At 38.5% G+C, this 54,241-nt stretch overlaps 1 protein-coding gene across 1 annotated transcript; it reads left to right on the forward strand.

Moving 5' to 3' along the window:
- Window positions 1-362: 362 nt before the first annotated feature.
- On the forward strand, window positions 363-45,006 carry tent4b (terminal nucleotidyltransferase 4B). The gene is made up of 12 exons (XM_028809264.2): window positions 363-855; window positions 24,998-25,121; window positions 32,825-32,871; window positions 33,248-33,368; window positions 33,478-33,585; window positions 36,079-36,207; window positions 36,288-36,501; window positions 41,108-41,234; window positions 41,585-41,688; window positions 41,901-42,070; window positions 43,057-43,200; window positions 43,423-45,006. The coding sequence occupies exons 1-12, from the start codon at window positions 473-475 to the stop codon at window positions 43,576-43,578; spliced, it is 1,827 nt and encodes a 608-aa protein (XP_028665097.1). The 5' UTR covers window positions 363-472; the 3' UTR covers window positions 43,579-45,006.
- The last annotated feature ends 9,235 nt before the right edge of the window (window positions 45,007-54,241 follow it).

Here is a 54,241-nt window from a genome sequence, read left to right on the forward strand (position 1 = left end):
TAGTAGCTCTTTCGTTTCAGTATCAAACAATATCAAATAAAAAAAAATATAAAAACGAATTCGCCCATTTAGACTTAAGTTCACTTGTTTCAGTTTCAATTTCCAGCTCCTGTTTGGTTTCGTGAACGGGGTTTAATATTAACCTCCTCATTTGATGTGAATAAAGTAGATGAGACTCATTCGCTGAAAATGTCCTTAGAATCGCCGATCGCTTTTTCATCGTTCACGCGAGCAACATCCGACAGAACAGAAGCCTGTCGGGAGGGGTAAAGACACAAAGGTATTTAAAAAGTCATTTAAAAAAAAAAAAAAGCTCTCGAGTGTTGCGTAACCGGGCACCGCCCCCGCCTCTAGGGCGGCCTGCGCCTGCGCAGTACGGCGGCGGCGTGGTCGGCCATTGCGCGAGCGAGAGAACTCCAGCTCGCTAACCCAGCGTTCGGTATACCTGGCGAGGCAAGAGCCGCGCCGTTTAATGGATCCGAGGATCGCCTGGTTTCAGCCAGAGCAGCTCGGACCTGCCCACAATTTGTGGGTGCACATCTGGGAGACGACGCAAGGACTGCGGAGTCTGTGTTTGAACAACAACCACCCGGAGGGCATGTCGGCCAGGGCCCAGGCCGAGCTCGTCGAGCAGCGAGACTTTCTACCGCTCGAGACCAACAACAACCGCAACCAAAGGCTGTCGGTGAGAGACGGCATTGGCGCCCCGAACAAGAGGAAAAGAGAGAACAAGGCCAGCACCTTCGGATTCAACTCAAGCAGCCAGCTGTTGTACGGAACTGATACGGGTGGCGAGCAGCAAGACTTCACTGGGACTCCCTGGAAGAGCAGAAACTATTCGGAAGGAGTGCTAGGGTGAGTGCCCTATGGCTGCAGAAGTCATACTTTTTATAAAGAACCTCAAGCCTTTGATGAGGGTGCCCACGTTTTAGCAGGCACATGGGGTGACTTCTATCGTAGAGGTCCGGAAGCTGCAGTATTAACTCTTAGTCTGGAATCTGATATAAGGCTACACAGGTCATGTGCGTCGGCGGTTACTCTGCAGCACTGTGCCAAGATCAAATACCACTAACTCCTCATTTAGTAGTTTCTCTGATTTATAAGACATTTTACAGTTTAGTTTTCATAAACGTGGAAGTGTACCAGGTGGTCCCCTGTAGTAGTTTTTGTATTAATCGCAAAAGAGCGGTCAGTGCAAAGCTTCTTGAGGTCGATGTGTTAATGCATATTTAATATGTAACAAAAGTCTTCTAATCTACTCGTCTGTTCACATACAAATAACTCGTTAAACGTTCTTTCAGTGTATGGGTGAAAGCCAGTCAGCTGCACCGCCTCCCTCTAAGTACGGGTCACCTGGTTTTCCTTTGCTGGCTCAGCTGGTTACGGCTTTTCCTCTGCAAATTCCCTCTCGATTGCGATTCTCAACCGCGACACATGTGGCTACAAGCTTTAGCTTCCAACCAATCTCGGACTCATTCCAGACCTTAACGCGAACGATTTACTAAGTAGCCGCCTTCTTTTTGTTCTCATTCTGTTCTTTTTGTTCTCATTCTGTATGTTGTCAGGAATGCATAGCAGTGGTTTGGTTTAATGATTTTAACAAACATCAAGATAGCTGTGTTGGTAATAATAACTTGTTGTACACCTTCACATTCTGCCAAATGCTTAACTGGTTGCGTTTTGTCAGTTTGCTCAATTGCAGGGTTGGCTCTAAATGTTGCCCACATGACAATCCCTCTATTCATATTCCACACTTTTTTTAGCACGTTCATGGGGATGCTAGAGCCTGTACCAGCAAGGCATGAACAGGGTTCCAGTCAATCACAGGGTGATCATACACACTTAAACTAAGGCTACTTTAGCATCACTGATCCACCTAACTGGCAAACTCCATGCACAGAGGACCTGCAATATAATCCCCATCTTCTTTGTTGCAAGGCAACCGCACTACCATCCCACCCACCCCCAAATGTTAAAAGTTATTAACAATTATAAAAATACAGATCAATGGAAAGCAGGGGAAAATGTGCACTACCCCAATTTTCTCAAAATAATAGAGTAATTTTCTTGAGAAAGTGTAATATTAGTTTTTGTTTTCTTAAGATAACATAATTGTTTTCTCACTGCCTCAAGAAAACAAAACTTAACCTTTACTCCTACTGAGCTTGCATATCAACAATAGCAAGTAATACAAACTTATGTGATATGTACACAAAAATAAGCACTATTTGCTTGAAGCTGACGGTGTAATCATGGTGGATGACTTGTTGCGTGTCTGCATTGCATTGAACTGCAATGACTAATGTAGACATGATTACAGTACCAAGATCAGTTCTGATTATTTTTTTTCAAACCCAAACCTGCTCCCCAGTTGTGAGTTTATCCTAGTTGTCCTTATCATGTCATTTTCTAACCTGCTTAATCCAGACTGGGGTTGAGGGGGAGGCTGGAGCCTATCACAGCTAGCATAGGGTGCAAGGCAGCAACAAACCCTGGTAAATGGTTCACCTGTCCTCACATGACTTTGGAAAGTGGCAGGAAACCGGAGGAATCCTCACACAAACAATGGGAGAATGAGCAAACTCCATGCATGGAGGATATGGAAAGCCAACCCTGGTCTCCTTACTTCAAGACACCATTGCTACCACTGCACCACCATGATGCTTAGCTGTTCATTTTGTAAATGTAATTTGGTCTCTTCCTTAAGAGTCTTATGTGTCTTTGGAGAATGCACTCTTGGTCTAAACATGATTGTTGAGGCATATTATACACAAGATCATTAGTGCAATTAGTCATCATACGGTATCAAATAAGCTAAGCGTTAAGATATATGCTTAGGGAAACATTCCATTATCAAGAAATCGAACAAACAAACAAATAAAAAGTAAACGAAATCTGCACATCCTCTCATGGCTTCTCTACAGATCATTAAAATTCAAATCTATTAAATCTATTGCTTGGGAAAATTCACTCTTCACTTACAAGGTTACTGTGAATTATAAACCACACAAATGACTGCTGACTGTACAAATAAAGTTGACAGGGTTTTTATGTATTTTTTTTATTTTACAAATTTCACATTAATACCTATATAAAATACTATAAAGTCTGTATTAGAGTAGGCTGCCATAATTCGGGATGTTCATAACAATCTGAGGTAGAAATAATTAATTAATAAGAATAGTTGCATCATATAATTGAAATACTAAAATATGTACTTGAATTAAAATGTTTAAAGTCTAAATATTTTTGATTTTTTTTTTCACCCACTGATAGAGGTCCATAGAAAAAGTAACATCATATTCATTTTTATCGCCATTTAAAACAACACCCCACATGTTTATGTTTGAAATTTATAATTTTTAACCTTCTGGGATTGTCTTCTAGAGGGCTAGAACCACTGGTAAATAGTCAAAAATGAGACATCATTTGTAACCAGCAACCTTCAAATGGCATGAAATGACGCTCCAAGTCAGGTCAAGTTGGGAAGCATGCACTGGTATAGCATGTTGCTGAACCCACCACACGACGACACAGCTCGGGATCCTGGTTGGCAACCCCTCAGGCAGACACACGGCCCAGTCCCACCCTCCGGAAATGACCCTCTGTCTGCTGCAGCCAGGTGTTACGTGGGTGTCCCACAATGAGGATCCATTGAGCCGGATCACCCACAGGAAATTTTGCCACATGGCTGTAGTGCCATAAGTGACGCTCTCTCACAATGCAGGTAATGTGCCCCATTCGGGGCTCTGTGAGCAACCGCATGTTTGACGCAAATTTAATCCAGTGGTACCCAAGGATTCTGTGAAGAAACACAGTTCTAAAGGAGTCCAGTCTTCATCTCAGGTCACTGTATTACATTCATATTTCACAACCATATAGCAAGACAGGAAGCACCAGTACTCTACAGACTTGAACCTTCGTCCTCTTGCATAGATATCGGGAGCACCACACACCCTTTTCTAGAGACCTCATGACCCCCCATCCTCTCCCAATCCATCTACTGACACTCCAAATGCCGGTATTACAAAGTTCATATCCTATTAGTGGGAGAACCCTTGGGGTTGGTTGATGTGACACTATAAGTCCTTCTGACCATTTTTACTGAAGACATCTATTGGTTTTCTTTTAATCATAATGGCGTAATTCCCTGCACAAAATCTGGTCCAAAGGATTTTTTTTTAATATACAGTAGTGTTGGATTGCTGCTAAAATTTTGACTTGGATACTGATAGCAGCTTTGGGCCTCGGTACCAAAACAGTTCTGAAGCAGATAAAATGTAACTCTAGTAACTCCAAAATATCCGGTCTTATTTCAGCCTCCATGGTGCACCGCACGTTTGCTTGCCTGCCTCTGGATAATCATAAAGCGTCAATCCTGTCTAAACAATGATTGGCCCCTGGTAAAGTTCCAGTTATTTCAATGCATTTGCTTTTTTTTTTTTGTGTCTACAAAACTGACGTTTTGACACAACTGCAATAGCAAGTGTCAAGGGAGGTTGTGGACAGAGGATTGGGAGGTACTGATGCTACGGACCTAAATGACTGTACTGAGAGGGAGGTTTTGGTACAATACCAAGTGAACCCTGAAGCGGTTTTCATGAATTATGAATATGACTCTACATAGGATCGACCTAACTACGTGGAATACTATGCATTATGGGTGAAATTGTGCATGCTGTGGTACTTGTGATAAATGTCTGCTGTCGGTAATGGGGAATCTCATTCACAGCATAATGAGTCGAGGGTTAATATTGAGTATTAAAAACAATACAAATAACAATATTTATTTATACAGTAATCCCTCCTCCATCGCGGGGGTTGCGTTCCAGAGCCACCCGCAAAATAAGAAAATTCGCGAAGTAGAAACCATATGTTTATATGGTTATTTTTATATTGTCATGCTTGGGTCACAGATTTGCGCAGAAACATAGGAGGTTGTAGAGAGACATGAACTTTATTCAAACACTGCAAACAAACATTTGTCTCTTTTTCAAAAGTTTAAACTGTGCTCCATGACAAGACAGATGACAGTTCCGTCTCACAATTAAAAGAATGCAAACATATCTTCCTCTTCAAAGGAGTGCTTGTCAGGAGCAGTGACTGTCACAGAGATAGAGAGAAAAGCAAACAGATCAATAGAGCTGTTTTTCTTTTAAGTATGTGAAGCACCGCGGCACAAAGCTGTTGAAGGCGGCAGCTCACACCCCCTCCGTCAGGAGCAGACAAAGTGAGACAGTTTGTTTTTCAATCAAAAATCAATACGTGCCCTTCGAGCTTTTAAGTATGCGAAGCTCTGTGCAGTATGTCGTTTCAGAAAGCAGCTGCACAAAAGATAGCAACGTGAAGATAATCTTTCAGCATTTTTAGACGTCCGTATCGTCTAGGTGTGCGAACAGCCCCCCTGCTCAATCCCCCTACGTCAGGATCAGAGAAAGTCAGCGCAAGAGAAAGAGAAATGTAAGCTGGGTAGCTTCTCAGCCATCTGCCAATAGCGTCCCTTGTATGAAATCAACTGGGCAAACCAACTGAGGAAGCATGTACCAGAAATTAAAAGACCCATTGTCCGCAGAAACCCGCGAAGCAGCGAAAAATCCGCGATATATATTTAAATATGCTTACATATAAAATCCGCGATGGAGTGAAGCCGCGAAAGGCGAAGCGCGATATAGCGAGGGATTACTGTATAGCACATTTTCATACAAATAATGCAGCTCAAAGTGCTTTACATGATGAAGAAAGAGAAAAAGGACAAAATAAATAAGAATTAAAATAAGGGAACACTAATTAACATAACATAGAATAAAATTAAAGTCCGATGGCCAGGGAGGACAGAAAAAACAAAAGCCAGACGGCTGGAGAAAAAAAATAAAATCTGCAGGGGTTCCAGGCCACGAGACCGCCCAGCCCCCTCTAGGCATTCTGCCTAACATAAATGATGTGCAAATAAAATCGCACATATGTACAAATGTAACACATTTTGTATAAAACATCTCACACAATTAGCAGTTAATCAAGAGCAAGCCAAGCACATGATTAGGCTAAACATTTTTCTAGTGCACATGATGAGACAGCAATTGTGATTCCATTTGTAATGAAAAGACATACAGAGGTGGTGAGAAACCAACAGCAGCTCCCTGTGAGACCGAGCAATCACCCTAATCTTACACTATGAAAGTGATATGTACAGGTGAGGTGGGGTGTCTTTTAATATGCACACTAACTTTGACATATATAGCAAATATTAATAAAAAAATCCAAAATTAACATTATTAACATACATACAGGAATTAAGATGTTAGAAATGTAATTTGAGATAAACTAAATTGAGGTTACGTTCATATATAGGCAGTCCCCGGGTTACGTATGAGATAGGGACTGTAGGTTTGCACTTAAGTTGAATTTGTATGTAAGTCGGAACAGGTACATTACTTTAATAAATGTTATTGTTGACCAACTGTAACCAAGTGCTCTGCCAGTGAATGATGGAGTTTCACCTCTTTCTGACCTTTTTATTATTTCTACTTTATTTTCAATGGTGATGATTTTTCTGTTCTTTACTGTAGCACCAGCACTTGCATCAAATTTGTGTTTCAGAGACATTCTTGAAGGGTGAAGACAAAAGTTAAAGATGAGCTCTTCTGTACAGCACTGTACACGCTATCACAGCAGATTAGGCACCAGTCGTCAACACTTCTGATGTATAGGGTGGTCCAGATCTAATTATGCAATTTTCATTACGGTATAACTACTTCAGTTTATTACATAGAAAATCACCCGAAAAATCCCAGACCATCGAGAAGTATGCAAACTGACGACACAAAGAATCAACTTCGCACCGATCTGAAATCGTCCCCGCATAAATCAACGTCATCCAGACGATCTGAATCTGCAGAATTAGATCTGGACCACCCTGTACTGACAAGAGCCAACTTCCTGCTATGTGCGTAACAGTACAAGCAGGCTTGCTATTGAGAATGAATGGGGGCGGCGAGGGGCGGTTCATCACCAGTCCACATCACAGTCACCTCCACTACAGTATGCTGCCTGCAGTGTTCCGCAGCACCACCGCCCCCATTCAACACGCAGCCTTCCGAGGCACACTACAATGCTACCCCCCGCCTCCCCGTTCACCCTCAGTGGCCTCCGTTCAGCCACAACATGGTCGCCAAATGCAGTGGGGGGGCAGGCAGTGAAACCGTTTGCTGCTGGGAGCCGCCCAACAGACACTACACTGCGCGAGCAGCGAAACCGACCCCCTCCAGCCTCCGTCCAGCCACCGCTTGCAGCGTCCCCGGGCCGAAGATGACGGAGCGGCAGTTACTGAGGCGCATGCGTCGCAGCTGCGGCCTCGTTCGTATGTTGTAGGTCGGGTGTCCGTAACCTGGGGACTACCTGTAGTGGCTACAGGAAAGTAACTGAAACTTCATACATTAACAGTAAGTGAAACTTACCTGTTGTAAAACGGAAGCATATGCCTTAAGCAGAGCTGGCTTTCTTTTGTCACTTATCAATTTCAAACATGTCTTTTTCGTACCACATGTAGTAGGGCATAATTTTCTAGTAGTTCTCCACTTGACAGTAAGATGCATTTTGCTTGAACAGCTGTCTTTGGTAAATAGACAAAGTAATTAAGGAAAACGTAGCAGTGTGCAAACACAATTGTTATCCACCCCTCATGATATTTTTTTTTCCCTGCAAAAAATGTTTCTGCTCAATGAAATAAGTTCACTACATGGTCACGGGGTATTTATTGATACATTTTAGTTTGCTTGAATTTTTGCAGTTTGAAATGAAACCAAACTGAGTGGAAATTGAAACAAAGTAACAAATCATCCTCTGATTTGGAAAAAAAGCAAACAGACTGAGTGCAAATAGGCTTTGAGTTTTTGACAGCTTTCTTGAGAGCTGCACAAGATTTACAAAAAGTGATGTGCGCAATTTAGCACTTTGACTCCAAACATTCGCAGATATTTCTTCAATCAACACTTTATATTTACATCAGTAATGTGGCTAGTCACTTGACAGTGGTCAATGTTATCTACCATCGTCTCAGCCCTAGTGGTCAACTATCTAGTTTTCCTAAATGGTAGAGCCAGTGCTGCTCCCTTAGTAACTATAAAAGAACTAGTAAGAGTAAAATCATTAAAGCTAGAACAGAAAAACTGTTATTAAAGTCATTTGATAAGCTAGAGAAAACCTTATTAGTTATTTGAGGAGTAACATATAAAATGAATTTACTTAAGGCAGGAGGGCAGTTGAAATCCTGGTTTAGTTGTCTTTTATGGGGAAAGTGTATCAAACATCTGCAGGCATATTGGTTAGACTGTTTGATAATTCCAAATTGATCCTTGGGTTGTATGAGTTGGAGTCATCTGAAAAAGTCTGGGAACCCCTCTCAGCCTGCATAATAATTTACTCTACTTTCAACAAAAAAGATAACAGTGGTATGTCTTTCATTTCCTAGGAACATCTGAGTACTGGGGTATTTTCCAAACAAAGATTTTTAGTGATGCAGTATTTAGTTATATGAAATTAAATCAAATGTGAAAAACGGTGGGTACTCTTGTACTTTTGCTGATTTGAATGCATGTAACTGCTCACTACTGATTACTTGCAACACCAAATTGGTTGGATTAGCTCGTTACACCTTGAACTTCATAGACAGGTGTGTCCAATCATGAGAAAAGGTATTTAAGGTGGTCAATTGCAAGTTGTGCTTCCCTTTGACTCTCCTCTGAAGAGTGACAGTATGGGATCCTCAAAGCAACTCTCAAAAGATCAGAAAACAAAGATTGTTCAGTATCATGGTTTAGGGGAAGGCTACTAAAAGCTATTTTAGAGGTTTAAACTGTAAGTTTCAACTATAAGGAATGGAATCGGTAAATGGAAGGCACAGTTGCTGTTAAACCCAGCAGGTCTGGCAGGCCAAGAAAAATACAGGAGCGGCATATACGCAGGATTGTGAGAATGGTTACAGACAACCCACAGATCACCTCCAAAGACCTGCAAGAACATCTTGCTGCAGATGGTGTATCTGTACATCATTCTACAATTCAGCGCAATTTGCACAAAGAACATATGTATGGCAGAGTGATGAGAAAGAAGCCCTTTCTGCACTTATGCCACAAACAGTCGCTTGTTGTATGCAAATGCTCAATTAGACAAACCAGATTCATTTTGGAACAAAGTGCTTTGGACTAATGAGACAAAAATTGAGTTATTTGGTCATAACAAAAAGCGCTTTGCATGGCAGAAGAAGAACACCACATTCCAAGAAAAACACCTGCTACCTACTGTCACATTTGGTGGAGGTTCCATCATGCTGTGGGGCTGTGTGGCCAGTTCAGGGACTGGGGCCCTTGTTAAAGTCGAGGGTCGGATGAATTCAACCCAATATCAACAAATTCTTCAGGATAATGTTCAAGCATCAGTCACAAAGTTGAAGTTACACAGGGGTTGGATATTCCAGCAAGACAATGACCCAAAACACAGTTCGAAATCTACAAAGGCATTCAGGCAGAGTGAGAAGTACAATGTTCTGGAATGGCTGTCACAGTCCCCTGACTTGAATATCATCGAAAATCTATGGGATGATTTGAAGCAGGCTGTCCATGCTCGGCAGACATCAAATTGAACTGAACTGGACAGATTGTGTATGGAAGAATGGTCAAAAATACCTTCATCCAGAATCCAGACACTCATCAAAGGCTATAGGAGGCGTCTAGAGGCTGTTATATTTGCAAAAGGAGGCTCAGCTAAGTGTAGATGTCATATCTCTGTTGGGGTGCCCAAATTTATGCACTTGTCTCATTTTGTTATGATGCATATTGCATATTTTCTGTTAATCCAATAAACTTAATGTCACTGCTGAAATACTTCTGTTTCCATAAGGCATGTCATATACTAAAAGGAAGTTGCTACTTTGAAAGCTCAGCCAATGATAAACAAAAATCCAAAGAATTAAGAGGGGTTCCCAAACGTTTTCATGTGACTGTATTATATCTTATAATAGACATGGCATCCTCTTCAAAGTTGGTTTCAAACTAGTTCTGTTGGGATTGACTCTGGATGGACTGATTATCTCTTGCTTCTCACTGTTCGTTTTTTTTTTTTCCCCATCCCAGTGTCATCCAGTTTGTCCCAAATTCCAAAAACATGTAGGTTAAGGCTATGTCACATTATGTGCAATCCCAGTGATTTTCATTTACAGCTTTTGCTTACTTAATTTTAGCAAATCAAAAGCAGTTGGAAGTCTGCTTCCATGAAGTCAGTCGTGTAATGTGACATGATCAGCAACAAAATTCCTCTAACAAAATCAAACATTTTATTTTTTCATTAGTGGGACTGACTCTGTGTGCATGAAACCTCACAACCAATGAAGATTTATCTGGAAGTACAATGAATAGAATTCATTGATGAGGAGTAAGGAATGTGCATGTTTTGAATCTCACAAACAAGAAAAGCTTGTCTGCCTGATGTGTCGTATATTATGTACAACAACAGATTAGAAAAAATACAATACTATTTATTTTTGTATAGCCCAAAATCACACAAGAAGTGCCGCAATGGGCTTTAACAGGCCCTGCCTCTTGACAGCTCCCCAGCCTTGACTCTCTAAGAAGACAAGGAAAAACTCCCAAAAAAAAAAAAAAACCTTGTAGGGAAAAATGGAAGAAACCTTGGGGAAAAAAGAAATAAGGGTTGTGGTTCCCAACTTGACATAGCTGTTGACTCTTGACAGGCAGCAGGTTATTGGCTGTCATAAAAATGGGCAAGTGTGACTGGTGAAAGATTGGCACACAATTGGTAAATGTGATATAGCCAGTGATTTTTCGGTCATTTAAATTGACATGGTCTGGCAATGAGATGAGCAGCTAATGGTGGCAAGGCTGAGTTGCCCTACAACTAAAAGTCTGATATATTGGCTTTATGTTGACTAAAATGGTCTTCTGGCTGTGGGTCTTTGTGCGTTAGAGACTGTGGCATTCAGGTGTTAAGATCTTTCTTTGCATTTGCTTCTGGGATAGACTGTACCCCCCTGCAGCCCAGAATTAGCATATGTGGGTCAATGAAAATGTATTCAGCCATCTTTAATATGCACAGGTTTAAAATAAAACAAGAATTTTAGGTATGTGTTTTAAGGCTAGCACCCTATAGGTATCATTTTAAACTACAAGAACATGCATTGTAATTTTTTATTTTTAAAAATTTTTGACTTGAGAACACAATTTCCATGGAAAGTTAATGTGTTTCTATATTGTGAAAACATACGTTTTACTTGAGGAAGAAAAGCAATTTTGTTTTGTTAGGAACCTCTAAACCTGAATTGGCTCTGATTTAAATAGACAGTTAACACAATTGTCAGTGCACATAATTTGTGTGTACAGCCACTAACAATTGAGGCTTTTTAACATAAAACACCCCTTATGTGCCTGTTGTTCATTTTTCCTCTCACAGAAAGGAGGATGTGGTCCTTTTTCACCTACTGGTTGGTGAAGCTATTTCACCTTCATTGAGAGTATAAAAGTTGTGTGTGATTAGCTCCCTATACTTTGATCTGCTATCTAATCATGACTATTCTACACAAAATTTGGAGAGTGCTAGTCAGAACATTCAGAAATGAATCACTGAATACAGTAATCAATACTATAATTCCTAGATGTAGAGCATGATGCTCTCATAGTTTACGGTTTCTTGTTACGAGTTAATAAGCTCCCAGCTTCATCAGTTTAACTTATTAGCTATGGTACCTTGCTAGTGTATATGTGTATTTGTTTATGTTTGCCCTAAAATAGCTGGCACCCTATCCAGGTGTTGTTCATGTACTATGCGCAGTGATTGCTGGGATAGCAGATTGATCATGATCCCGACTTCAATAAGCAGGTTGAAGATGAAATCTAAGCTTCCTGTACCTCTTTTTATAACACAAGGAAGTTAACTTTACAACAAACACTTTGCTAATATGTGTTTTGGATAAATACTGTATATCTTTCTCTACTGACAATAAAGTGAAATATCTAAGTTGAATAAGACACGGATTATCAATTTGTTTCAAATTCCAAAGAAATCAAAGTTTTAGGGATTAAAAGCCATTTTAACACGCAGAAAATTTGTCTATACGGTATATCTGTTCAGTGATGGTACTTTTTAATATGCTGTAGATTCTGATAACATAATTTCTATTTAGACGATTGTATGATTAGATCCTATATCCGAAATGGTTCTTCATTCTCACATGCTGCTTTCTTAATGTATAATACCTTGCAGTGCCCAGAGTTAAACTACTGAGAATGCCACTTACATTTTATATATAAAACTGCACAGATTGAGAAGTTGCTAAGCTATGGACGCATATGCAGAAAAACAAAACATAAAAGTAAAGTTGTTTTCCAGTGTGATGTATATTCCACAACCCTTGGATAACACATTTCAAATAGATTAATACTAAATCACATTGTAACGGTATACTTCATATGTCAAGTGAAAATTCGCAGCATTATTTGGATGGCCAGCACAGACTCCACTGTAGAATGACTAGGAGCGGGTAGGCGGCCAGTTGGCTGAGGTCTCTAGGACTCAGACTTTGGTTTTAACCTTTCAGTTTCAAAATTAGAATCTCCTCCATTGTCTCCTTGCCATAGTTCATCAGTTAATAATGGACAGATACTGTTTGCTTCCATTTATGTTTAAACAATTTCTACCTTGTTCTCGGAGCGTGTTAACTAATCTGTATTTATGTGTACCAGTTCTGATTTTAGCAATTAGTATTATCTATACTTGTATTTTAATTGAGAATTATTCACAGTGCTCTGCACCTGCGCTCAATGAAGAATGCTATGAAAAAATATAAGGTGCTTTAGTACTTGGGTAAAGTTAATTTCCTTTAATTAGTTGGTCAAGCTGCTTTTGAGCCATCCAGTAGAGATGTAGCACAGCCTGGGTTGAAGTCTGCCAGGGTACTGCATGGTACAATATGTTTTTGTATGATGATAAATGGAGGAGAAGCATGTAAGGGTGCTCTCTCTTTCCTCTGAATAAAATGTATAAACATTAATGACTGTTAGGGCTAATAGGATGTGTCTTTTTTTAGGTCACTTAGGTAAGATAATTTCTATTGTCTTCAGACTCTGGCAGAAAATGACACCATTGTACCAATTCACATGTTACTTTCAGTCGATGAGAAGAGTGACCAGGGACGTACTAAATTTGCATCAGTACAACAGTGGACATGAGACATGCCTTTCCTTACTGTATTTATGTTGGTGTTTTTGTATTTACATGTTTGTTACACATAGTAATTTTTTTTCTTGGTGAACAAAATTAATTGGTTTTCTGGGGATAAACATAACTCTAGGGAGGCTACTTAATAAATCCTTGTACTTTATGGATTTCAAAACTTATTTTAAGTAAGAGTTCAACCCTTGCAGCAGTGAATCGGTAAATAGAATATTAGTTATTTTAGTATGGACTACTGTAGCTGATTTTTGCAGTAAAAAAATGGTGTAATAGATGGTGGCTCATTTTAAAACACTAGATATTTGGTGGCATGTGGAAGTGGTATGTATTTCAAAATAAGCAGTGTGGGAATATTTGGGATCCCTCTAGTGTTTTATGAACATATTCAACAGCAGACACAATCAGTTGATTGTCAATACCTCATCCCTTCTACACAAATGACCAGTTTTAAAAGTTAGACATGTTTAATTAGAAAGATGTAAGCATGTATATTGGAGTAAAACCTAATAATAAGGTGATATTTTTAATTTAAATCAAGTGTGGGTTTTTATTACAAATTACAAATTTTTAAACATGTCACAGCAAGCAACAGACTGTAAATAACAGGTTATAAAATTAATCATAAATATGCCCAAATGTTGAAGATGAGTTAAAGAAATGGAGAGGAACTACTGAGTGAAGGCAACAGTGACCTAGTGCGAAGTGTGTTTGCAAATTGCTTGTATTTGTGAATTTAATGACTATCTATTTGACCCAATGCCTAGAAATGGCATCTTTCAAATTTAACATACATACCTGGCGTATGGTGTGACTGTGTAGTTGCACGATTCAGTAAAATGTGCAAGTGTCTGTACCTACTCTCCATGGTCTTTGTTTTTAATAAAAAATATTAACTCTGCCAGTATAGAGAAGGTATTACAAAATAAGTTAAAACTGCAAAAGTTGCATTTGGCTTTAACATAAGGAGTGGTGGCTCTGAGGCTAGGGATCTGTACTGGTAATTGGAATGGTTGCCAGTTCGAATCCTGTAAGATGCCAAAAGGGACTCTGCTCTGTTGGGCCCTTGAGCAAGGCCCTTAACCTGCAATTGCCTAGCGCTTTGAGTAGTGAGAAAAGCGCTATATAAATGCAAGGAATTATTATTATAATTTCTGTCTTCACTATTTCTCCAGGAAAAGTGTATTTTGCTAGCCATCATTACCTGCCACATGTAATGATATGATCTACACTATTTATTGTATCATTAATCATATGAAAATCTTGGGTCTGCAAAAGCTAGTTTACCTCAAAATAAATGAAACATGGGCTATCTGAGACCACAGAGATGTGATGTCTCTCAGCTTCATCTTGGCTTTATATATGACTTGTGCATTAATATAATTTAACAGATTGAAGTAAACAAAAGCAGCATCATTCTCACAAGATGCCCTTATTGCAATAAGAGTGCAGTACAGCGATCTGATTATGTTAGGAGAACTGAACACTACATATATTTACACCCACACCACATGAAAACTGGATGTAGTGCCTCCTCAGTCAGCTAATGACTTTCAAGACAGTGGGCACTATGTTGGCAAGTTCCCTTGAGACCAATTTTAGCCGATATAAAGTGATAAAAAAACAAACAAAATATTTGTAGCATTGGCTGTCTTAAAAGGGAACTGAAATACAGTGTGCACATCATATTCAACACACTTCTGATTTAATATGTTTGTTACATTAGCACACTTTACAATAATGACTCTTTGGTATGACTTTATAATTCTTATCGATGAGCCATTATTATAATTATAATAGTGCATACGAGTTGTCATTTAGCTGGTTTGGCTGCATTTCTCTACTTTGTGGGTATCATCATTTTCCAGTTTCTCTAAAATGTCGTTTTATTTTTTCACAAATTCATTTTATTTTGACTTTCGGTTTACACCATTTTATTTTTACTTGATTCTGATTTTTTTTTTTTTTCTGTAATAAAGTAGTAACAGCTACAACAAACCAAACAATAATGAAATGGCATTTTACATTCCTTTTAATGAAATGCAACACTAGCACAACTGAACCTTATTTTGCAGTTCCATTCATCAGGTAGGAGCCCAGATCCTCCATGATGCTGTATGCTAAGACTGCAGTAGGACAGTGAGTGCCCTCCAAAATTGTAAGAGCTATTACTAGTTTGATGCATTCTTCTGAGATGAAGGTTAACTTCACTTTTAGAAAAAAGAAAGAGTGCCCTGCTTTTAAAGGCTTGTTCCATCTGAGAAGAACCCTGCTCTTCTCCCCAGATTTGTAGGTGCCGAGTTTATAACTAAAGAGTCAAATGTGGACCTTGCGTGCCTTGTCAACATGAGGCAACACATTTATTAAATGCCGAAACATCATTGTTAATTTTTAAAAGGGAACCCATTAACAACCAGTGCCATTCACTAATAACATTTTCTATCGGAAAGACTGTTGATACAGGTTAAATATCCGTATAATTTAATTGATTAAATGATTCACAGTAAATACATCATATACAATTAGAACTGCCTACATAAAAGAATTAACCATGCAACCAAATGTTTACTCACCTATCGCTATGATGAGTACTCTGTGGGCTCAACTATCAGTGGTTTCATCAACTACAACATATATTTTCTTGCCACAAATCTTTCAAAGAACAGTGTCCATATGTTGTTCAAAAACACAGGGAAATGAGTTTGAAGAAGACTGCTCTCATTTTCTGGCAGGGCGCTTCCTTGTTTAGAATACGTAATAAAGAAAGGACGCATTTTCATCATTTTTTCGAGCAGTATGTGATTCACATGGACACAAACTGGCGTCTTGCATCTGACAATTTTGTTGTTTCATATGTTGTTACCTGAAGGGGAACACTTTTTGATCTTAATTTCTCCTTGTTTTTGAGATGGGTTTTAGATTTCACGTGGCCATTGCAAGCATCTTTTCGTGTCCAGTCTATGGTATAGTGGCAAAACTGGCAGAAAAGTTGTCCAGATTCGTAAAAGTCGCTGGGATATTGTTGTGCCCTCAATTTTGTTGTTAAGCTCGTGTTTTAGTTTTTTCGATGATTTAGGGTATCTGATACTGCTCGCTTCGACATTTCTGTCTCATGCAGCTAGCTAATTCATGTGCCTTTAAAGAGAAGACATACAGGAAACATGCGCACAAACAGATAGAGGCACGACTGGATTTCTACAAAGAATTGCATTCTCTTCAAAAACAACAAACTAGAAAGTAGTATCTGAATGATCGAACTACAGATTAGTCAATCATTTAATTTATTGGAAAGTTTTGTAACAGTCACCCCTTTAGTCACAAAATTCTGCACATTTCTGTTTTTAAATCTAAAATCCATTTTTAAGTATTAATTCCGTGATTCCATCCATGTTTTCCGCATCGCAGAAATCATAGGGCCCTACGTACGCATAGGTCAAAGTTGCCGAAAATATATACCCCATCAGGTTTTCTCTTATAATTTCTGACGTTTGTGTGAGAAGTTGCATACGCACATTTTGAGCATACGCAAGCTTTATAAATGATCCCCCTGATTCAATGAATCACAACGTCATTAGTTTGAATCAGTTGTGTTCTTGGTGAAATTTAACAAATACATGAAATGCCTGGAGAGATCTAAACTACTGTAGTCAGTGTTCTTTGGAACACATTCTTGTTGCATTTTATTGCATCAATATTGTAACGTTATGTATTGTGTCCACAAACAAATAGACACATACTGTTCAAATAGCATTAAAAATAAATGTATGTGGCCTAAGTCTTTTGAACAGCACGGTTTATTCCAATTTTCTAAAAAACTTTTTTGTAGGTTAGGGAGGATTAAGACATCTCAATACCTCAACCTCTGCAAGGATTTTCTTTTTAATATATCAAAACAGCTGGATGAAAATACACACAGGTTTTTTGGTTGTATATTAACTACCTTGTTCTTTGAGTGTCATTGTTAATTGTCTACTGATCACTGGCCTATATTTTGGCCATAAGGATGATTCTGAATTTAAAAGTTAAGTTAAAAAAATACTATTAGCTTTCGGAAGCTTGTAAACAAAGGTCTTTTGTGACCCATCTGAATTAAAATTTACAGTAGGAATTGGTATGTGTTTAAGTCTTTGGTTGGGCAGAGTTGGCCCTCAACATGCCAGGAGCTTGGCATTACTTCTGTAGAACCTTTGTAAAAATAGTAGCTGTATGGGCGAACTTAAAACTGCTTTTTGACCACTCCATATCTGATGAAATACTTCTTCTTTCGGCTGCTCCCGTTAGGGGTTGCCACAGCGGGTCATCTTCTTCCATATCTTTCTGTCCTCTGCATCTTGTTCTGTTACACCCATCACCTGCATGTCCTCTCTCGCCACATCCATAAACCTCCTCTTAAGGCCTTCCTCTTTTCGTCTTCCCTGGCAGCTCTATCATTAGCATCTTTCTCCCAATATAGTGAGCATCTCTCCTCTGCACACGTCAAAACCAACGCAATCTCTCCTCTCTGACTTTGTCTCCCAACCGTCCAACTTGAGCCGACCCTCTAATGTACTCATTTCTAATCCTATCCATCCTCATTACATCCAGTGCAACTCTTAGCATCTTTAACTCTGCCACCTCCAGCTCTGTCTCCTGCTTTCTGGTCAGTGCCACCATCTCTAACCCATATAACATAGCTCGTCTCACTACTGTTCTGTAGACCTTCCCTTTCACTCTTGCTGATATCCGTCTGTCACAAATCACTCCTGACACTCTTCTCCACCCATTCCACCCTGCCTGCACTCTCTGTTTCATCTCTCTTCCACAATCCCCATTATTCTGTACTGTTGATCCCAAGTATGTAAACTCGTCCACCTTCGCCACCTCTTCTCCCTGCATCCTCACCATTCTTCCACTGACCCCCCTCTCATTTACACACATGTATTCTGTCTTGTTCCTACTGACCTTCATTCCTCTCCTCTCTAGAGCATATCTCCACATGATGTAGAAATTTCATGCACTTGGGATGCATTGCTGTTCTGTTCAGTTCTTAATGAGGGAATAGTAAATTCAGTGTAATGCACGATATTCTAAATAGCAATGTCAGGCTTGGCTGTCTTTGAGATGAAATTGAATCTGAATGGGTCAAGGATACTATTCCAGCTAGTCTTTTCAAGAATGTATTGAGATATAAATGTTTTTTGATGCCAAGTCTAAATCCAAATCTCAGGTCAAAAAGAAATGCTATGTATGGCAAGACCTGAAAAAAATCATTTTTTGATAGATATCTTTTTTGGAAGAATGGACACAGATTCATCAAATATCGGAGTCTGGTTATTATTTGTAGGAGTTGGTTACTTCCATATTTGCTAAAGAATAACCTGCCACTAAATTGAACGGATATGTATGTGCCCGCGATTTATATCATAATATTTTGTTTTTACTGTGCGTCTTTACTGAGCTAGCTATATTAAATAACAGTTGTCTTATAAAAATTGAGGCAAGTTTATTTTAGCTAGTTTGTGTGTGATTTGTTCACATTCCTCTATGTAGCACAATCAATACATTCAAATTTAAAGGATAAGTTTAGTGTTTTTTCAAGTTGAAGTTGTTTCATCACAAATGTGATACAAGGGGTGTTCAATACTTTATCTACTTGAGTATGAAAAAAGTGGCAACAAGTCTGGGCTTATTGTGACATGTCTCAAAGTTAGTTACTCATGCACAGTTGTGGCTCAGTGCGAGTCTAACATTCCAAGAGACAGGATGTCACGAGAGTCTTCATGTGAATCAAGTAAGCTTCTTCAAGACAATATTCCGATTCACATGTCACATCAATCACAGGCTGCCATCTGAGAATGTGGATTCCAGCAACTGAACCATCCATCCTGCAGTCCTGACTGGGCTCCCACAGATTATTTCCTGTTCAGATTTTTGAAGAAATCTCTTTGTGGACAGTGGTTTTCATGTGATGAAGACGTCAAGTCTACTGGCGCATACTGGTTTGAAGGTCAAACAGAAGATTTCTTTCCAAAGTGGTTAAAGTCATTGCAGGCAAAGTGAAAAACAGAACAAAAATTTTTTGAAAACTCTTTTCTTTCCTACTGAATGGCCCTCATATTAATGCTTTTGCTCTATGAAACTTTGTTCTAAACTTAAGCTTTTTCCACAAATTTTAAAAAATATCATGCCGTCTCTAATGCTTTACACTAGAGGCTAATGGGGCATGGGACACCAGAAAATTAAAGCCTAAAACCTCATTAAAGAAACGGCAAAAGCTTCAGTATAAGAATACCTTCCTTCCTGGTTTCCAACTCGTATTTGTAACAACAAAAGCGATCTGGAAATAATAATTTTATTACATGTTCCCGTAATTTCGTTCTTGTGGTGAGGATATGTTTTCTGTTTGCTTGTGAAAGTTTTTGCACAAATATGAAAGTACACCAAATCAGTTCAAAACTAACCAACCAATAGTTTGCTCTTTGAAAAGGAAATCATGCCCCAGGTCAGTTGCAGAAATCAAATACTGAAATTGTGGACACACTGGTCTTCTTGTAGAATTACTGAAACTAAGGATGTGTGATATTGGAAATGATATCTTGATATTTTCTAGGACTTTGACGATAACAGTAATTAGATGACATTTTTCATCCTTTAAAAACATGTTTGTAAAAGTCTTATTGATGTAGCTTGGCCTTGATATAAAATTCTATATCACAGTATTTTTCAAAATTGTACCGGTTTCACGGTATTCTACGGTATTTTTTTCCCATGCATGAGTTAACCACATTTTCCACTGCAATTACTGCAGTAAACTGGCTAAGAATAACCAATTCCACTGTCATGAGAATTGTACATTGTACAAAAAACATTTTAATGTGCACACTAGTATTAATATAGGTTTGCATGGCCCCATAAAGTGATAGTTTTCAAGGGGGTGGCACAAATGAAGAGAAGGAATCACATTGCATGACAGTTGCTGTCAAAATATAGAACCTTTTTATTGAACAAATTTTGCAAACAGCTTAAGCTAAAATTTTGACAACAAATTGTCAACCATCCAAAGAGGCATTTAGACTTAGTAAAATATCCAGAGGTGCTTGTCAAAAGTTGTATTGCACTGAACATGTCTTAGAAAAGGAATAAATGGTAAATATTTTTTGTAAACCACCTACACTTTCTGTTAATGTTAACAATCTCTGTCCACTGACACGTTAAAGTGACTTTTTAAACAACTTTACCATCATTAAAACTGCATAATATTTAAACTAATAAATAATAACAATAAAATAAATAATAGTGCAAGTTCCAGTAATAATACTATTACTTCAAAACTTCAAGCCCAGGTACATTACACAGTATTCACCAAAATAAAATAAAACAAGTGCAACTTGGTGATGACATCTTTTCCAACTGAGCCATCATTAAGGCAAATTGCATTAATATGGACCTTGCTTCAAGCTAAGCATATATACATAAATAATAAAACTGCAACTTGCATTTATAATGCTATTTGTGGTTTAGTGAGTCTGCGGCTTCAAAAAAAAAAGTCAGTTTTTAAATCCAGTTTGTGTCGGTCTCCGTGGATGCGATTGCACAACCGCGGGGAGTTGATGAGGTGATTGGGGCGAGTTGCACCCGATCATTCTCAATTGCTTCGTCAGCTTACTATGGCATGTGAATAATGCGCTGCGCCCACGGAGGTGTATATTTATGGGCCGGCAGGATGGGGGAAGGAAAAAAGAAAAGATAGAACACGAGGTTAAAGAAGGGAAAAGGCAGTCATGGGAGACGATCCAGATACCAGGAAGGAGAAGGCAGCACGAGCTTGGGGCTCCGTGAGGGAGCGCAGGCTTAGGCGATCTAGGGGCTGGTTCACCCCACTGACTAAGCGTGTAGAGTGGGGCGAGCGAAATGTAAGACCTTCCAATGGATCTGAGGAGCGACTGAGTGAGCACGAAGGAAGACGGGAGGTGTGCCGACCTCGGACGGACTGGCTGTGCAATGTGGTGGCAGCCAAAACAGGGGTTGGCAGAAAGCAGTTCGTGCTGCAAAGGCTCCACCAGTAACGGCAGTGAAGGGTGAGTCGTGGAGACAGAAGGTGGTGTGCTGCGATTGGGCGAGGAGAGAGACTGCATTTTAACGGATTTATTTATTATGGATTTTATCCCCACGTTTCACTGGCTTTATGGATTTGCTATTTATTTGGGTACTGTATTTTTCTGAACACTGTACAATGTACACTTTTGGTTTTACTTTGACTGTTTTTAACAAAAGCACTTGAGCACTTTCCACCATCCCCTGGCTTCAATTTCTCAGCTCATCTCGGTCATAACTATCGACGGTGTTGGTTCAACAGACTCCCATGTGGGAAGAGGGAGTCTGTAGGGGACCGGCAACGTCACAGTATTACACAGTAACCAGGTACATTACACAGTATTGAAATAAAATAAAACGAGTACAACTTGGCTTGCAGAATAATATTATCCAGTAGTATAGAAACAGTATTCACACATTTGAACATAATGGTCCACATCTGACCTTTTAAAACCAAAGTATCTCCAGACAACAGACACGGCACCTTTTTTTTGTCAAAGTTCTTCTGTCTCATCATGTTCAACTTTATCGTCTGCTACAGCTTCAGTTTCAGAATGTTCTCTGTCCATTTTCACTGCTCAATACCTCCAGTAACACATGTACTCTGTTGGATGCATATTTTGCGGTGCACCAGTGAAAAAGGTCCCCCCTTAAACAGTTTCCCCCTGTGCCACATTCCGAAAGTTGTTTAGGCATTTTAAACTGGTGTTCCGGTATAAGAAAAAAACCATCTCGTAACAAAAATACCGGTTTTTGGCATGAACCGTTATACCGCCCAGCAGTACTGGTCACTATTCTTTTAAAATGTTCTTGTATTTTTGTACTTAATGATGTAAATACATTTTATGGATATATGCATCTTAATGAGTCTGTCAAGTAGGTTTTAGTCAGATTGAGAAGTTTGAGTAATTGTCTAGTTTGGTACTCCCATTACTTGGCTTTGCACATTTTTGGTAACCAATCATCTTTCCCACCTTGAGTTCATCAGAGTATTCTGATTCACTGGGACATTTATGATGACTCTTGGCTCCGGTCTTTATAGTCATTGAGTTCCAGCTATAATGTCTCCCTTCCTCTTTTTTCTTTTACTTATGACCTAGGTCTTTTCTTAATTTAAACAGTGTATCACTATCTTGTCCATTTCTGGGTTCTGTACCTTTTTTCCCCATCTTCCCCCTACTTTATAGATGGTAGCAGCACTGTATACATATTTGTGTAAGCCATCGTACAGGTCCCTACCACCTTTCTCAAACTGGCAGTGCATGGAAATGGATTTTTAGAAATACTTTTTCCTCAAAGACGCCAAACTATCAACTTTTCTAGAACTAATTTGTACATTGCCTATACAATATGTTACTCTCTATAAATGTTATTCCATGGGTCTGGCTGTGGATACTAACTACTGTCAATGTATAATGGATGCTCCCGGGACATTTTTATATCTTGTAGGAATTCTTATTTGTTCAAGCTTTCTGGTCTGCTATTTCTAATTTTCTGTGTTTCATTATTTCTACTAATATAATGACTCTAATATTTCTTTGCCTAGACCTCTTTTCTCTTCCTCATACTATTGTGCAGCTGAGGGTATTCTGTTTAGGTGGAATTGCTGCAAAAACTGTATTAGCCTCTTGCTGGAAATCCGCAGACCCTTTCTTATTTTAAGGAAATCGTTTTATAATCTGCTTCTACTTGAACTTTTTGTAGTATAGGATCAATGGGTCATCTGGCCCCAGTATTGAAAGAAGGAATTCAGTAGTGAAGATAGTCCATGGACAGATAGCAGGTATCGACTGAGTAGATCTTGCTATTGGTGTTTGACACTTTCTTTATATTTTTAAGCTGATATACCTGTGGCTTCCTTCTGTCTGGATAGCTTGGGTAGTCTCTAAACTTTTGTATTTTTCTTGGCACTTGCTTAAAGGGATTGGTTATTGGGGTGGATGTGGGGCGAATTATGGATGGGTGGCAAATGGAGCATAATGATCCATTTCTGTGTTCTGTCAAGCATGGTACAAATATGACTTACTTTTTTTTTTTCTATGATACTAATTTTGCCAGAGTTTTGATTTTAAACATCCCAGCATTCAACAGGAAAAAGTGGTAACTAAAACTGATTGATCTGATTTTGAAGATGAATTCATGAATTGATGTCGAAGAGTTTGTTCTTGTCCATATTTGAATAACTTAATATACATTTCACAGAATCTCAAAGCATACTGCCTAGCTTATTTGTTAATATTTGTCTCGCATCTATAGGACTGTGCATAATACTCTGCATATAATGCCCATTAACTTCATACAGTTCTATCATAGCAAAACATTTCCGCAGTGAATGGTTAAGTTAGCTGTGTCAGGCATTTTGATGCACTGCTCCCTGAGCCTACAAAGATCCAACTGAAGAGAAGCAGAACAAGACCGTCTGTTTTATTTTACAGTTTCCAAACAGCTTTTCCATAAATGTACAGTTAAGCCTGCAAAGGGGGATGGTGTTGACTATTTTCACGGTGGCTGGTATTCAGCCATTCTGGTCCATTTGTAAATCTGCAAGTATTTCAAGCTCACTTTGTAGGGTGTCGGAGCCCTTCTGACATTTTCACTGTAATCACACTGAAGCATCAGCATGCCGTTGTAGAGAAACTGAATGAAGAAAGACATGTTTTATCTTTTTCCACAATTTGTAGTGTTCTCTAATGTTTGGGGTATGTTGTCCTTTGAGCTTAGGGACTTTGTACCCGTTACATAACAGAAAGTTTGAATGTACAACTGTGAACCTTAGATAAGCAGAAATATTTTGTGTGTGTGTGTAGAGTAATGCAATTTAGGATGAAATTGCTCAACTTGGTCTTGGCAAATTATTCCTAATGAAGTTAAATTCCTTGTGTTCATATTTAAATTTCTTTAAGGAATTAGAAAAAAAAGTCTTAGTGTACTTTGTATTTTACTTTCTGAAGATGTCATTGTATTGTGATAGTGGAAAAATGTAACTAGGAAATACGTTCTGCATCAGATTTTATTGTGAAGCTATTTTGAGGATTTGACTGATTGCAGGCTTATTTTCCTTTCATCTCTTACACCTTTGAGATTAAGCCACTGCTTTGTAGTTATTTTTTATTTTTGGAGACTTCTAATTGGTATTGGACCATCTTTCGGGACTTGTTCTCATTTACCTATATCAGCATATTCTCTTCTCCTCAGCGTGTTCAAAAATGCACTATACAAGTACAGTACATACAGTGTGCTAGTGTCCATAATTTTTCTCAATACAATAGAGGTTTTTATTTAGTGATGTCTATATTTCCCATCCTCTCTGTGGTTTAATTCTTAAGGTAGTGCAGACACCCAAGCTAAAGTAGCAGTATGTCCTTGTGCACCAGCAGTTCAGACAGCAATATATTTTCAATAAATAATGTCTTCAGTCTCAACTAGGTTGCTAAATATAGGAGGATAATCAGTTTGCAGTCATTTTAATTTCAAGGTGGCATCATGTTAACGGTTTTTCAGGAAGATGTAGAATGTTATTACGAAATGTGCTGAGTGATGACCAAGTAGATGCTTTTCAGTATGATTGCACCACGCCATCAGTTAGTTTTCATCTTGGATTCAGTAACTACAGTATACAGTATATTTATTTATTTGGTTAATAGGCATATTAACGACTTTATACATTTGCCTATTTTTTCTACTACAGGTTGCATGAAGAAATAATTGACTTCTACAAGTACATGTCCCCACGTCCTGAAGAAGAGAAAATGCGGTTAGAAGTTGTGAAGAGAATAGAAGGAGTCATTCGTGAGCTTTGGCCAAATGCTGATGTAAGTACAGCTGTTTTTAAATGTGTTCACATATAAAGGGAACTGTTATCATCATGTCCATTTATCTGCAGGCCTCACCTTGGCTCGCAGTTGACTTTTTTTTTTCTTTTTCAAAATCAGGTATTTTAAAACAAACTGTTTGCTCTACTTTAATTTTGAAACAGTAAAGTAATTCATATGTACCTTGAAGGAGATTATTTCAACTTGTTTACTTCTTCTAGTTTCCTCTTTTACTCATCTCATAGCCACTGCTGACAGCAAAAATGGATCCCCAGTATATGTAACTGCAATACTGGCAAAGTTGAGGACGTGGCAGCCTGATGTTCCCTATACAGCGTCGGCTTGAGTTAAGCTCTGTAACAGCAACTCACTTATTCTGCTGCTTGAAATTAAGTGTTAGTTAAGTGATCTTCACAGCTGTAAAAGTGAGAAGTACAAGCAAGGAATGTAAACAGTTACTTATCTAGAAATGATTCGAAAAGAAAAGGAACACTGTAAGCTTTTATGGATACAGTCAATAAACATACACTTGGTATTTATATTACACCAAAAACAACCTCATGACTGCATTATTTGAAGATTGTAATAATAGAGTATTTCTCAGACACTATAATTTACCTGCAAAGTGCCACAGAAACATGCTATCCATGTTCTATTGCAGCCAACAATTTTAGCTTGGGACTCCAACATAGGTTTAATTTCTCTGACAGATACTTTTGTGTGTTTAGAAAATGTCAACTGTAATTAACCAAAGGCTCTCAGCAACTAACAAGTAACAACAGTATGAAAAATACTTTCACCTTCAAAACAGTGAACCTCGTTCCCACGCCCACCTGAATGTTATGCCATGTATATATTATCTAGCTTGTAGTCTCTTTGGTAGCTTAAATATATAAATTATGTCTGACATGGATTTTATATTTCTGTCATTGAAGACTGACCCTATCATACTGTGGCAGATGTAGTATGGCAAATTTGACTATACAAAATAATTATAAAGGTTTGGAATAGAGGTGCCTTCCTAATTTAAAAATTATGTTAAACTTTATGAATACACAGAGGTTGTGATTTTTTTATTTAAAAGAATTGTTTTTAGTTTACACTAAATTGGCAAAGCAAATTCTGCAAATGAATTGATTTTGCACCCCAAATAAAGTACTATATATAAAACACAAATTAGAGGTACAAGTTGGCTTTATGCCTAATTAAAATTCAAAAAGTAAAGTATTCATGTATGTGACCATCCTAAATAAACTGGCAGTATTTTGCATACTGTGCTCAAAACTTAATTCAACCTTAGTTTGAGTTTTAATGTAAAACATTAGTCCAGTTAATCTCTTTAGTATGACTTTAAAAATGTCTGCATTCCCACAGTTGACAAACAAAATTGAATCAGTTTTATAAAAAAAAAATGTATATTTGTATAACTGTACACTAAGTGAATAAAAGTTTTTAACCATATTTCTCTATGTGCATTCTCCACTTTCATTATGAAGTTGAACTGAGCTAGCATGTATCTATCATCCCCTAGATATAATCAGCAGCTGTAATGGCACATTTAACTACTTGTACCTGTATAACCATGTATGTGACAAGTAAAGAATCTTGACTGTATATAATAAAAAACAGTAATTAAGTTACCCAAATCCAACACCAACTGAAATAGATTTTTTTATGTGTTGCTCTTTTCAGTTGATACACCTACAGTCCTATACTATTATGACTATTTGTCTATAGAAGCCACATAATTGTTTGAGTGTACTGTATTCCTCCTTTGTACGATTTAAGAGTTTAACAAGTTCATATTAAATGCATCCATAGTGCTCCTTTAAAGTTTAACTGTTACTGTACTTTAAGTGTAGTATTTTAACTAAAATCATTCAGTCAAAATTAGTGGTTTTGTGAAAGAAAAGTTTTACATTTACAAATTGCATGATGTTTAGTTCAAGTACTGGATACAAAAGAAAAATAGTAAATGAGAATTAACTCATGTAAAAGTAAGTGAGCCATTTATTTCAGTAAACTGTTTGCTGCTATGACACAAAAACACAACAATAAGAACTGACTAACTAACTCTTCGTGGGTGAAAAAAAAAATCCTATACCAGCAATCAATAATCGGTTGGTGAAATAGCTTTAAATAAACAACAAAATCCAAATGAAAAAAACATCAAAATAAACACTTGTTGTTTTCTAGTATCAGTGGCAGCAGCTGTGATCTTTTGTAGGCACAACAGGTGAAATCTGATTCAAAGCTAACTTGAATGAATGTTGCAACAAACTGCTAACACTGCCCTGACTGAGCACAGCAAGAAGGAAAATACCTATAACAAGAATAACTAACTAACTAAATGAGATTCCATTACTTTTAACATTGCAGTGTGGATGTGGGTGATGCTTTAGCACTGTATTAAACAGTTTGCAGTGAGTTGATCAAGTTAAATTTAGCACACTTCATTTTCTCTAAAGGTTACTCTTTTGCTTCCAGATGTTAAACAATCTGATGTGTAGCTTATATACTGTTGTCAAGTTTTTTAAAATCATAAACATTAATTTTGTTAAGGTCTGCATTAAAAGCTTCAATGCATCAAGGCAAATATATGTTTATATATACAGTGGAACCTCCGGTCACGAACGTCTCGGACCACGTACAAATGGGTTACGACCAAAAAGTTTGCCAAACTTGTGCATCTGCTGATGACCACACACTCGGGTGACGAACAAGCCAGTTTCCCTTCCCTCCCTATATATGCATATACTGTATGTAATTATGTATGTGTGTATATATAGGCAAATATCAGAGTCTGTAATGTATAGATGTGTTGAGCTATTAATCCACCCCCCTTACACCCACACCTCATTTGCTCAATATTGCCTTTGATTTCTGTATGTCTAATCTGGTAGATTATCGAAAGTTTAGGAATAAAAAACTATTTTAAGATACAGGACTTATTTTCTTCCTTTTTGGATTTCTAAATACAAATATGCAAACTAAAACGGGAATACTGTTTACCCCACATCCAATATATAAACATTGAATAATTTATACAAAACACTAAGAAGGTTGCTGTTTTTGTTCCTGCTTGTAACAGTTCAATATAGAGCGAAGACTGTGGGAAATGAACGGATGAAGGCTTGTTCTACGTGGACTCATCACTTTTGGTGTGAATTACTGGTTAGTGTAGTTGTCTGAACACTGATCAAGTACAAATATTTTGACGGTACAAGTAGGCAGAAGTGTTCTGCAGTACAGTAAGTTGCTGCTGCGTGTCCACTTATACGATATATAATGGAACAGTGAACATTTTGAGAACTTTCCTTAGCAGACACCCATTTTGCTGGGTTGGTGGGAGGGCATATTGTAGGTGCTGCATGTATAGACGTTGAGCTGTTTGAGCTGACATTGTGGGCAAAACTAAACCATTTGCAAATAGCAGAATTAAGGCTGCCTGTTCTAAATTCTTCCTTTTTTGATCCTTTCTCAATTTATTTGTCATGCTCATCACTGCCAGGCAACATGGGCAGAACTGACATTATCACACTTGAAAAAGCGCTGGAGATTTTGCAGAATTTATTTCCTGTTCAGAAGAAGTTACGGAAAATCATAGTGGTGAACACCTTGATATTACCTGTTGATTGCTCATTTTCTTAAATATTGAATTGAAAATTTGATGTATTGCCCAGCCCAATTATCACTAAAAAAATGTGTTATACACAGTTTTGTCCAGTAATTAACTCTGAAAAGAGTGATGTAGTTTGCTTTTAGTTAAAAAAAAAAACACAGCTTTCATTGCAGTTAAGTAACTGTGAATGAAGTACAGAAGTCTTCAGCGTCTTTAATTTTTACTGCTTTGTGGAGTTTAAAACAGTTGTCTCACATAGCAGTCAATTGCGTCCTTTTCTTTTGCTTGTAAGTTTAACAGCGTGTATCGGCTCCACCTTTTTCTAAAGTGTTTTTAAAGTGAAGTTCTTGCTTGTAGAGATACAAATTGTAGCAGCTGTAATTTAAGCATTTTCATGTTACACTTTCAAAATATTTTATATACTGTTGCACTAAATCAGCTTTTATAGTAGAACATACCTCATTTGCTGCTAACGGAAAAACCAGGGGTTCCCATTGTAGACCTTTCTAAGGGAAATTCGTTTGAGCAACAACTCTATAGTCTGTTGCTTCTGATCAGGAAAAACATACAAGTATCCCAACAGCAAATATTAAGGGTTCTACAAAATGATTTTTGTAATTGTTCACAAATATGTCTATGGCAGGATTTGTGTAACTTTCAATTTCTGAAAGGAAAATTTCTCAAAATTGCAAATTCTTAGTTGTTTCAATTGGTTTTATTTTTATTTATTTATTTATTTTTTACAATTTTTTTATTGTGCAAAATTAAATAATATTTGCACTGGACCACCAAAGTTCTAACAGTTTGGTCCAGTGACAATGTTCAATATAACTTGTAGATGGTATTACAATTCAGGTGCAATGCAAAACACCAAAGAAAAAAAAAAAAAGTTTCATGCGAATAGACAGACATGATAATGTCCGTCTGTGGTATCTTATTATATCCAAATTCACCTATAAAGCAGCAAAAAGAATTGGTTCTGATTCCACCATGTTGGGTTTTTCCTTGCACATCTTGTTTACCACCCTCACCCTAAAGAACAGTACAGGTTAGGACAAGAGTGTATGTTTGAGTGTGCTCTCACATAGGCTGGTGCCTTGACTTGGTTTGGTTCCTGCCTTATGCCAGATGCTGCCATGATGGGTTCTGTCTCCCTGTAAACATGGGATTAGATAAGTAGATCTAGTAAACACTACTGAGTGTTTGGTTGGGTAATATTTAATTCCAATATAAACTGTATTCAAGAATAGATTATAAAGAGTTTTTTTCTGTATTTAATGAAAATGTTTGATTCATTTCATATTTTGTTTTGAACATTTTACGTGTGCATGTTTTTTTTTTTTTTGTTGAACTTGTGAACCAGAAAAATTAAACTTAAAGTGAGCACCACATGAAATAATTTGTCCATGTACAATCTACAATATCCTTGATGTAACACATAATTTGTACTTTTTTCTAAATTTTTATTAGCTTCAAATAATCTTTATATTAAATATTCTGATTGTCTGGAAACCAGCTCCAGGTTAACTTATTGTGTGGTTTGGTGCTTGTCAGTACCCCAAAAATTATATTCTACTTTGTTCAGTTACTATTGGCTACCTATATGCTGCTTAAAATGCACTTGACTGGCTCCAGAGCTAAAGCATTGTCTTAAGTTGTGTTTGGACTTTCATAAAAAACGTTTTAGCAGTATTCAGCTGAATCAGGCGAAATAAACTGCAGTTAAGTTAGGCAGGCGAGAGAAATTATTTCAGATATCAGTGTCCACAGCATTGTAAATATACTTTTAACTCTGTACCTCTGACTCACGGTAACATTAATCATAGGGTGTTTTTTTGCGCAACGCTTGCTCTTTAATGCTAATTTTAGTCATAATTGCACTGAACTATAGGTGTAGTAGAATCATGTATTACAATATAGGCACTCTTGTTAAACAATCAGTTATACACAGTCCTGTGTATGAACCTGTTTAATACAATTCAGGGTCTTGCACAGGAAGGCAGAGCCTGTTTTAGCAGCAGTTGGGCATAAAACAAGCACCAGTCCATTACAAGATAAGAAATGTCACTCATTTATAAGAAAATATGTAGGTAAGAATCAAAGAAACTTGAGGAAATTGTCATGGCACCATGTATAGTGTGAAATAGTATTAAGATGGGTGGTGGTTGGGGTTGACTTGCGCTAAAACAAGTATTCAAAACAAGTATTTGGGACAACAGTATTACCCTCTTATCTTTCATACCGACAAGTACATGAATATCACTTAATTTTGATGATGTTGATGTTTTAGTGAAGTCGTCTTTTTGCATTCATTCTTGTAACAAAAGAATACTTGGAGGCTGGTCATCAATTTGGCTGTGGTTTCTGGTGTTGGTGGAAATGGCAAATTAGTAAATGTGATATTTGAACTTTAATCTGGAAGATATTTCAGACTTTCCCAAAACCTTAGTACATTAGTTTATCCATGACAAAAAAGACTTTTTTTCAACCAGATCTGGTGACTTATTAATGTGACTCCCCTGCTATGGTGATGGTCAGATGGGCACCTCATATTAGATAGATAGATACTTTATTAATCCCAGGGGGAAATTCACATACTCCAGCAGCAAAAAATATTAAATTAAAGAGTAATAAAAAAATGCAGGTAAAAAACAGACAATAACTTGAATAATGTTCAACGTTTACCCCCTCTGGTGGAATTGAAGAGTCGCATAGTTTGGGGGAGGAATGATCTTCTCAGTCTGTCAGTGGAGCAGGACAGTGACAGCAGTCTGTCGCTGAAACTGCTCCTCTGTCTGGAGATGACACTGTTTAATGGATGTAGTGGATTATCCATAATTGATAGGAGCCTGCTGAGTGCCCGTTGCTCTGCTACGGATGTCAAACCGTCCAGCTCTATGCCAACAATATAGCCTGCCTTCCTCACCAGTTTGTCCAGGCGTGAGGCATCCTTCTTCTTAATGCTGCCTCCCCAGCACACCACTGCGTAGAAGAGGGCACTCGCCACAACCATCTGATAGAACATCTGCAGCATCTTACTGCAGATGTTGAAGGATGCCAGTCTTCTAAGGAAGTACAGGCGGCTCTGTCCTTTCTTGCACAGAGAATCAGTATTGGCAGTCCAGTCCAATTTATCGTCCAGCTGCACTCCCAGGTATTTATAGGTCTGCACTCTCTGCACACAGTCACCTCTGATGATCACGGGGTCCATGAGGGGCCTGGGTCTCCTAAAATCCACCACCAGTTCCTTGGTTTTGCTGGTGTTCAGTTGTAGGTGGTTTAAGTCGCACCATTTAACAAAGTCCTTGATGAGGTTTCTATACTCCTCCTCCTGCCCACTCCTGATGCAGCCCACGATAGCAGTGTCGTCAGCAAACTTTTGCACGTGGCAGGACTCCGAGTTATATTGGAAGTCCGATGTATATAGGCTGAACAGGACCTGAGAAAGTACAGTCCCCTGCGGCGCTCCTGTGTTGCTGAATTTAAACTGCAGTATGCCAAGTTTAGGAATCTGAATGATGAGATCTGTTTGCGGGACTGTCCAATCTTATTATACTGGTTTCTGTAGAACAGATGGGAATTTTGTTGAAATTTTATTGTTTGGTCCTCCTCAAGATGCTATTTGTCTTGTATGTTTCTCTATTGGAGTATCCTGATGATCCATTGTTACTTATCTTCATGTAATAAGAACATACACAACATATGGTGTGACTGTTATATATAGTGTTGGCTGAAATTAATATCCATATGAGAAAGACAGGAACATGAATATACTGCTTTAGGAGCATGAAACGCAACTTGTAATGCAGTACTACTCTTGGAAGTTTTTTTTTTTCTTTTTAGTAGGGCCTGTGCAATTGGTTTCTGTTTCAACCAGTAGAGGGCTCACTTCACTAACACTTGGTATTGAACAGTAGCACTTGGATGCAAAAGAATGTTAAAAATAGTTAGTAATCAATTTGTGTTACAATTACGGTATGAAGGCTCATGTAATTAAAACATCGTTTCTGGGTTAATGTAGTCATTGCTTAGGAGGTATTTATGAGCTATTTATTTATGTATTTTTTTTCTTGTGATTTAGGTTCAGATATTTGGAAGTTTCAGCACTGGCCTTTATTTGCCAACAAGGTAGGTGGCTGCGTTTTATTCAGGTGGCATAGTTCAATCAAAATTCTTTTAGATATAAATGACAAAAGTTTGCAATTGTTAATAATGAATGGATTTTGTTAAAGTAACATCTTCTTTCAAGGTATTATTGACCTACATATATTTTCCTGTAGAATTACACACTTCTGTTTTCAGTCAGTTTTACTGTTAACATAATTCTTTTATGGATTTAAGTGGCTGCTGAATAAATTTCTTGTTCAGGTGCATAAATGCAAAAATAAGGCTGATTGTATCTCTTTCTGAATTCATCTTATCTGTAGTCCTGATCTCTGACACCAAACCTTATGATGATATAGACAAATACATTTTATTTTAAATGCATTTATCTTTATTTTAGTGATATTGATCTTGTCGTTTTTGGAAAATGGGAGAAATTGCCCCTGTGGACATTGGAGGAGGCTCTGCGGAAGCACAATATAGCTGATGAGAATTCAGTTAAAGTCCTGGATAAAGCTACGGTGTGTATAGGGATAGTGGGTGTTTTTAGTCAAAGTGAAGACCCTTTTAAATCTTTTTACTCTTCATTTTCTGTGGTTTTCATTCAGAAATGTATCTGTGTCTTTACAGGTTCCTATTATCAAGCTTACAGATTCTTACACAGATGTCAAGGTTGACATCAGCTTTAATGTCCAAAATGGGGTAAAAGCTGCAAAACTTATTAAAGATTTTATACAGGTGAGATCAGAGATGTGCATAGTTTAAAAACAAAAACAATCTGTCTTGATTGACATTTTCTTACTCTTAACCTTCTGAGGAATTTTAGAATTTAAATGGCCACTGTAGTTGTTTTAACTCCTGTATGACAAATTGAGCTGTTCTGAACTAAAAATTTGGTTAATTCTAATTCTTTTAAATTACCATATTTTTGTGAGACACCTTTTGATAAATGTAGTGTAGTACTTTCTTTTTATCCTTTTATTTTCTGTCAGTCTCTGTTTAATTCTTCAGCAAGTTTGGAATTGGTTTAATTTACCCATTCATATATTATTGCTAATTTTCTGTACTTTAAAGTTGTTAATCTGTCAACACCTCAATTTTCTTGATGCAATTCATTTTCTGATTAAATGACTTATTAGGTGCTAAAATTTCACTATAGTTTGATTATATTGAATTCAAATGATGCAAGCAGCTCTGTGCATGCCTATATTTTCCATGCATGTAATTTTTATACACAAAAACACCGGGTATTGGTTAATAAGTATACTTACTAGCTTCCAGAATGCAGATGTAGGCACTAAATAAATTTTCCAGGAGAAGAAAATTTGGCCCCAAACTCAACTTTCACTGGGTAAACTCATCATGGTGAGCTACAACGCCTATCTGTGCCATGTCCCAAAAATGCCTCCTTGGAGTACCAAAACCCCAACAGATGCAGCAACTAAATAAAGTTTCCTAAGGGGAAAAATTTCTGAATGAAAGGTAGTCTATGGTATTCTGCTGTACAAATGGGGAATCTTTGCAGACCTCTTCAGAGACAGATTTAGCATTACACTCACTGTATTAGTTTTCATTGAAATCATACTGTTTATCTAGATAAAACTATTCCCAACAGTTATTTGATGGTTATTTCTTTAAAACTGTTGAGTCATTTGGTTATTCCTGGTGTAACAGATAGAGGTGTCGTCCACCTCTTGAACCCTCAGGTACCACTGTGAACACCAGGTAAAAGTATAACAACTCTTTATTTTATCGTTGTCACGTGCAGAAAGCACTCTCCACACCACACTACTCATAAACACAAACTCTCTCAACAATAACCAATCCTCCTCGCCCAGACACTTGCCACCCTACCTCCCAGCTCAGCTCAGTGTCTGGGCTTTCCCACAGTCCTTTTATATCCCCTGACCCGGAAGTGGTTCCTGGCCAAACCCACAAGTCCGTATTCCTTCCGGGTCAGGGTAAACAGTCCTTTTCTTCACCCCGGGAGCACGTCGTTCCTTCCTGTCACGTGACTGTGACGTACTCCCGGGTTATAGGGCACATAAGAGCCCATGAGCCTCCCTACAGCGACTCCCGGTGGTCCCCAAGGTATCCAGCAGGGCTGTGTATACAAACTACATAGTCCATGAGGCCCTGCTGGAACTCGGGGCACGATCATGCTATCCGGAGGGCTCCTTCTGGCGGTGGCGACCGGAGTCTGTAGCCGGTCGTCCATCACACTTGCTACTGGAAATAAGTGCATTGTTGGTATGTGTTCGTTCAGTTGTGTTTTTGATAATTTTGAGGTTTCAAACCAGAAAATGTTAAATGTCCTGTTCTCATCTTTTATGACTTCTTATGTCATGTATTTGTCATAGTAGTGGCATTGTTGTGTATAGAATACAATGAAATTGTTATTGTATGTCCCATTAGTATGCCACGTACGAGGCCTTTTTAAATTCTGTATAAATGTGGTGTTACAATTTAAATAAAGATTTGTTAGGATGCAGCTGAAAAGAGCAGTTTGTTTTATAAAAGGGTCAAATATCTAGGGCACTTTACTTACTGCTAAGTATGTGATTCACCCTTGTGTCTGTTTTTCCTCATGAACTCCTGATGACTTTTAAATGGGAGAGAAAAATAAAAATGTTTTATAGCAGACTTCATGGAAGTTAAGCATGTACTGCTTAGTTGTACTTAATTGGCTGTTTCATGAGACAGGAATTCATTTGTGAATTCCATGCTGTCCTAGCAGATGAACCTAGTTTCAGCATGAGAAATGGTTTCTAAGAAGCATTCTGGCAGTAATGACATTTCCACATCTGCCAAGGAAGTTGAGATTACTTTATTGCATTAAATTGAGTTTTGGCAGAACAGATCTGTGCATTCTCATCAAGAGAAGCTTTACAGGACAGTTTATCCAGCGATGATCAGGTGTTAGGGACACAAATTTGTATGTAACATGTGTGCCGAAGAGTTGAACAAAATGTTATTGATTGGTTTCTGTAAGAGCTTATGTGCAGGATTTATTAACAACCTCCCTGGTCTGCATAAAAAACAGTTTTTGTTGCTTTAATTGTCGTGTACTCTAATAGGATTTGACTAATTATTCTGTGTTATTTTTGTGTATTTTGTGCTTAATCGGTAGGTTGGTTTGGGAGAGATTGTAAAGAAAGACATTAATGGTTGCTCCACCCTTCTCCCGCTTTCTGATTACATCTGTTTTCTTTGCAATGTTTTCATTTATAGAAGTACCCAGTTCTTCCATACCTTGTGTTGGTGCTGAAACAGTTTTTGTTACAAAGAGATCTGAATGAAGTCTTCACTGGTGGTATTGGCTCTTATAGTCTCTTCCTTATGGCTGTCAGTTTCTTGCAGGTAAGTTTTTGGCCTGTGTTAGCAATTTAAAAAACCTGACAATTCAACATCGTCCTAATCTAAGGGCTTCTGTGTTCCAGATGCATTATAGAGAAGATGCCACCTGCCCCAAAGCCAACATTGGTGTTCTTTTAATAGAGTTCTTTGAACTCTATGGTAGACAATTTAATTACTTGAAAACTGGCATTCGAATAAAAGATGGTGGTTCTTATGTGTCCAAGGATGAGGTGCAGAAGAGCATGGTAGACGGGTATAGGCCGTCAATGTTGTATATTGAAGACCCCTTACAGCCCGGTAGGTGTATGAATTCTTTATTTGCTTTTCTCACCAGTATGACTATTAGTTTCCTAAAGATGACGTATAGGAGTATAAACAAATTTTTTCAAATATATTAAAAGCAGTCAATTAGGCATACCGTGTTTCCCCGAAAATAAGATCGGGTCTTATATTAATTTTTGCTCCAAAAGATGCACTAGGGCTTATTTTCGGGGGTAACTTATATTTATTCATGTACAATATACATTTATCCAAATACAGTCATGTCATCTTCTTCTGGAATATTGTCATAACTCTCCACATTCAAACCCTGAATTTCTTGCTACTCCAGCTGCGCTTCTGGGGCTTCCTCCTGACCTGACAACAGCATCGCCACACAGAACACATTAAATTTATAATATTCCAGCTCTCTGCACATTTAGATTTATACTTGATTATCACTTTCATGATGAAATGCATTACAATATGTATGGTACATTATACAGATAAATCGTTAACTTTGTTTAAATAATGAATACTGTGTGTTATGGATGCTGTATTGCGCCCGACCCGACACAGACTCACACTGAGGCACATGTAAAACACAAAGGACTTTTATTTTTCTTCACCTGTGGGGCACGTCTTCCCCGTGAACACCACAGGCAATACACAATCTCAAAAGCACTTAACTCCACACAACACAATCCTTCCTCTGGCACCACCACTCCTCCCAGGCAACCTCTTACTCCTGATTCTGGCCATCGAATGGAGAGAGGCGACCCCTTTTAAGCTCACCCGGACGTGCTCCAGGTGCCTCCCGATAACCTTCCGCCGGCACTCCCAGGTGTGGCTGAAATGCTGGCTGTGCAGCCAGAAGCACTCCGGGTGTCCCTGGTCTTCTTCCCCCCAGCACTTCTGAGTGTGGCGGAAGTGCTGAGGGCCAGGGCTCCACAGGCATCGGGGCGCCCCCGGCGGTGACCACGGGCCCCTATAGGGTTCAGCTTCCAAGCTCTGTTTCCGTGGTCCCCATACCATCCAGGGTGGCTGCCATCTCGTGGTTCGGAGGAGGCGTAGTCCCTCTTCTGGTCCTTCCGGGTGTCCCGGCTGGGTACCACCCCCAGCTGCTCACCACAACTGTTTATAGTTACACATATGGGGTGGCATGGTGGCAGAGCGGTAGCACTGCTATCTCGCAGGGAGTCACGTCCCTTGTGATCCCTGCCTGGAGTTTGCATGTTTTCCTGGTGGGTTTCCACAGTGGGCTCAGTTTTCCATCCTAAGACATGAAGGTTTGGGGATTTGGTGAAGCTACAATGACGCCAATGTATGTGTGTGTGCTTGTATTCACCTTGCGATGAGCTGATGCTCTGTCCAGGGATTTTGTTTCTGTCTTGCGCCGATGCTGCTGGAATGGGCACATCCCCGAATTGGTGGATGTAATCATTAAACATCCTATTCAGAGTTATTGTGGCAAGGCGTCCTCGGAATTTAATGGATGTTTTGGGCACACTCGCCGTATTTTAGCGTGAAGTATAAACCCGGCCTTAGGCGCCTTACTTTTCAGCTGACGATCTTGACTAGGGCTTATTTTTGGGGTAGGGCTTATATTACAGAGCAGCCCGAAAATCATGCTAGGGCTTATTTTAGGAGTAGGTCCTATTTTCGGGGAAACACAGTAGAATTGCATCATAACGTTTGTCTTAAGCAAAATTATTGGGTAAAAAAAAAAACAATTACAACATTATTTTGTAACTGGTTTGATTAAATTTTGTTGCATGAATTAGTGAGGGCATTCATATTAGTGATTAGCAAAAGTTACCGATATGTTGTTGTAGTTTTGAAGTATTGTTTGTTTGTTCATACTTTTTTGCTATAGTGGCTGACAGTAGCTGTATATTATAGCTGATTTGTCACCAAAAATGCTTCTAGTTTAGTTTAATGCCACGGCTCCTCAGCAAGACCATACCATACCCCTGCCTTATTGGGGAAATTATGAGTTCAATAGGATTTACAAAAGAAAATCTCACCCCATCTAATAGTCATAAATGCAGTTGTATGTTTAATTATATACAGTGTACTTGAATCACAAAGAGGAATAAAAAGTAGAATGAAATGCAAAACAGCAGGGATCCAATAGCTTCCTTATTTCAAAATCTGTTCACTATTTGTGCGAAGGGCACAAAATCCTTATCTGAACTTGTGTGACTAGTAGTGCTGGGCGGTATGACCAAAATTCTGTATCACGGTATTTTTATACCGGTTTCACTGTATTCAGTAGTATTTTTTTCCCCATGCATGAGTGGATGTTAACCACATTTTCCACTGCAATTACTGCAGTAGACTAGCTAAGAATAACCTATTCCACTGTCGTGAGAATTGTACAAAAAACATTTTAATGTGCACACAAGTATTAATACAGGCTTGCTTGGCCCCATAAAGTGGCACTAATGAAGAGAAGGAATCACATTGCATGACAGTTGCAGTCAAAATATAGAACCTTTTTACTGAACACATTTTGCAAACAGCTTAAACTATAATTTTGACAACATATTTTCAAACATCCAAAGAGGCATTTAGACTTAGTAAAATATCCAGAGGTGCTTGTCAAAAGTTGTATTGCACTGAACATGTCTTGGAAAAGGAATAAATAGTAAATATTTTTTGTAAACCAACTACAGTTTTTGTTAATGTTAACAATTTCTGTCCACTGACACGTTAGCTATTTGGATTGTAATGGCGTTGGTTATCTCGATCCACCGCTTGCTTTTTTTGTTGTAGGCAGTACCTCTAGCAAACGCGTCTACAAGTGATGTCTGACTCGAGTGTCCTCTAGTTTTTTCAGTTTTACCTGAGGACATGTAGGGTGCCAATCTTAGTTCCATACATTAATGGTACACCAAAGCATGTTTGCGGCTAAGGTGGTGCAGCAAGTTGCTCTGGTTGCTGCCTCAGCCGACAACTTTAGCTCGACAGCATTTGCAGTAAATAGATATTTGGTCCACATCCGACCTTTTAAAACCAAAGTATTTCCAGACAACAGACACGGCTCCTTTTTTCGGCAAAAGTTCTTCTGTGTCATCATGTTCAACTTTGTCTGCTACAGCTTCAGTTTCAGAATGTTCTCTGTCTATTTTCACCGCTCAGTACCTCCACTAACACATGTACTCCGTTGCATGCGTGTTTAGCGGTGTAGCAGTGAAAAAGGTCCTCCCTTAAACAGTTTCCCGCTGCGCCACGTTCTGAATGTTGTTTAGGCTATTTAAACCGGTGTTGCGGTATAAGAAAAATCCATATCATAACAAAAATAAATGGTTTTCGGTATGAACCAGTAATCCTCTCAGCACTACTGACTAGACTTATTTTCACTTGTCATTTGCTAAAGTCTTATGATTGGTTCACTGAAATGATTATCCTCACACTACTTGTTGGACACCAAGACATTTTGTGGACTTTAGTCTGAAGGTTTCAGATGTTTTGTTAACACATCTTCAAGACTGGATAATTCTTAGAAACTTTTACTAACCTTGAAGTTTCCCGGGCTTATAAACATTCCAAGCGCTTACCTGGATGGGCCATGTGGTCAAATTCCCTGAGGGTCATCCGGCTCACAGGATCCTCATTGTTGAGGACTCGAGTGGCAAGATCAGGCGAAGGGGACACCCACGAAACAGCTGGCTCTGGCAGATAGATAATAATTTCACAGATGGGACTGGACCGCGTGTCTGCCTTTGGGGGGATTGCCAACCAGGATCCCAAGCTGTTTTGTCACGTGTTGGATGCAGCAACACACTGTACCAGTGCATGCTCGCCAACCTCACCTGACTACTTATAATAGATGAAAACGTATATTTTTTTATATAGAATTCAGCAAATGAAATTAGGTTCACAAGAACTTTGAGGGAAAAACTTGAGGTTAACATATATATAAATCCATAAGAGACGTTTATATGAATTTTTAATGTGGAAACCTGCATCTATGAGCGAGATGAATTGGCATTGGTGTTTTGCTAATTGTATTTACTGACCAATAACTCATGTGGGCATGTCAGTGACACTGGTGAAAGTGACTCATGATCTTGTTATATACTGTTTAGATTTTCTTTAAATGCACTCTTTAGATTTTCATAGTAATGCATTCATAAGCTTTACTGTTTCAAAATTGAAATTGTTACGGTAAGTAAAGCAGAATAAAGCAATTAAACTACTATATTACATTGGCCTTTAATTAGATTTGTATCATAAGGGTAATTTTAATTAGAATTTTATTAACCTACACACTGATATCAACTACTGACAGCCTTGCTGAAGAAAATTAAAAATAATTAGTCAATAGCCTGTTTCCATCTACATAATAACACCTTATACTTTTGCATTTTCTTTAAGTTAAATTTATTTAAAATAAACTGAAAAGGAAAGAAAAATGACATCCCCACTTAATATGGTGCATTTGCTATGAAATATGTTTTATCTTCATTCTCACCAATGTGTCAGGAGAAAATGTTGGAGGATGGAAAATCTAAATGTTTTTCATCATCCCACTCAAGTTAGAGTGTGATATTTCTAAGGTTTATTCTGAATGTAAGATGCTGTAATTACTGTTGTAATTATTGCTTACAGCAAAACATTGAGTTATTTATTTTTGCAGGTAATGACGTTGGAAGAAGTTCCTATGGAGCCATGCAGGTGAAGCAGGCCTTTGATTATGCGTACATTGTCCTTAATCATGCTGTTTCTCCAATTGCCAGATGTTATCCAAACACTGAATCTGAAAGGTATTAGTTTTGGATTAGACACCAAATGTTTATTTTCCTTTTCAAAATGCTTTCTGTGGGTAGGTCTCTTTCATATACTGTAAATTGTTGACCAATAAAATCCTAGTTTACATTTCATATTACTTATTCAGAACTCATTTGGGCATATTCTGATCAGAGTTAAAAACTCCACCAAAACCAAGGCTTATACCATAGTGCTCCTCAGGCCCAACTGGGTAAAGTGGTTTTATCCAGGTCTGTTGGTTGATTGAAAATAGTGAATTGTCCTGCAGTCTTTTCCTAATGTTTGCATCTGTGGCTGTGTGGTGATGTCAGTTTAGCACTAATTTTATATTTTGTCATCTGAAAAGCATTTTAGGACGCATTATAAGAGTAACCCAAGAAGTAGTAGAGTACCGGGACTGGATTACTAAAACATGGGGTTCACCAGTGCCGAGTGGTGCAGCACTTAATGGTAAGTTCTTTTCTTCCTGGTTCAGCCTGTTAAGATACTAATAGATGGGTCATAGCTAATTTTAATGACTAAGATATTCAAGGACATAAAGTCATGATTATGGTAATATATATTTGTCAGTATGAAATTAACAGAAATGCAAGCAAAAACTCGTATGAGGTTGTGCTTGTACATCAGTAGACTTGAGTATTCTTTTATTTTTTTATGTGCAGGTAATGATGTAACATTGTTAGTTGAACCGCAGCAGCTTGACAAATGCAACAACAATGTCTCAGAAGAGCTAGTTACAGCAGGGCAGTCAAAAAGCAAACACTCCTCCAATTCTTCCTCGGGTTTGCCTTCTTACTCATCTTCCTCCACAATGTCAAGCTCCAGTGATGCTGTAAGTGTTTTCCTTCCTTATAACAACTGTTAGTATTGTCTCCAAATGTAGATGGGACAGTATGTTTATCTTGTGATTCTTGAGCTGTTCTTTGCATCTTAGTCTGTAATATATAGATGTGTTGAGTTTTAACACATTAAATGTGTTAATTTCCTTTTCCTGTTTATAAATTAAATAAGACAACAAGACTATAATAATGAGAGGTTTGAAACTTTGTAAACAGAGCCATTTCATTAGCTTAATGCTGTGTGTTCCTTTCTGGCTTACCATATGGCAGGGGGTTTTGATTAAATTTACTTAGACACTCTCTGTGTGTGTGTGTAATAATATATATATATATATATATATATATATATATATAAAAGCTAAACTTGCAAACAGCATTATCGTTACTCATATTGTAAGAGTTCTTCTTTGAGCATCACATAAAGTTAATATTAAAGTTTAATAATATAGGAGCCATTACTACTGTTCTCCTGTAATTGATTGCCTGATTTGAAATTGAATTTAGAACTGACAGAACACAGTCAGATCAAAGAAACAATGCAGACAGCTTCAACATGTCTGGAAGACTAGCACATGGAGCATTACTTTATGGAAACTGAGTAAAAGATGTTCACTTATTTAAATTTAAAGTTACTGATGTTTTTTAATTTGTGTTAAGTGTGCTATAATTGTAGCCCATGAATTTTTGATTGTTTTTATAGTCGATTCTGTACAATTAATAATCATAAAAATAGACCAACGTTCAAAACTGACCTAGAATTTTGAAGGGACTGCAAAATTTTATATATGTCTCAACCAGGCATATCCCCAAGCAAACCCTAGCCTAACACCATGAGGAATGACATTCAATACTGCTGTGTTTCACTGTAATTTTAAAACAAAAATGCAAGCCAGGATTTCTGTAAAAGAGTTTAGAAACATTGTTGTCAGTTGAGCCTTATTTGATTCAGCGCTTTCATTTTTTCTGTTTGTATTTCCAGGACTCTGATGGAACTCCCTGTAAAACACAGAAGCCTCTGGGTAGCAGACATTCTAGTCTGAGCAGGGATACTACATCCAGTTCACAGACTTTGACAGGGAAGACCCAAGGCAGCTCTCAAGGCATACCTAACAATAAATCACAGGTCAGTAGTGATAATTATTTGTTATACTGCATTGGTTATCAGGACAGTCGTACTTCTATGAGAGAAATGCTTCCAGTTAAACTGTTCAGCTTCTGTTATGATAACTGTTAACTCTGCGGATAATGTTTATGTTCTTGATGGTGGACTCAGTTTGGCAGACTGTAAACATGGTTGCTTCACTCCATTTCGTGTTCATTAAAAATGTTTTCTCTTTTCCTTTAGCACTCAAGACCATTTCGTTCATCAATTAAATACATTCAGGAACAGCAAACGCTGAGCCACTCCAGCATTCTAGCCAGCAACAAATCTCACCAGCAGTACAACAGCAAGCGACGGAAACACAAACCTGATGCTGCCTTGGAAGAGCTTTGCAGATAGGGAAGGGTTATAATTATACCTGACTTGTTGACTGCCTGTCCCCCAGCTGCTACAGGTCTCCTTATAGTTCTTCTGTTGGACACCTAGTTCCAAGACTTTTATAGAAGAGGAGGATGAAATATTTGTCCACATGCGTTCTTGGGTGTTTTTTTTTTAAACTGCAGCTTTGCACTGGAAGAATGAAGGACTTCAGCAAATGCTGCTTGTATGTTAACTTGTTATGCACCGAGGACCTAAACGGGCTGTAGACTGAATGTAATGTGTCGGTGCCTGCCTGGGTGTTAAAAACAAGGGGAAAAAAAAAAAAAAATTTGCAGTCCGCAAGAATAGGAATATAATTTGTGCATGAAGATTTTAATATTTTTTGCATATTTACTGTTTTATGTATATACAGATTATACAAATGATATTTGTTTATGAACTTCTAATGAAAAGTTAAGGTGCACTTTCTCACAGTTAGGGATGCCTGCAGGATAGTTTCCAAGTTCACAGAAGCAGCTGGCTGTTGTGGCACAGTATAAAATGGTGCAGCTCATCTCTAAGGTCACCTTAAAACTGTTCAGCCTTTGAGCTGACCAGCAGTCATTCAGAAAATGTTGTCATACCTTAAACACCATTTTTCTACTCAGGTGAGAAGAATGAGCCCATAATCCTTCATTTATTTTTGTGTTTCATTAAAAAACAAACAAAAAAAAAAAAAACAAAACAAAAAAAAAACACTAAAAAATTAGAAACTAACAGCAGCCTAACAGTACAGATGCTTGTAACCTTCGGGTTTTGTAATAATAGTAATTCATACGGTTCCTCTCTTCCAAAACTCAAAGCTCCACTTGCCTTTAATATCCAACTATGCCATATCTGCAACTAATGATTATGACCAAATGTCAGTGAAATGACAATGGGTGCTGGCAGCAGATGTACCAGTGCTGATGGGATTGCCTTTTCATAAGCATGCTGCCAAAGTGCTATAGCACTTTTGAAATATGTTTGTAGACAGTTTGTGACCCTTACTGTTGAAGCTCCCTCCTTCAAACCTGGATGCAAGATACCACTTTAGTTTGTGCACTAAAATCAAATACGGCAATACAGCCTTATGATTTTTCACTGCACTAAGACCAACTGCCTTTGTCCTTAGTGTGGTCATCAGGCAATCGAGTGTCAGCTTTTTCACTTGGTGCTCTTTTTCAGAGAATGCATTAGAGTGCCACCCCGTGTAACTGTCTCCTTGTGCCCATTCTTTGTTTTGATTTAGTTATCTGGAGTTGACTGAATACTTTTGTGCTGCTATTAAGTTTATAAGGATTTCTGAAATTTGTCACTGCAAAATTGTAAAATGAGTATTTTAAATTAATTAAATGGGTGCACATGAAAATTTTATTCTTTTGAGAAAGCTTGGTAGCATCTTGGCAGTACAAAACAATTTTAGAAGTTTAAAAAAAAAAAAAAAAGATATTTTTATTTTTCCATAAGGCTTAAAAGCCTTAACTTGAACAAAGAGGGAGTAGATGTGCCTCATTTATGACCACCTCTCGCAGATCTATTTATTAAGCATCTCGGGCAGTTGAACTGTTCGGTTTTTTTTTTTTCTTTTCTTTTTTTTAAAGACATTCATAACTTCTCTGTATCATCATAATACGTTTAACGTTTTGTCGGGATTTGAAAACACTTAAAATATATTTTTTTTGTGAACAAATCTTTAAACATTGTTGTCTTGATTATTTATAAGCAGTGCTATGTTTAAATTTGAATCTGTTTTCTTAGAGCAGAGTATATGGGTCTCATTTTTTATAAATATATATTTTTTATGATGGAAAATGCACTTGCTGGATATATTCCCAGTTCTACTGACTAGCCATCTAGTCCACTGGTGGAAAAAATGGCTTTCCCAAAAGGCTGCACCTACACTGAGTCAGTGAACCTTTCTCCTAAAATTATTTGTTTACCTACTTCTATTTTCAAAAAAGTCTAGGTTTTCTATAACACAGAATTGAAAATGTAAATTGGTTTTGAGATAAATGGAATGAAGTAATTTTCCATTTAGTTAGAGCCTTTCTCCGTTTTTGAAGGTTGGAGTTGGAAGTGAACGATGTACTTAATAACAGATAATCATTTGTTTCTGGTCTCAAGAAATATATTCTTTCATATGAACTTGATAGAATAAAGTGGTCAGAGGAGCTTAAAAAACAGATTTTGGACCATACTAATTTTGGATCATGCTAATGATGATAATTGTTAAAAGTCAGGTCAGGTTGGGGAGCAGGCAGTGGTGCAGCACGTTGTCGCACCCACCACACAACAAAACAGCTCGGGATCCTGGTTGGCAACCCCCCAGGCAGACACGCAGTCCAGTCCCACCCTTCAGAAATGACTGTTTATCTGTCATAGCCAGGTGTTACGTGGGCATCTCCTTGACCTGGTCCAGCCACTCGGGTCCCGCAAGCCGGATCACCCCTGGGTAATTGTGCTATATGGCCGTAGTGCCGTAACTGGCACTCCCTCACAATGCAGGTCATATGCCTCATTCGGGACTCCATGAGCAACCGCTCATTAGACACAAAGTCAAACCAGCGGTACTCAAGGATTTTCTGGAGAGACACAGTACCAAAGGAGTCCAGTCTTCGTCTCAGGTCATTGGATAATGTCCATGTCTCAGAACCATATAGCAAGACAGGAGGCACCAGGACTCTAAAGACTTGGACCTTCATCCTTTTGCATAGATATCGGGAGCACTACACACCACTTACCACTTTTCAGTGACCTCATGATGTTAAACTGCATCCTGCCCCTACATGCGGCCTTCCAACCTTGCAGGGAAATCATTGGGGTTGGTGGCAGGATTGGCACTTTAGCCACTGCATATATATTAAAAAAAAAACAAACAAAAAAATGTCACTTACCTCAGAGATGATAGACAGGACTCCTTTCTGCTCTCTGCGGGAGTAGCTCTGCTGCATCTGCCCATAGGTATGCTGCTTGCATTATAAAGGCGATGGGGGGGAAAGCCCCAAGTCAAAACCGTCTGAGAGCCAGGGTCAGGCCTGTTGAGGATCAGAACTAGTGTGGTGCTGATGCGTTGCCCACTGCACGGCAGCACTCTGGTCCCAATTTGAGGGTTAAAGTACCACCCCACCCCCAAAAAAAACAATATTTATGATTTGTTAATAATACCCTGGTGGAAAAAACAGTTGCTTAAATCGAACCACTATGCTGAGCAGTGTCGGAAAAGTCACGGTTAACCATTTGATTGTCACAGTTGCTGGCAGCCTTTCGCTGCAGATGACGTGGATGTTTTTCATTCTCCTCATACTGATGGACATAGTGGGTAAACCAGTCCAGAAATGGTAGTGGTCCACAAGCCAGTTGTTACAAATACAGTGGAACCTCGGTTTGCGAGCATAATTCGTTCTGAGAACGTGCTCGCAGTCCAAAGCACTCGTATATCAAAGTGAATTTCCCCATAAGAAATAATGGAAACTCAGATGATTCGTTCCACAACCCAAAACTATTCATATAAAAATGATTAATACAAAATATAAAGTAAAAATACATAAAACAAATTAACCTGCACTTTATCTTTGAAAAGAATCATGGCTGGTGTGAGTGAGTTTCTAAACTCTTGTGGGATTCCACCCAACGGGACGACATGCAGAACAGCGTCCCAAAACAATCGCAGTCTCCCAGCGCTGTAGCAGTTCACCGTAAAAGCGAATCCGAAAAGATCGCGGACATGCTATAAGTGCCTGCCATCGATGGGTGATACAAGGAACAAGGAACATTATAAATGCGCAGGGCACAGTATCACTTGGCCATGATCCTGCCCGACTGCTGTGTCTGTGTATAGGAGAGTGGCAGATCCCGCTACAATTAATAACTGCACTGTTGCTGTTTCAAGCTGAATAAAGCTGGTGTTGCTAAAGTACTGAGACTCAGCCTCGTGTTTTGGGGCGCATGACAGGGACTTGCACGTCACACGCACACACACAATGCTGTAGTAAACTATACGCTCGTACTGATGTTGACTATATGAGTGAGGCACGGCGACTCAGACGGAGAATAAGAGACGATTGCCCACAATCCCGCAGCGAAAGAGAAGAACCTTCTGGTTAGTTGTGATCACATGACACTCGGCAGACAAAGCATATACATACTACTCGTATTGCAAGACCTCGCTCATTTATCAAGTCAAAATTTATTAAAAATTTTAGCTCGTCTTGCAAAACACTCGTAAACCAAGTTACTCGCAAAACGAGGTTCCACTGTACCTGTTTTTCGCAAACTTATGAGTGTCATTTTTCACTCATTATAAAATTTGAGTGGATACCTGGATTTTGCTAATGGTCATGACTATGGTGAAGCTAATCACCCAGCATTGAAACTATACAAACTATGGGATGTGTATCAGGCAGTCATCAAAAACATCCAGAAGGCATGTGTTCCCATTTGTGATGAAGTATTGACGAAAGTCTGCATGGGTTACAAGGGAAGGCTGTCTTGGGTAGAGTACATCGCATCCAAACAGGCACAATTCGGTAAAGTTTTACATGCTATGTGAAGCAAGGTCTGGGTACCACTGGAACTCAATACTTTACACTGGTAGAGCAAGTCAGATGGGAAGTACAGTCAATACGGCCTCATTGCATCATACAGTATGTGCTGTCACTGGCAGACTCTTTGCTTGACCAAGGTTAATGTGTTACGGTGGACAGTTTCCATACCTAACCTGAACTGCCTGAGATTTTGCTTCAAAAGAAAACTGATACATATGGCACTGTATGACCAAACTGCTGTGATATGCCTGATGACTCTGGTCGTGTGAACAGCAGTTGTGTGTCAAAAAGTCAAAATGATTGTGATCAAGTGGAAGGATAGGAAAGATGTCTGCCTCATAAGCACTATTCTCAATGCAGCAACTGTCAATGTTCATGTCGGGGGGAAATGTGGAAGTCACTGTGCCGAGCGCCGTGGTAGGCTACAGTAACACAAAGGTGATTGTGAGGGTCGGGTACTGACATTCCTCACTCTTGGCAAACAAAAGAAAAGCAATGTTACAAAAAAAAAATTTTAAACGTCTGCTCCCAACAGCGCTGTGTGTGTCGGTGACTCTTTCAAAACATATCACACAAAGCCACATATACTAAATCTGTTTTTACAGCAAATTCCCTCAAATATAGGATTTTGTGAGTGTGTTTCCACTTAGTACATTTTTGTTAAGTTCCAAGTATATCCATTCTGCAATTTAAATGATTTAGCAACTGGAAGTAACAAATCCCTGTTGCCATGTCTTTTGTCATAGCAAATTCAAATTTGCTTGGGTTTCAAGTATTGCCTTATTACTGGTAACTAAAGAAGTTGCATCTTTTAACAGTGGTTTAGCTGATTAAAATATTTTTCAAATGAACAATCACTTTTTAAAAAAAAATATATTTAAGCGAATATGAAGCAGCAAACGTTTTTAAATAGATTAGAGGTTGATGACTGTAAGAACGCTTTTGGACATCTTTGAGCTGCTATCTGCTCCATCATTGTCAAACAGGCAGTTCTGCACAGCAAGATGTTGCTTTGATTAGGCCTTTCCTCTCATGGCGGTAGCTGTGTCTTATGGGAAATGTTGAGGGAGGTTATCTAAGAGACTTCAAAATGCGATTTAGTAGAAAAAGTACACAAATCAACTACGCCACAAATGTGGCAGAGATGGGATGCTAACATGAGAGCAATGGTTGTTTTTTAACAAACAAAACTGATGTGCTGGTATTACGTTTTGCAAAAAAGAGGGACGTTGCTTTGTAGTCTGGTGAACCTTTTGGTCCTGACACTTATTAATAACCAAAACTACACATTATTCTGATAGCACCCTGTTCACAGTAAACTTGGTGGTACATCTCTTTATGGTGTGCTGATTATTTGTATCAGTAGGAAATTTTGTAAAGATTTTAATGGATGGTGCAAAGTATAGGAAGACCTGGGAGGAGAAGAAGATTAGGTTTGGATAGGGAGAGGATCAAAGGCAGAGGTGATATGGTGTGAATAAAACCCTGCACAGGATTCAACAGAAAATGCGTGGAAAGCCTTCTTAAAACCAAAGTCTGCATGACAGCATGAAAACAGGGCAAAACTGACACCATTAGCATGAACACATCTACGTTATAAAATTCTCTTAAATGAGACATAACAGGGATTCGGATTCAGAGAAGTCTGAAGGTTTTTATTCCGCACAACTAAATGGCACTTCTTCAAAATTCAGTTGGACTGTTTGATCATGTCTGAGGTGATACTAGGCCTGTTACTAAAAAATATTCACACAGTACAAAGCAACCAAAAGTCAGGGAGTATATTTATTAATAGTAACCATAATAGTTAGTTTATTAGAACATCTGACTGGTGAACAAAATGATTTGATTGAATTTGCTCTTTGAATATTTTATGAAGATTTCATTAAGATCAAATCAAAGACTTAATGCATCTTGAACTGTGTTTTAGGCCGCAAAGTGTAAAAATGTACAAGGACATTAAGACTTTCACTGTGTGTTGTAAAAGAATTTGTTGAGATCACCGCGCTCAGAATGATGGAGACTTTGCAAGATGTTGGTAGTTTTAGTAAGTAGTAGTAATTTAAAGACTTGCATCCTTATGTATTTGTATGACTTGCAGAAGATGATTTGAGTGGCACTCATCTACGCTTTCAAAGAAATGCATTTTCTATGTCATATATAAATGAAAATGACAGTAAAATCCTGTTCTTTATAGCTGAAGCGTATGATGGCCCAGGTTGGCTCCAGCAGTCTGTCACAACTTGTACCTTAACCACTGATTATCATACGTGAGATGAGCCAGTGGAATAAGGACACTTACAGTGGATATAAAAAGTCTTACTGTGAAAAATCACAAATTGTGTAATACAAAAGTGAAATCAACTTATTCCACCTTTAATGTAAAATTGCAATCTGTACAGAGTAGGTGTAAACAAATCTGAAATGGAAAAAAAAATCATACAAAAACATGGATGCATTAGTGTGCACACCACCAAAACGAATACTTAGTTGAAGCACCTTTTGATTTTATTAGATCACTCAGTCTTTTTGGGTAAGAGTCTATCAGTTTGGCACATCTGGACTTGGTGATTTTTGCCCAATTCTCCTTGCAAAAAAATGACCAGATCTGTTAAATTACAAGGGCATCTCCTGTGCACAACTGTCTACTACACCAGTTCCAGCACCCTCACCAAAGCAAAGATGACCAGCACTGAAAACAGTACCCACCACAACTCTAGTGGCTATAAAAACCATTCACCCTACGGGAATTCACATTTTATTTTCATATAACAAGAGGATTTACTTTGGACACTTTATGTACTGGGCGGCACGGTGGCACAGTGGTAGGCTGCTGCCTTGCAGTTAGGAGACCCGGGTTCGCTTCCCAGGTCCTCCCTGTGTGGAGTTTGCATGTTCTCCCAGTGTCTGCGTAGGTTTCCTTCCACAATCCAAAGACATGCAGGTTAGGTGGATTGGCGATCCTAAATTGTCCCAAGTGTGTGCTTGGTGTGTGTGTGTGTGTGCCCTACGGTGGGCTGGCACCCTGCCCGGGATTTGTTCCTGCCTTGCGCCCTGTGTTGGCTGGGATTGGCTCCAGCAGACCCCCCGTGACCCTGTTTTAGGATATAGCAGGTTGGAAAATGACTGACTGACTTTATGCACAAATTCACCTATTACTAATTTTCTGTTATGTAACACTAGTTGTGTAAGCCCATGCTGCAAAAAGCCCGGGGTCCTAGAAACTATATCGTCAGAAAAAAACTGAAATGTAGAGATGTCACGTAATTGAAAAGAACTACTTTGGACATCTCTGTCCTACGAGGTTTTGTTTTGCCAACGTGCTTGCATCAATTGTGCATTAGCGGCTAAGCTACTGTCTTTCTTCGGAGGTTTCGTTTTGCTGACGTGCTCGCCTCGCTTGTGTATTAGCGGCAGGAGGAAAAGTAAAAGGGATACCGTTTTGCCAATGCACTCGCCACGTTTCTGTAATAGCAGATAAGCGAGTGACTCTCTCTTCGGATGTTTCACTTTGCTGACGTGCTGGCCTCGCTTGCATATCCTTGGAGGTGGAGACCTTAGCCCAACACCACCTCTCACTTCCGGGTTGGACAGACACACATACACACATTTCCACGTGTAGGCGTTTATATACAAGAAGACTTTAACATACAGTTCTTTAGGTCTTTATAACACACAGCATTCAGTAAAGTGTTAATTCATCTCAGCAATGTGACCTACTAACAACACTTAACTTTTGAGTGGTCTGAGGTGACTTGACCGAGACACATTTCTCTTGCTATTACATATTAAGATCTGTGAATCCATCATATTAACAAGTAATTTTAATATCATGTCAATATGCCACACAGCACAGCGATGAATAACTCATCTACTGATGTTTTATAAGTGTTGCAAAGACTAAAATAAGCCTTTGTTAAGCTCTTGTTACATAAGAGTAAATGAGAAATAAATGCAGTTTACAGTACCTAAACTAAAGTGTTATCTGGATTTTTGACACTGTTCAACAGAAAATGGTTCTCTAATGTGAAAGTGGTAGAAGATCTCTGCAAACTGATTGAAATTAATTACAAATATAAAGCACAAAATAATCAATCGTATAAGTATTCAGCTCAAGACACCTCTGGCTGTCTTACCTTGAAGCAGATCTTCTCCTAAGCTGCAGGTTTCTTGCACACTGCACTGGGGTTTCCTTCAGGATTTGCCTGCATTTTGCTACACTTATTCTCCACTTTACATTCACAAGTCTTCTAGGGTCAGTGGCAGAGAATCATCCTCACTGTATGATGCTGCCATCAACATTGTTCATAACAGAGATGGTGTGTTTGGGATAATGTGCAGTATTTGAGTTACACAAGATATGACATTTAGTCTAAAGGACATGAAGTTCAATTTTGATCTTGTCAGACCATAGAACCTTCTTCTAGTTGACATCAGAGTCTTCCTTATGCACTTTTGCTTTTTTGGCAGTGGCTTTCTCTTTGCCTCTCACTCAAACATATGACTGTTGAAGCACTTAGTCAATATTTGTCTGCACAGTTCCTCTAATCGCATCCATTGTAGATTGTAACTCCTTCAGAGGTCTCTTGGTGGTCTCCCTCACCAGTCTTATTCTTCTATGATCACTCACTGTTTGTGGACAGGCTCCTGTGAGCAGATGTACTGCTCTGCCATACTCTTTCCATTTAATAATGACTGACTTAACTGGACTCCAAGAGATACTCAGTGATTTGGATATTTTCTTGTCTCCATCCCCTGATTTGTGGTTCTCATTCAGCTTGTCACAGAATTGCTTGGAGTGTTCTTGTTACTTCATTGTGTAGGTTAGGCCACCATACTGACTCCCCACAAGATGGACCTTCCACATACAGGAGCATTTAGACTGCAATCAACTGAAACCTCGACAGGTGACCTCCATTGAATTCATAATGGGACTTCTAAAACGAATGGGCTGCACCAGGTGTGTCGTATTAAAGGGGATGAATATTTATCTGCTCAATAATTTGGTGTTTCATATTTGTAATTCATTTTGCAGAGATCGGTTGTCCTTTTGACATTAAAGAGTCTTTTTCTGCTGATCAATGTCAAAAAAGACAAATTAAAATCATTGGGATTGAATGTTGTATAACAAAAAAATGTGAAACCTTCAAGGGGGTGAACACTCTTTATTGGCACTGTACCAGTGCTGGATGGGCCAATGCATCGGGTTGCCCAGATTTCTTCTCCTCAGATCAAGACACCTGTGTGCAGCTGAGCCAAAGTAAAAGAACCCAGGAGGGCAAATGCTTCAAAGGCACCCTCAAGGCCTGCTTTACAAAAGGCCACATCAGTATCACAAGGTGGAAGGCATGGCCACAGAATGTCTCCTATGGCAGGGGTCGTCAGCTCTGGGGCCTCATGCATAATGCCGTGCAAAGAATTCACACTATAACATCGCGTAAGCACAAAAGTGGAAATGTTCGTACGCACAAAAAAATCCAGATGCATAAATCTATGCGAACACCAACTTCCACGTTCTTCCGCTACATAAATCCCGGTCAGTGTGAAAAGTAACGCACGTGCACGCGCCTGCTGTTCCGCCCTGTCTCCTCCCAGAATTACGCCTCTTTGAATATGCAAATCAATATAAATAGCCCTTAAGCTCAGCGTTCTGTGAAAAGGCAATGGCAAAAGCATGAGGGGAAAATAGAAGAATTTCAGCGAATACCAAGTGGAGGCAAGGAAAAACTTACAATTTGTTGGTTTAAACAGTAATATAAACAACAAAAGGAAGTTGATCGAGTGACATAGAGTGTTGGAGAAACTCGAAAGTTCAAGTTCACAAAGTCGCACAGTGCCCGAAATAAAAAAGAAGTTGTCAGATATAAAAGTCGCTGTGAAAAGGTGAGTTGTAGCCCACCATCTGAGTGTCAAACGAAAGCTTATTAGGGTACAGAGAAAAGAAAAAAAAAAATAGGGACACAGTGAGAAAAAAGCTCGAAATGTCAGCTTTAATCTCTAAATTTCGACTTTAATCACGTAGTTTATTTTGTCATTAAAGTAGAACATCATAAACTTAATCTTAAAATTATTTAATTTGTGTTAAATGCTTTGTTTTGTATGTGTTCTTCTTTGTG

The sequence above is a fragment of the Erpetoichthys calabaricus genome, chromosome 9, assembly GCF_900747795.2.
Source record: "Erpetoichthys calabaricus chromosome 9, fErpCal1.3, whole genome shotgun sequence".
NCBI lineage: Eukaryota > Metazoa > Chordata > Cladistia > Polypteriformes > Polypteridae > Erpetoichthys > Erpetoichthys calabaricus.

Bases quoted from the DNA above. Each gene is read 5' to 3' on its own strand.
- tent4b (XM_028809264.2), top strand. From the start codon at position 473: ATGGATCCGAGGATCGCCTGGTTTCAGCCAGAGCAGCTCGGACCTGCC. The intron at 856-24,997 runs GTGAGTGCCCTA...TTTCTACTACAG, and splicing joins TATTCGGAAGGAGTGCTAGG to GTTGCATGAAGAAATAATTG. The intron at 25,122-32,824 runs GTAAGTACAGCT...CTTGTGATTTAG, and splicing joins AGCTTTGGCCAAATGCTGAT to GTTCAGATATTTGGAAGTTT.